Below are 72,089 nucleotides of genomic sequence, written 5' to 3' on the forward strand. Positions count from 1 at the left end.
CCATTCCTATGTGCATGACACCTTATTAGCGATGATCCTCAATCTAACACGGTATGGCTTGGTCCTTCCTCAAGATCCTTACTCATCCGACAAATCCGAAAAGTTCAAAAGAATTTAATGATTTTCTTTATTGCATTACTCATAAATAGACTCTTTCTTGTAAGGGTATTAAATGAAAAAAAATAAATGTGATTAACTTCCTAATTGTATTAGGATAATTTCTCTTAATCTGGGATGGTGGACTCCAATTCATTTTCTGAGCTCGTCTCTTGGTAGGTAGATCGATAAACGATTTTCCCCTAGTCGATCCTATAACAATTTGACTGGTTTTGGTGATTTTTCAGATGGTTCGCAATAACTATGGACTCTATCCTTTCTTCACTTATATTATTTCTTTCGCCATATACTTATAAGGTTGTCCTCCTAAACTCCCATCCTAAAGACCCCTTTGGTTATGACTTCCTCAGCGTACATTCCAAATTTGACTAGTCTTTGGTGGACTCTTTTTTCTTAAGATAGACCCAAAGGACGTGCTGATGTCCCATCAATTAGTTCAACTAAGGAGGACTCACGTCACTCCTACGGACTAAATTTCATTTTGCGCTGCACTTGGGTTGAAAAGATGAAAGTATTTCCTCGTAATTTGTCCTGTTTACGATACATTGCTTTTAAGCTGTAACATGTCTGTCTATAGTAGACCGTTTTGGTCTTTAACGTTCGACAGGCTGTTATCTGAACGACCATTCGAGTTTATGATTTCTCTTTCATGATGATTTCCTACGAAACTAACTCTATGACAGATATACTCGCAATAGATTTGCCTTAAAAAGGAATAGTCTTGACATGCATATCTATCAATTGGATGATCCCTATTAAAACCTTATTGTTATCCTTAAATTCCAACTAACCTTTCTTTACTAATTAGACTATCCAGAGTATATATGTTTGTGTCTCTCTGTATAAACTACGATTTAATCAAAGCATTATACTAGGAGTAAATATCTCGTTATCCTACCAAGGCTTTCTTCTAACATGTCGAATTTATTTGGGCACTTTCTAGTGGTTCTTAATGGTAGAACCTTACTTGCGATCCATGGATAAATCCTGTTTTGTTTGCCTATATACAAGGCATTATTGGTACGACATTCTTATAATTGATTCTAGCTATAGTTTACCACCATATGCACTATCGACTTTCTTTCTTACTGATTTGGCAGGCTTTTCCCATTTCTAATGATTTTGCCTTTTTCAACGGATTCTTCAAACCTATTGGCTAACTATCACTTATCAACACTTGCAATTTTCTAAACTTACTTGGTTTTCCCATAATTACTGTCTTGGTGAATTACCCCATTTTTATTGTCCTAACGAACTCTATTTGCTGCCATAGTCGAGCTATGGTTCTACATACCATACCTATGTTTAATGTCATGGTGGACTCTATTGGTTGTCTTAGCTGAGTTGTTGTCTTATACCTTTAATCCCCGTGTTTACTATATTGGTGGATTATCCAGTGTTTACTATCCTGATGAGCTATATTAGTTGCCATAGCTGAGCTATGGTCTTACACTTTTAAACTTCTTTGAGGTGTCACCTTGAAGGACCTTACCTCTGTCGCAGTGTCACCTAATAAATCCTGTTGACCGCGATCGTGGTGTTGCTTTATAGAACCTATAAATCGTCATCACGATGTCACTCTGGCGAGCCAGTTGATATTGTTCTGTCTTATATTTAACCTTGATGCTTGAACACTGCAGTGTCCCCTTCGCAAGGCTCGGAGCTTCGCACATCACAGCTTGCACCCAGCATTATCGGACTACAAAATCTAACAAAAATTCCATTTCCATATCTATTTTCCAATTCTTTCATTTTTCCATTTCTAACTTTGATGCTTGAATACCTCAGTCTCCCTTCCGTAAGGCTCGAAGCTTCGTACACCATGATTTGCAACCAGCAACACTAGATTGCATAAAATCTAATGAAAATCCCATTTCCACAATCCTAACTTCTTTTAATCCATCAATATTTCTCTCCCTGCACTACACCATTATAACACACAATACTTACATTTCAATAACATATTATCATGAAATATGCTATCTTTTAGACACAAAATCATAACTATTTCATGCATATCTAAATATATTACGAATACTCACATACCTAGGAATTATTATACATGCTTCGCATTCACAATCAACAAATGTCATGCATTATCACAGAACTCAACACAGCTCATGTCAGACATACATTATTCCAGGAATTGAGTATAAAAACTCACCTGCTACTTCTTTGCCTCATCAGTTTAGCTTTTTCGAACGCCAAAGCTTTCATTCTCCTGGTAGCTAAGCATGACAACCAAAGTCATAAATTAAACTTAACATTCCAGTTTAAAACTCAGTTTTCTAGAAACCTGCAGAACCTCTCAAGGTTATGAAAATTCTCAACTTTATTTCTTAAATTTATGAACACCGAATGACTTAAAACCTTACCAGCTCACTAGATTATCTACTTTTCTGACTCAAACCTTACAATCACCACTCCATACAGAGCTTCTCATAATTATCTCTTTTTCAGAGCAGTTAAAAAAATTAAACAGAATTAGGAAGAGTTCACCTTGGGAATTCATTTCTCAGCTATTTATAACCCTCCACGTATGATTATCAGCTCTATGAAAACCATCAATCGGTAATTATTTTGTCTCCCTTTATCAAACCAATTGGTTCTCATCCAACTGTACCATAATTGGAACTCAACTATGTCCAAATCAACTACTAAATTTTTTTGATTTTTCAATAGAAGCCACGAAAGAACTTATAATGTCTTTCAATTTAACTCCCAATCATTCTTAATTTCTAGACATTAAGGAAAATCGAATGTGACAAGATTTTTCGATAAAATTATAATGAGCTTCATGGAAAAATTTGATCCTATGGTGGCTATTATTGAAAAAACTAAGGATTTGTCAACTATGATTGTTTAAGGGTTGATGGTTTACTAAAGTCCAATAAGTAGAGGTTGTTCCGTTGCTTAAAAAAACCCGTTGAAAGCGTATTTCAATCCAAGCTTATCATTGATTCCAAGAATAGTGAGAAATCTCCAATGCAAAATAAACGCGAGCCTTCTAGAGGTGGTAGTTTTAGAAGAGGCCAAGGTAGAGGAAGAAATTTACAAGGACGTACAACAATAGTGGATGAGGCAATGACTATGGATCTAATAAATGGTATGAAATTTGTAAAAAGAATAATCAGGAAGAAAAGGATTTTGGGCAAGCCATAATGCAACAATTGCAAGAAGTTTAGACATGTGCAAAAAGATTGTCATCTTAGCAATCAACAACAATTAGCATTTACTAAAGAAGAAAAGAATAATGGAAATCTATTTTTTGCTTGTCGTACGATGTTTGGGTAGTAAAAGAATGTGTGAGATTTGGATAGCAACTGCAACAACCACATAACGAGGAGATAAAAAAGCTTTTCTCAACAAGGACTCCACATTCCACTTAAAGATGAAATTGGGTAATGATGAATATGTTGAATTTCAAGGCAAAGGCAACATTGGAGTCCAAACGAGGCAAGGTAGTAAGGCTATCTAGCATTAGATGAAAATTTGTTACGCATTGGACAACTTTTAGAACATGATTAGTATCTATCCTTTGAGAATCGAAAGTGTAAAATCATTAATTCAATAGGGAAAATTTGTTGCTACAATTAAAATAACCAATAATAGAAGCTTTCCACTATCTTTTAGTATCGAAAGAATTTTAGCTTGATGGCCAAAGAAGAAAATGACTATTGTTTGTGGCATAAGAGACTTGGGCGTTTGAACTAGAAAGGTCTTAAGTTGCTTGCTTAAAAGAATATGGTGCACGAGTTGCCAACAATTGAAGAAAAATTCGGTGTGTGTGTGTGTGTGAAGGTTGCATGCTTGGCAAGTAGCATCATCAACCATTTCTAAATGAAGGAGCATGGAGGGTTAAAGAAGTGCTACAGTTGGTTCACACCGATGTGTGTGGTCTTATGAAAACTCTATCTTATGCTGAAAATAGGCACTTTGTTTTATTTATTGATGATTTAACTCAGATGACATGGGTGTATTTCATGAAACAAAAATATGAATTATTCTCAATATTTAAAAAGTTTAAAACTCTTGTTGAGAAACAATATGACATGTTCTAATACATGTATGGATAGGGTGAAATTTATTAAAATCAATTCAACAAAGCTGCCAATTTTCAAAATTGAAAGATCAGTCAACTTTCGACGGTTTTTTTGGATGGGATCTAGGCATTTTTGGGCTTAGATGTCTGAATAGCGTTTGAAGAACTATCTCTTAGTTTCAAAGCGCACTTTAAATCACTTGATTTCAAGTCTAGGAGCTCAAGTTATGACCATTCTACCAAATATTGTGTGAGTAAAATTTTTGGATGGGATTATTATGGGAAATTACGAGTTTCGGGCTTTAATTTGAGTTTAAATCATATTGGATTCGAGCTTAAGGCCTAATTTTGATTATATATGAGCTCAATATTGTATCTATTAGGTTTATTATTTTATTATTAATTTATTCTCAATTTTAGGATATTTTTAAATACTTAAAGTTGTTTAGGAGTTTTATGTTTCTTAGTTAATAAAAAGTTTAGTTCTACTAAAACTACTTATTGTCTAGATTAATTAGAGTTTCATTATATTTAGAGTTTTATTTGAATGTAATTAACTATCCTATATAAATGTCTCTTCATTATTCATTAAAGACATTGATTCATTCATTAATAAAATTTTCAACTCTTGGTGTTAATTTCTTTCATATAAGATTGATTTCTTATAATTTTTAGAAGCGATTTTTTTCTTTTTGATTTTCTTCAAGGAGTCGTGGAAATTTATTCTTCATCCTTCAATTTACTAAGGATTATATCTTGGAGGGTTGATTAGAGCTATTAATTAAATTTGTTGGAGTTTATATCTCAAAAGGTCAGTTGGACAACTATCTTCTATCCATATTCATCGGTTTATTTGATCCATCTTCCACCTTTTAATTTTTTTCTTGAATTTATTGTTTTAATTGTTTTCATATTTTTTTCTTTATTTTTCTAAATCCATTTGGTTGCTTCCTTTCAAGTCAAATCTGAATATTTTTTAGTCAAACTACTTGAATACTATCTTGGTCCACTCCCTCCATCACCTATATATATATATATATATATTTTCGAGTAATCTAATTGTTTTTCTTTGACTTTAATGCGCTTTTGGTCCTAGAACTTGACACCTCCCAAATTGATATTCATGGTTTAGAAATTTTTTAAAAATAATATATATTTTTTAATTATAACAAAACATAACAAACTTAAAAAGAAATTCTTCACAATTCATTGTTGTGGCACACGAGTTATGAGCTTAGTTCTTATCATAGTTGTTGAAATCGAACTTACTGGATCATGATCAGTCAATATATCAATTTAGACAAAATATTAAATTAACTTTTAAATGAACCGTTCAAAATCGGTTGAATTAAATTAAAAAAATAGGTTGAACTAATAGTTAAATCGATTGAACTAATTTTTTAAATAAAATTATAATTTTTTTATAAAATTTATTTAATCACAACTCAACAGTTTAAAAAACACTGTTGGTGTAATCGTTGGAGCACCTGTTGGGTTTTAAAAGCTCGATTCTTATTGGCTGCAAGCCAAGAAGAGTAGCGCGGCCTGCTAGTTTTACGGCGGCTAAAGATCCAATTAAGTTTATTTTTTCTTAATTATAATGATTAACATATTTTGTTTGTCAAATGCTAATTATGATTGCTGAATTTGACTGTAAATATAAATTATATAATTATATTTGGTTTAACTCTTTTCTTTTTCCATGCTTTAAGTTGCTAAGGGTGAGTCCGATGGCGCCATATCGGATTTTAATTATAAAACGTCACCCAATCACCAATTGAATCGGATTTGATTATACTATTGAATTTATTTGTATTGGAGAGGGACCAGATTTAGAAATAATAAAGATTCATCTGGGAAGGCAAACCACACAGCTTTCTATTCTCTAAAATGATGATATAATTTGATACGTAAACTAATCTTTATACCATTAACAATAATTAACGATTCAATGATCAAAATATAATTTAAGTCACTAGATTTATAGTTTGAGACGTTAATATCTATATCACGAGTTTTAAAATTCAATGATTAAATGATTAAATATAATTTAAATCATACTTTACGTCACTAAATTTATAGTTTAACTTTAAAAAATTACTATAAATGGTTTCATTGTTTCATGGGTAAATTATATCATTAGTCATTAAACTATGAGTAAGTTTTTGTTTTGGTCACTTAATTAAAAAAAGTTACAATTTGGCCACTAAACTATTTGAAAATTTTCATTTAAGTCACCGAACTATTCAAAAGTTTTTATTTAAGTCACTAGGCTATTAAGTTTTTTTTAAAGTTTCGCCTGTGAGCTCCAAGTGATGACTTAATGATCGGTAGAATGGATTAATACCCATCGATGAATAGAAGTACATACCTTAGATCTAAGTCAAATTGACAACCAATGTCGAAGATCAAAGAAAAACTAAATTTTGGTTTGCAAATTTGTGACGTCCAAAGTTGTTTCATGAAAAAAAAATTGAATTGTAGAAGAGAAGAGGAAAGAGAGCTTTCAATTGGTGCAAGCAGTACGAATAGAGAAAGGCATATAGCACCGATTTTAACAATCCAGTTACTTAAATGAAAACTACAAATAGTTTAGTAGCAAAATTATATCCTTTTTAAGTTAAGTGACTAAACATAATTTATTGACTAATGGTGTAGTTTACCCTTTTACTTTTAAGTTTTAACTATTAATTGAAGGTAATACCAATTAGTCAAAAAAAAAAAAACCTGAAAGTTGGCATTGGTAGGGGAGCATATCTTCTGAAAAGATGACAATGGAGGTGATTAAACTGCTGGAAAAATCAAGTTAAAAAAATTGTTTTCAGTTGCAGCAAAAGTTTAAAAAGTTTGAAAATCGAGTAGGTTTGTAATATTTATAGAAACAAATCTTTTTCCCAAAAAATATTTGTGCTTTAAGTGAGACGAATTTAAATATTTCTCAGCTTTCAATAGAACAAACTTCTCCGCTATCCTCGTACCTCGAATTGCATCGAATGTAGACTCAAGCAACACGAACCAAACACAAAACAAGAAACGATTTAATTACTTTCAGTAGGAAAGTAATTCTCTTTAATAAAAACTCGTAGAAATTGTAATTCCCCAAAAATAGAACTTTTCTTAGAAAATAAATTTCCACTATTTTTTGGCAGAATAATAATATATAAAATTAATGTGTAAATAATTCTACCAATGCCATCTATATTTAGGAAGAGGTAGGAGAATCCTAATTGAATAATAATAACATAAGTAATCTTTATTTAATAAAAAAACCTCCCCTAGTCTAACTAGGAGAGAAATGGGTAACACACCTTAGATAATAACACTAGGGTTGTCTCTCACGTGTAATATGAGGGATTTTGGGTCTCTCCTTTATTGGGTCCAATTATATGTGTTTCTCGATACTTTATAATTTAATCTAACCCAATATTTGTTTTCTATTTTTCCAAAATAAATATTATATTATTTAATTAATTAAATTGATCACATTAACTAAATCTATTTTTAATTAAATATTTTCTCAACCCAATTATAACCGTTAAAGTCATGATAACTTTCTTGTAAAATAATCTATGAGGAAATATATTAATTTCATATTTAACATATTAATAATGACTAATTAATTTAATTTTATTTTTGAACATAAATTATTTAATTATAATTAATTAAATAATAATTCAAAACATTAAATTAATCCTTAAGTCATGTTTATACCTAGTTAGAAAACACATTAATTTTTTAATGCGACTCATTTCTTTAACTTCATCATTTCCATTCATTTCTGTTCATTTGGTTCTATATGTAATTCATTTTTTATTTTAATGACCTAGCGAAGGGACCGATTGGACATATATTGTCACACCCCAAGTTTCAAAATTTGCATATTGACTAGTTGGCGTAGTAGCATAATCTTGTAAGTTAGTACGTCTAATAAGTAAGATTAGATTGAGTCTGGGACAAAACCGTTTGGCGAATTATTTCATTGATATCTGCCATCTAGCAGACTTTTGTGTCTTTAGTTTTGGCAAACTCTTGCATTGGCAAGTTCTCCTGTGTGTGAACATGCTAGTGTCTGGTTCTTTTATAGTTAAGATAATTAGTCAATATTTTAACCAAGATAGGTGGGACACTTATTAGATATGTGTCAAACTCTTAGTAAAGAACGTGTCATTTTGCATGACACCTATAGAACCTCGTTAATGGTGTTTTATTAGTAGAACTGTGTCTGATTAGTGGAACTGTGTGTGATTAGTGGAATCTTATGTGCATGAAGAGTGATTAGGTAACCTGTTATAGTGGGATTACGAGCTATGTCTTATATAAATAGGATAAAGGCTTAATGGAGAAAGACTTTTTTTTCTATTTCTCAGTTCATCCCTGTTCTTTTAAATAGAAACCTAGTGTGTTCTTACTTTGTAAATAAGGTACCAACCTTTAACTTGTTTAGTAACAGACTTTCTTAAGCCAACAACTGGTAAATTCTTGAGTCATTTTGTAACACCCCTAACCTGTATCCGTCGCCAGAATAAGGTTATGAGGCATTATCGATCAACCATCACATAAATCATACATTTGAGTAAACATAATTATAATCCATTCATCTCAATCACATTGTCCCTTATAAAGTCATACGAGACCTTAAAACATGCTTAGAAGTGATTCGGGACTAAACTGATAACATTTACAAACTTTAGGAAACTTAGAAATTTTTTAACATTTAAGGGTTACACGCCCATGTGAATAGGCCGTGTGCCTCACACAGCTACCAGACACGCCCATGTCAAAGGCCGTGTGAAAACAGGGAATACATACTGACTTGCACCACACGACTGAGGACACACCCGTGTGCCAGGCCTTGTGAAATCTAAGGGGGTTATTGACTTGGGTCACACAGCCGACCACAGACCCATGTGCCACATACGGCCAGTAGACACACCCGTGTGTCTAGACTGTGTCAAAACTGTAGGGCATACTGAATTTAATTCGAAGGGTACCCTAGGGGACACACGGCCGTGTAACATAGCCGTGTGTCGCACATGGTTGAGACATACGCCCGTGTCTCTGCCAGTGTGGACAAAAATAGGCCATTTGAAAATCCAATTTGCCACCCTTCACTCATGTACACATAGCAACCAATTTAGAACCATTTTCATACACTTATAGGCATCCAAAACATACCAATTCACACACATTGTAACATCCTGATTTTCGGGTTTTTCGCGATTCTTGATATTTTAAGTAAGTTTCTAAAATTTGGTATGTGATTATGGAATTCATAATTTGGGTATATAAATGGGCTTATGGAAGGCCCATGAGTTGGCCAAAACCCGGTAGAATTTTTTTAAATTTTGGACTTAGGAGTTAGGGGTTCTGGCGAGGTGCCCTTATATAAAGTTGTGGGTAAAGTGTATCACAAAAAGAGCCTTGGTAAAGTGGCAAGGGTGACGCCACTAAGCTCCAAAAAAGGTGACGTGTGGAGCATGGAGGAAGACCTGGGTTCGATTCCCTGGAATGGCAAAGGTAATGTTATTTTTATGCTTGTGCATGCTAGAGTTTAAAGCTGGATGGAACTCTATGGGAGAGAGTTTAAAATAGTCAAGATGCATGGATTAAGGAGGGATAAGGGGAGAGATTTTAGGGATTTGAGAAAGGGATAGAGCTTACCGATTTGAAGGGATTAGAGAGGGGATTTAGGCAGAGGGGTATTAGGTTAGCAATTTCGGCATTAGGGTCTTAGCTATGCCGTTTTCTCTTTTGGTTTAGTTTTTCTCTTCTTTCTTCTTCCCTAGCCGAATCTTCCATCCTTCCTCTCATCTTTTCTCCCTTTTCTTTTTCAAAAACCAGCCCATTACTTTCCTCTACTCATTTATTATTTCTTTCCTTAATCTCTACTTCTGCCGAAATACCGCAAAAGCCGAAATCAGTGAAGATAGGGGGTGCCGATTCTTTGTGACCAGCAACCTTTTCTTAACTTTTCAATTGTGGGCGTTCAATTCCTTTACCTTTTAGGCATCCGGATTCAAGAGGAGTAAGACTGTGGTAAGTACTCGAACTCTAAACAATTCCTAGAGTAACTTTTGGCCAAAAGTCGAAACCCCTCTAGTTTAGGGAGGTGGCCGAATATGGGTATAGGCCTTATGGGGTCTTCTTTTATTATTTTTGTGGTTTATTTAGTGGAGGAGCAGCAAGGTTTAGTGTCGAATTGGAGTAGCTTGGATCTCCGGAGTGGCTAGACCTAGTCATCAATCGCGACAAAGGTAAGATTCCTAAGGCCATTATGGATGGTGGCCGAATGTGTAAGTATTAATATTAGATGATTTTTGGTTTAGTTCAATTATGGGAAGCTGATTATTAACGATGGATTATAGGAGAAATCGTGTAGGAGATCTCGTCGAGGAATATCGCCAAACAGGTGTGTAACGAACCCTTTTTCATAGCTTAAAGCGATAAATGCCGAAAAGCCAAAATGCCAAAATTCTGGCATTTCGAGGACTTGTGAGCAAGCGAACGCTCATTAGTTAGTTAGATTCGGTGAGATGATGATCAGGAACATTGGAAACGGTAAGATCGTGATTTTTGGCATTCACGGTAAGATGGGCCTCGAGGGGCTGCGATAGGGCCCAATAGGCTTTCGGGCCCATTTGGGAAAAATTGGTAGAAAACGAAAATCTATTAAATTGCATGTTACGACTGTTAATACTGTTATGGATATAGGCTAAATGGGCCTAGATGACAAAATCGGCTAAGTAGGGCCCATTAGGGGTTTTAGGCCTAATAACTCGATTTCGCTAAAAATAGGCCAGAATCACTGTTTGCACCTATGAATTGTTAGTAACCGTTAATGAACATGGAAACCCTAATTTTTGGTAAAATTACAAGATTACCCTTATAACATGAAAATGACTGTTTTGCCCCTAGGTAAAAATGACTATTATACCCCTAGGGTTTATGTATGAATTTAATACATGGGATTTTGATAAACATGGTACGTATGATATGCACATGACATGTATGATATGCACCTGATATGTATGATATGCACGTGATGTAATCATAAATGCATCGGGTTGGGTTTTTATATGAATGGAGGAAGTGAAAAAGGGCTTATGCCCCAGTTATTAAAGGGCTTGTGCCCCAGTTATCAAAAGGGCTTATGCCCTAGTTATCAAAAGGGCTTACGCCCCAGTTATAAAAAGGGCTTTTTTCCAAGCAGCTAAGCTGCCAGTGGAGAGTTATGGCGGGGTGGGTCGAGTTAATCCCCACATGGTGTGTTGGTTGGTACGGGTGGAGAGTAGCGGATGGTGGGTTGAGCAGTCTCCCCAAATGGGTTTGCATTCTTTCATTGACATTATATGTGATATTGAAATGGGCCTATGGGCCATACCGTTTACAGTAAAGGCTTCGGCCCAGTGTTATGAAATATGAAATATGAAAAGGGCTATGGCTCAGTACATGTTTGAGATTGGATTTGGGCTTAGACCCAACAGTCATTATTGTTTTGGGCTCGAAAGGGCTTGTTGCACACTGAGTTTCCAAACTTACCCCCTTTCCTTAACCTTGCAAGTGAGCCTTGATGTGGGGACTTGGGTCGGAGGGGATTCAGAGTGGCCACGGTGATTGCTTTTGGACCTTTAAATAAGCATTGGTTTTCATTTAATTTCCTTTAATTATTATTTATTTTTGGGTTGTAATAAGGCTATTTTTAACTTTTTCTTTTATTTCTTCTCGGGATTATTTTAATTTTAATAACTTTAAACCTGGTTGATAATTACTCAAATGGGCTAGACTTAGGACATGTTTTCAAAATGATATTTGCTTTCAAAATAGCTCAACGCCACGATTAATCGAGTTATCAAAGACGTCCACTTAAACAACTTTAAACTCGATATAACAAAGTGTGGCTATGGTTGTGGGCATGTCTAGGATTGGATCCAATCAAAGAGCTTGGTACTTAAGCAGCCTTCATGGCTCACCTCCTCTATCTCGGATACCTACCTGGTGCCCAGCTTCCATACACTTGTTAACTCAACAAAATATATGGTTTTAAAACACTAAAACGGAACGTGGGTTTTCAACTCCAATGTGGCACGTCAGATTCAGCCATAACGTCTGGGCTGGGTTTGGGGTGTTACACACATATCATACCATCAATCATCAACCATTTCAACTACTCAATTCCACATTCAAAACCTACCAAATCATTATGCCAATATCATTACAACTTACATATTTCCTAAATGAATTTTCTCACCTTTCTATCAACCAATTCATACTTCTCAAACATACCAATTCATCACCTATAAATCATACCAAAATATACCATTTCTCAAGTATTAATATATCAACTAATAACTAACCAAATGAGCAACCACTTAGCCATACTAACAACCATGGAAAACATGTCAAAACACATGGTAACTTATAAACATCACATATAACACTTGCCAGCATATAAATCAAGCCAACTCAAATAGCCATACATATCATTATTTACAAGCCAAATCTCATGGCTAATATCATAACTCAAAACATACCAAAATGACACTAGCCTATACATGCCATATACCAAATTTACAAAGCTTTAAAAGTACCAACGAGATGATCGATAGTGTGATGATGTTTCCCAATGATTCCAGAGTCTGAGCTAGCTTCGATAATCTATAAAACAAAGATAAATAACACACAGTAAGCTTCATAGCTTAGTAAGTTCATACCAAATATCTTCATAATATACAAATTCATCAAGCTTCATACACATAATATCAACTACCACATAGGTATTGTACGTACCTGTACTTTCCCGTATTTTTTTATTTCATTCTCACCTCTTTGTTCAATACACTAAATCATGTAAAAATCTTTCAATACTCTAAGAACTCGCACACTTAGTGCATAAATGATTAGCCAAAGATATAACAATATCGCACACTTAGTGCCATTACATTAAACCAAAGCTATCTCGGTATCGCACACTTAGTGCCACATAAAGCCGAAGCTGATAAGGGCGTTGCTCGATGTGATCACATTAGAAGCTATTCCAATTTGCACACTAAGAGCTGTATATAGCCGAAACTATCTCGAAACGCACATTAAGTGCCAAACTTAGTCGATTTGTCATCGTATGTATTCGTAGTCACATATATACAATTTATGCATTATTAAAGCATTAAAAACATAATTGTAACAATTTTTATCACGTGCAAACTTACCTCGGACATAAAAACAATGAAGCTAGTCGATTAATCGAGTACTTTGCTCTTGCCTCGATCTAAGTCCGGGTTCCTCTTTTCTTGATCTATATACAATCAAATTTAACTCTTTTATTCATCAACACATTCAATTAGTCCACAAACACATATTTGGGAATTTTTACACTTTAGTCCCTAGACTTTCACATTTCTTACAATTTAGTCTTTATTTCACAAAATCACAAATTAAAAAAAAATTAACAAAGCCCATGCTTAGCCGAATTCTCTATAGGTCCTTAGCAGCCCATATTTTTCATTTATTTCACAATTTAATCCCTCAATTTACACTTTTCTCAATTTAACCTCTAATTGACATTTTTGTCAAAAATCACTTTACAAAACATGTATATTAAACACCAAGCTTGCATAATTCATCTTCAAACATCATAAAACTCAAGGATTCATCAATGGAATTTTTCAAAATCACTAACAGTTTTAGAAATTAAGGTGCGGGCTAGCTAGTACTCAAAGCAACGATCACAAAAACGTAGAAATTATCAAGAACCAAGCTCAAAACATACCTCAATCAAGCTAAAGAAGCTCCAAAATTTCAAAGCCCTATTTTACTTTCTTTTTTGCTTCATTTGGCCATTAAAAGATGATAATGGAACCATATTTAATTTTTTTTTTACTTTATTATACATTAATTCCATTATTACTATTTTAACCTTTGTTTAAAACATCATAAATCATTTAATGAATGACAATTCATGTCAGTTTCCATTATCCATGGTTTATTCACAACATAAGGACTTCACCGTTAATGAATCATAGCAATTAAGCACCTAAACAATTAGAACATCAACTTGCATTTTACTCGATTTAGTATTTTTCTCAAATTAACCACTTAAACGATAAAATTAACACATGAAACTTTCACACATACATATTCACATGCTGTAAACACATAGAATAATATTAAAATAATTTTCTGACCTCAGATTTGTGGTTCCAAAATCACTATTCTGATTTAGCTAAAATCGGGCTGTTATAACTCCCCTCTTAAGGATTTTTGTCCTCGAAATTCTTACCAGCGAATAGGTTTGGGTATTACTTTCTCATAGTATCCTTGGGTTCCCATGTAGCTTCTTCAACCCCGTGTCGATGCCACAATACTTTCACTAATACAATTTTCTTATTTCTCAACTCTTTGATCTTATGAGCTAGAATTCAGATCGATTATTCGCTATACGACAAATCTGACTGAATCTCAACTTCTGTAGGGGAAATAACATGCGAAGGATCGGATAGGGATCGTCGAAGCATCGATACATGAAATATATTATGAATCTTTTCTAACTCAGACAGTAATGCTAGTAAATATGCAACTGGTTTGATTCACTCGAGGATTTCATACGGCCCTATAAATCTCGGACTTAATTTGCCTTTACAACCAAATCGAAGTATTTTCTTCCACGGAGATACTTTCAAAAAAAACTTTATCCCCAATTTGAAACTCAATATCTTTCTGTTTCAAGTCTGCGTAAGATTTCTGTCGATCTGACACTACTTTCAAACTATTGCGAATCACTTTCACTTTTTCTTTTGTTTCTTTAATCAGATCAACCCCATGAATCTTATTTCACTTGGCTCAGTCCAGTATAACGGTGTTCAACACTTCCGACCGTATAAAGCTTCGTAAGGTGCCATTTTAATACTCCATTGAAAACTATTATTATACGTAAATTCTATCAACGAAAAATACTTTTCCCTCGTACCTACAAACTCAAGAATACAACATCTCAACATATCCTCGATTATCTGAATAACTCGATCGGATTGGCCATCCATCTGTAGGTGAAAAGCGATACTAAAATGTAGTTTTGTACCCAGTGCATCTTGCAGTTTCGTCCAAAATCTTGATGTGAACCTCGGATCTCTATCCGAAACAATAGAAATAAGTACTCCGTGTAATCTCACAACCTCGGAGATATACAACTTAGCTAACTTTTCAAGTGAATAGTCCATTCGTATCGGAATAAAATGAGCCCATTTTGTCAATCTGTCAACTATAACCCAGATCGCATCTTTCTTACTTGGAGATAGGGGAAATCCTAACACAAAACCCATAGTTACTCTATCCCATTTCCACTCAGGAATCATAATTAGTTGTAATAAACTAGACGGTACTTGATGCTCAGCTTTAACTTGCTGACAAATTAAACATTTCGAAACAAATTCTGAAATATCACGTTTCATACCATGCCACCAATAAAGCTGTTTCAAATCATTATACATTTTCATGCTTCCTAGATGAACAGATAAACGACTACTATGTGCTTCATTCAAAATAATTTGAATCAACTCTGAATTTCTTGGAACACATATTCGACCTTTGAATTTCAACAATCATCTGAATCAACTTGAAACTCTGAATCGCATTGAGCTCGTTGTGCTAACATTTCATTATCAACTTTCTGAACTTCACAAATCTATTGTAAAAACAACGGTCTCGCTTTCAACTCAGCTACAATCGATCCGTCATCAGATAGAACCAACTGATTATTCATTACACGTAAAGCAAACAAAGATTTTTGACTTAATGCATCGACAACAACATTTGCTTTTCTCGGATGGTAGTCAATCACTAGCTTGTAGTCTTTTAGCAATTCTAGCCATCTTCGCTATCGCAAATTTAAATCTTTCTGAGTCATCAAATATTTCAAACTTTTGTAATCTGAGTAAACATGGCATTTCTCATCGAACAGATAATGGCGCCAAATCTTTAATGCAAACACGATAGCTGCTAATTCCAAATCGTGCGTCAGATTATTCTTTTCATGCGACTTCAACTGTCTCGAGGCATAAGCTATGACTTTGCCTTCTTGCATCAAAATGCAGCCCAAACCATTCAACGATGCATTACTATAGAATACAAATTCTTTACCCGATTCTGGCTGTACTAATACTGGGGCTTCAGTCAAAAGAACTTTCAGCTGATCAAAATTTTTTTGACATTTCTCGAACCATTCAAACTTTACATCTTTTTGAAACAATCTCGTTAACGGAGTCACAATAATCGAGAATCATTTCACAAATCGTCTATAATATCTGGCAAGTCCCAGAAAGCTACCGACTTCAGATACATTTCTCGGAGGCTTTCAATCCATTATTTCAGAAATCTTACTCAGATCTACTCAGATACCCGATGCTAACACAATATGCCCCAGAAAACCAACCTCACACAATCAAAATTCACATTTACTAAACTTTACATATAACTGCTTATCTCGTAGAGTCTGCAATACAATTCTCAAATGCTCGGAATGCTCAATTTCATCTCTCGAATAAATCAAAATATCATCTATAAACACAACAACAAATCGATCTAGGTACGATTTGAAAATATGATTAATTAAATCCATAAAGATAGCAGGTGCATTCGTTAGTCCAAAAGGCATAACTAGAAATTCGTAATGTCCGTACCTCGTTCTAAAAGTGGTCTTTGGCATATTAGAGTCTCTAACTCGTAACTGACAATAGCCTGATCTCAAATCTATCTTCGAAAACACTGTAGCCCCTTTTAACTGATTAAACAAATCATCTATTCTAGGTAGAGAATATTAGTTCTTAATTGTCACTTTATTAAGCTGTCGGTAGTCTATACACATTCTCATCGTGCCATCTTTCTTTTTCACAAACAACACAGGAGCACCCCAAGGCGAGAAACTCAGTCTTGCAAAACCTCTATCGATTAATTCCTGCAATTGAGCTTTCAATTCTTTTAACTCTGTTGGAGCCATTTTGTACGGAGCTATCGATATCGGTGTTGTACCCAGCATTAACTCAATACCAAACTCAACCTCTCAGATCAGTGGTAAACCCGGTAACTCTTCTAGAAACAAATCTGGATACTCATACACAATTGGCACTGATTCAATCTTCTTTTCATTCACTTTCTTATCAAGCACATAAGTAAAATAAGCTTTGCAACCCTTTCTCACATATTTTTAGGCTAACATCGAGGAAATCACTGATGGCAAGCCATCCAAATCATTTGACTCAATTTGGATAATCTCATTATTTTAACATCTCAAATCTATCATCTTTCGTTTGAAATTCACAATAGCATCATACGGCGTTAATGTAACAGCCCAATTTTAGTGAAATCAGAATAGTGATTTCGAGACCATGAATCCGAGTATGAAAAATGAAATTATTTAAATTTCATAAAATGACAGGTATGACAATATGAATATTGCATGAAAATTTTTATAGAATTTTTTTTATTAAATATGTGTCTAATTGCAAAAAAGGACTAAACTGAATAGAATGTCAAAGTTGAATTCTAGTAGTTATAAGAATTAAATAGCTATAGAATTAAAAGTGAGAAGTCCTTATGTGAAAATTATACCATTGATGAAAAATATGTAGATATTTTTAATGAGTCATCCATGGAAAATTGAAAAAGGTTAAGGATTAAATTGGAAATTGAATTAAATAGTATGTGATAAATGATTAAATAGAACTAAAACTTATTTTATATCATCATCTTCTTCATAAAATACGTGGAAGCCCTAGGAGAGAGAAATGAAACTTTTCAAGCTTGAACTGGTAAGTTCTATATCCCATTTTTAGTAATTTTTATATTTTTGAGATTGGGAAAGCTTAATTTTTTTATTTGGGTGATTAAATTGAAAGAAAACCAAAGTTTAAAAAATTACCCATGGATGAATATGCTGTAAATTGAAAGTTTTTAATATAAAATGAAAGATTATTAATAGATAAACCACTTTTACAAGGTGATTTTTAGTGAAAGCATGTGTAGGGACTAAATTGCAAAGTAGTAAAATTCTTGGAAAAATTATAAAATTTATGAAATACATGTGCTGTAAAAGTTATATTGGAATTTTGAATAAGCTTGGAATAATGAGTAAATTGCATGAATTTCAATTTTCGAGCCTTGGGGCAAAATTAGAATTAATTAGAAGTTTAGGGGCAAAATGATAATTTTGCCTAAAATATGAAATGGGTTTGATTGAATGTAAAAATCATAGAATTGATGATTAAATTTATTTATATAGATCCGAAAGTGTCGAACAAAGAAAAAGATCGAGGGAAAGAAAAAGTTTCGGATTAGTAGATACGATCAATTGTCAAGGTAAGTTCGTATAACTAAATTAAGCATGTAAATGTATTGAATTGATTGTTGAATTATGTGTATCGTGATTTATAATTGGTATGTACATGAAATAAACCAATATTGATTTGTGATTTACATGTAAATGATGAAATATTACATGAATCCATTGGAATATTGATTTCCGATTGGACAGGTGATTACCGTGTATATGAGATCCTGCATATGTTGCAGTAAAGGTTGTTCCGAAAGGATAATATTTTGATCTCATTATGAAAAGGAATGTAACCCCAAAAGGGTAATACTTGAAAAGGATTTGTGTACCCAAATGGTACAACTTGAAAGGGTTATGTACACTTTGTGTGTACACTTGGAAAGGTTAGGTATACTTTGTGTATACCATATGAAAAGGAAAGGTATATTTTGTGTGTACCACTTGGAAAGGAATGTACACCTCAAGTGTACAACTGGAAAAGGAAAGGTCCAACGGAAATTCAATAATTCAACGGTAATGACACACATAGTGATATAAAAAGAAATGGCATGATGAGCTCATCTATGCATTTTAGTATTTTTTGAAAACTAATCAATTTGTTGAATGATTGTGTATAGGCCTTATTTGCTAATTGACTATGTTAACGGACATATTACTTAATGTATGAATTCCTTAATGAACATAAATGGTAAGTGTATTTTGGTTATATGAACTTACTAAGCATTAATGCTTACTAGGTTTTTTTTTTTGTTTTATAGTGCTCAAAGCTCGTGAAGGTTGGAATTGGGTCGGAGCTATCATCACACTATCAATCCCTTCAATTTGGTAAAAATGATAAATCTATTTTTTTATAGTGGCATGTATAAGCTTTTATGGCCAAATAACAACTTAATATTTTGGTTTGTAATCAAGTCATTAAAGTGGCTAGTGGAACATGTTTAAGATTGGTATGTTGTGGATTAATATAAAAACATGTTGTTTTGAATGCTAGAAATTTTTTGAATTGATTGGTATAAACCTATAAATTTTGGTATAGGAAAATGATTAATTTTGGGTGAGAAAAGTGGTCTAAAACGGCCTATTTTCGTCCACATAGTTAGACATACATGCGTGTGTCTAGGCCGGGTGTGACACACGGTAAGCCCACGGGCGTGTGATATGACCGTGTGTCCCCTGCATCCTTAAATGTGAAGTCAGGATAGTGCACGGGCAAAAGACACGGCCGTGTATCTTGGTCGTGTGAAGGACACGGGTTTCAAGCATGGTCATGTGTCAAAATCATGTGAAAATGGCTTAAAAATGGTGAAAAATCAGTTTACCACATGAACTAGCGACATGGGCATGTGCCCAGGATGTGTGCCCTTTTGATACTTAAGAAATTACAAGTCAAAATTCCACACGACCATGGGATCCCCACGGGCTGGCCACACGGCCATGTCCCAGGCCACACGGGAGTGTACCCCTATCTTCAAGGATAAATTTCCAAAGTTACTAGTTTAGTTTCGAACCACTTCCAAAGCATGTATTGGGCCCCGTAAGCCCATATTAGGGACTTTTTGATAAAATTTGAAAAGTTTTGATTTAGAATGAAAATTTATAACTCGGTTTTGTACAAATACTAATGTATAAGTTTGGTAATGCCTCATAACCCTATTCCGATGACGGATACGGGTTAAGGGTGTTACATTTCGTTAACCAATCCATACCTAGAATTATATCGAATTCGTCAAATGGTAAAAACATTAGATCAGTTGGAAAACAAATATCCAAAATCATCAATGGACAGTTCTTGTATACTTTATCAACCAACACGCACTTGTCTAAGGGGTTCGATACTCTAATTACAAATTCAGTAGACTCTATAGGCAAAGTCTTACTGGATCCTAAATTCACACATATATATGAATGAGTTGATCCTGGATCTATCAATTCAATAACTTTAGTATCATAGGGAGTAAAAGTGCTTTAGCATCAGATCTCGCAGCAGTGTCTCGTGTCACACCTCTACCACCACTCACATTTCCAACATTACAGGATAGCCTCCCTTTAATTGTAATGTTACTCGACCTTTTATTTTGAGCATTATCTTTGTTAGCTAAATCTGAGCAATCTTTAATAAAGTGATCTCGTGAATCGCAACTGTAACAAGTTCTATTATTAATTTTCACGCACCAATCTCCAAAATGTCGTCTTCCACACTGTTGATACTAAGGTTTAACATCTTTTACATTACCAACACTCGATACCGATGTGGCTTGAGCTTTAGGGTGGGTGTATGGCTTCCTACGATCTCTATTATGATATCCTGTTAAAACTATCAATCGGTTAAAATAGTCCCTAGATTTCTTTGATGAGGAATGATAAGATTTATTCATCAATCTCTTCCTCGAATCTCTTGCCTCAAAATCAGCTTTTCTCTTTTCTTTGCTGAGATCATCGGCTTTACAAGTCCTTTTAACTAACACAACAAATTCTTTCATTTCCAGAATCCCAACCATAAGTTTTATATCTTCATTCAGTCCGTCAATAAATCTTTTACACATGATTTCTTCAGTGGAGACATATTCTTGAGTATATTTGCTTAAATGTACGAACTCTCTTTCATATTCAGTGACAGTCATTCTGCCTTGTTTCAATTCCAGAAACTTTTTATGTTTCTGATTGAGAAATCTTTGGCTTATGTACTTCTTTCGAAATTTGCATTGAAAGAACTCCCAAGTGACCCGTTCCCTCGGAACTACAGATATCAACATTTTCGACCAATGGTATGCAGTATCCCTCAACAACGATACAACACATTTGATATATTCTTCAGGAGTACAAGACAATTATTCGAATACTCTGATTGAGTTCTCGAGCCAAAACTCAACTCTCTCAGCATCATCATCAACAGTAGCCCAGAACTCTTCAACCTCGCGTTTACGTATGTTATCTACTGGCGACTTAATCAATTGAATCGGATCTATCACTTGTGGCACAGTTGAGATTTATTGAGGAATAGGTGGGGGGAGGTTGTTGAGCAGCCGAATTCGTTTGTACGAATTCTGTGAACCACTCACTCATCATTTGGAAGAAGGCTTGCTTAGCCTCTCCCCCATGGTTACTTGAAATAGGTATAGAATTGGCTGGCGCTGCTCCTTAAACGGGACTGGGTGCATTACTTTCTACAGCATCAGCTATAGCTCGGTCGGGATCTATTTGCTATATAAAAACACATTTTAATTGTTAGGAATCATCACACTATCGCAATTTATATATATGGCATGTATAGCTAGACTCTCACACGCTACGTTAGTCTTAGAATCGAATAAACTGTAGCTCTGATACCAATTAAATGTAACTCTCCTAACCTATATCGACGCTAGAATAGGATTATGAGGCATTACCGATCAACCATCACATAAATCATACATTTGAGTAAACATAATTATAATCCATTTATCTCAATCACATTGTCCCTTATAAGGTCATACGAGACCTTAAAACATGCTTAGAAGTGGTTTGGGACTAAATCGATAACATTTACAAACTTTAGGAAACTTAGAAAATTTTCTAACATTTAAGGGTCACATACACTTGTGAACAGGCCGTGTGCCTCACACGGCTACCAGGCATGCCCATGTTAAAGGCCGTGTGAAAATAGAGCATACATACTAACTTGCATAACACAGCCAAGGACACGCCCGTGTGCCAGGCTGTGTGAAATCCAAAGGGGTTACTAATTTGGGTCACACGGCTGACCACATGCCCATATGCCACACACGGCCAGTAGACACGCTCGTGTGTCTAGGTCGTGTCAAAACTGTAGGGTATACTGACTTTAATTCGAAGGGTACCCCAAGGGACACACGACCGTGTAACATAGCCGTGTGTCGAACACAGCTAAGACACACACCCGTGTATATGCCCGTGTGGACAAAAATAGGCCATTTGAAAATCCAATTTGCCACCCTTCACTCATGCACACATAGCAACCAATTTAGAACCATTTTCATACACTTATAGGCATCCAAAACATACCAATTCACACACATATCATACCATCAATAATCAACCATTTGAACTACTCAATTCCACATTCAAAACCTACCAAACCATTATGCCAATATCATCACAACTTACATATTTCCTAAATGAATTTTCTCACCTTTCTATCAACCAATTCATACTTCTCAAACATACCAATTCATCACCTATAAATCATACCAAAATATACCATTTCTCAAGTATTAATATATCAACTAATAACTAACCAAATAAGCAACCAGTTAGCAATACTAACAACCATGGAAAACATGTCAAAACACATGGTGACTTATAAACATCACATATAACACTTGCCAACATATAAATCAAGCCAACTCAAATAGCCATACACATCATCATTTACAAGCCAAATCTCATGGCTAATATCATAACTCAAAACATACCAAACTGACACTAGCCTATACATGCCATATACCAAATTTACAAAGCTTCAAAAGAACCAATGAGATGATCGATAGTGTGATGATATTTTTTGATGATTCTCGAGTCTGAGCTAGCTTCGATAATCTATAAAACAAAGAAAAATAACACACAGTAAGCTTCATAGCTTAGTAAGTTTGTACCAAATATACTCAATGGTTCATAATATAGAAATTCATCAAGCTTTATACATATAGTATCAAGTATCACATAGGTATCGTACGTACCTGTATTATTTCATTCTCACCTCTTTGTTCAATACATTAAATCGTTTGGAAATCTTTCAATGCTCTAAGAACTCGCACACTTAGTGCATAAATGATTAGCCAAAGCTATAACAATATCGTACACTTAGTGCTATCACATTAAACTGAAGCTATCTCGGTATCGTACACTTAGTGCCACATAAAGCCAAAGCTATTCCAATCCACACATTAAGTGCTGTATATAGCTGAAGCTATCTCGAAATGCACACTAAGTGCCAAACTTAGTCGATTTGTCATCGTATGCATTCGTAGTCACATATATACAATTTATGCATTATTAAAGTATTTAAAATATAATTGTAACAATGTTATCATGTACAAACTTACCTCGGACGTCAAAACAACGAAACTAGTCGATTAATCGAGTATTTTGCTTTTGCCTCGGTCTAAGTTTGGGTTCCTCTTTTCTTAATCTATATACAATCAAATTTAACTCTTTTATTCATCAACACATTCAATTAGTCCACAAATACATATTTAGGAATTTTTGCACTTTAGTCCCTAGACTTTCACATTTTTTACAATTTAGTCCTTATTTCACAAAAACATAAATTACACAAAATTTAACAAAGCCCATGCTTAGCCTAATTCTCTATAAGTCCCTAGTAGCGCATATTTTTCATTTCTTTCACAATTTAACCCCTCAATTTACACTTTTCTCAATTTAACCCCTAATTGACATTTTTGTCAAAAATCACTTTACAAAACATGTATATTAAACACCAAGCTTGCATAATTCATCCTCAAACATCATAAAACTCATGGATTCATCAATGGAATTTTCCAAGATCACTAAAAATTTTAGAAATAAAGGTACGGGCTAGCTAGTACTCAAAGCAACGATCACAAAAACGTAGAAATCATCAAAATACGAGCTTAAAACATACCTCAATCAAGCTAAGGAAGTGCCAAAATTTCAAAGCCCTATTTTACTTTCTCCTTGGCTTCATTCGACCATTAAGAGATGATAATGGAACTGTAATGGCTTGAATTCTCAATAGTGTCGGAACAGTGATTCGGGATCACTAAATCTGAAAAATGAGTGGAAAATATTATTAATTTAGTGAGTATATGTTACATGTGAAGTTAGAATTTTTTTTGAAATAGTGAATAGTGTACTAGAAATAAATATTAAAATAATTAGAATCGAAAACGAGGTATCGAGACCTCAAAAATTTTAAACCGAGTCACAATATTTTTATAAATAGTTGTAAAGTTTCGTCAAGAAATTTTAAAGTTTCGTTAAGAAATTTTAAAGTTTCGTTAGTTAATTGAACAAAAAGGACTAAATTGTAACAAATGCAAAATTATAGGAAATGATTAAATAGCTTAAATGATAAAAGAAAGAGAGTTTAAAAGGAAATAGACCCAAGGTCTATTTGGGTAGATGGAAAGGGCATTAAATCAGTAAGAAAATAAGGAGAATTAAGGGAAAAATTGGAATATTGCAAAATTTACTTAATAAAGCTAGGACTCATATTTTTACTGCAAGTAAGTTCAATTCTTGATTATTTCTTGAAATTTTTGTGTTTTTGTGACTTTTATAACTAGGTCCACTTGTTGAATTCATTAGTTTTTGATTCTATGAAAGAAATTGAAAGTTTCTATGAATATGTGCTGGAATTATATGACGATTTAGCATCTAATTGTTTATATGCTTATTTTATTGAAAGAATTGAATAGAAAGTGAATGTTTGGGACCTAATTGTAAATGAGTTTGAAGTTAGGGTTTTATGTGGAAATTCTAAATTCAATAGTTGTGAAATAACTTATAATGTCTAGGAAAATTATTAATTGTGAGAAATTAGCTTAATTGATGGGTTAATTGATCAAGGACTGAATTGTATGAACTGTGAAATTTGGGACAAAATGGAAATCAACATTTTGCACTAAAACAGTTTTGGATCACCAAAAATTTTAGAAATCTAATTAGAGGATGAATAAAATATGAAATTAAATCTTATTGAGTCTGGTTTCTTATAGAAGAAAAGGTGTAAGTCATGAGATATAATAAATTTTGTGAGACAAGGTCAGAATAATTTCGGTCTCCCCTATTCTGAATTTGAAAAATCATCAAAAATTGGATAAAAATAATTAGGGGCTTAAATTTATATTTTTAAAATCCTGAATGACTCTATTTTCAAGAGAAACAAACAGAAACATCATTCGAATTCTGTTCAAGGAGATAATTAATTTTTAGTGAAGAAGGGTTGGAATTGTCAAACAGCAGAACAAGGGTGACTTTAAAGAATAAAATGTACTTATTGGATAAATCAGAAAATCTGAAAATTTATGTTAAGAATATATGTGAGTCTAGTGTCAGAAAAAATTAGCAGATCCTAATTTGGAGTTTTGTATCTCAAGATAAAAATAATTTAGTGACTATGACACGGATGGACAACATTGAATATACATAAGTAAATAGTGAAATTATAGATAATGTTTCTTATAAGTGGGTTATAAACATTAAGGATGTGAAATAGAGTGAAGGTGAAATCAATACTGATAAGTGAATGATTTTACAATGATAGATCGAGAACCCGAAGCAAGTCGAGGAAAAGAAAAGTAGCTGATTAGTCCTTGAACTTTCACAAATTTTGCAAATCAACCCAAGTAAGTTCATATGGCTGAAATTTAATGATTAAATGTTATATGAATTATATAATGTATGATTAGATATATTTATTGATGAATTGAGAATAAAATAACAATGCAAAAATTGAATAAATGATCAATTTGAGCGGAACGTCAGATTTGAGTACTTCAGATTAGTGACAAGTGATAAGTGGTAGCCTCAGTTACACTTATCTGATCAGTGACAAGTGATAAGTGATAAGTGGTAGCCTCAGTTACACTTATCTTATCAGTGACAAGTGTCAAGTGATAAGTGGTAGCTTTAGCAACACTTATCTGATCAGTGACAAGTGACAAGTGATAAATGTGATCCGTGTAAGACTGTGGCAGGACTATGGCTTCGGAAAGTGATAAGTGATCATATGCATGACCATAGTTATACTATGACAAAGTGGAAGTGAAGTACTTAATTTTTCGCAACCGTTCCCTAATTTGATTAAGAATGGTAAGTGACAAATGGGCCCAAAAGAATTAAAGTAAATGAATAAGTGGTAGTGAAGTTATACAAGGGAACTCACCAATGATTGTGGTTGACAGGTGAACTTAGTAATTGTATATATTGTGTAAGTGTATGAATGTTTGGTAAGATTTATATTTTATACCTATGAACTTACTAAGCTTCTACAAGCTTACTTGAGTGTATTCAATGTCTCTTATAGATTGACGTGAAAATATACGAAGGATCGGATCAACACTAAGGATCACACTATCCAGATTATCTTCGGTAGCTTTTGTAAATTTCCTTCTTAATTTATATGGCATGTATATGTTTTGATGATTATATAAATGCTAAGACTTGTTTAATGAATATGTATTAAAGTAAAGAGTGATGAACATGCTAAATGATATAATTATAATAGAAGTATGATTTAGTATCAAATTGGTTGAAATGGATTGGTTGGTTTGGATGGTCTCGATTTTAAAATTGCAGGGAAGGTTGGATATTTATAAAAGGGTTATATTGAGCTTATAAAAAAAACTTTAGAGTTTTGTGAAAAATTCCCTATGGTTTCGATTTAATCCTGGTTTGGTCTCGAAGTATGTTTTGGGCTTTGGAGGCCCATCTAAAGGACATTATAACATGTTTCGGTAAATGAATAGTATTTTACTCGTAATAACAAAAAATTAATTCGGTTAACTCTGGTAATGCCTCGTACACTATTCCGGCGACGAATATGGGTAAAGGGTGTTACAGGAACCATATTTAATTTTGTTTCTACTTAATTATACATTAATTCCATTATTTCTATTTTAACCTTTGTTTAAAACATAAATCATTTCATGAATGGCTATTCATGTCAATTTCCATTATCCATGGTTTATTCACATCATAAGGACTTCACCATTAATGAATCATAGCAATTAAGCACTTAAACAATTAGAACATCAACTTTGCATTTTACGCGATTTAGTACTTTTCTCAAATTAACCACTTAAACGATAAAATTAACGCACGAAACTTTTACACATACATATTCACATGCTGTAAACACATAAAATAATATTAAAATAATTTTTTGACCTCAGATTTGTGGTTTCAAAACCACTTTTCTAATTTTGCTAAAACTGGGCTGTTACACATTCTTTAGTTTAATACCAGATAATGACAAAGTTGTAGGAACCGTTTATATAGGTTTCTATTGGAAGTTGGAGGGAAGGAAACCTCCTTCGGGTTAATATTTGCTTGTTTTTTATTCTTGTTTTTACATTTAAAATTCAATTGTTTTTATGCTTAATGAATGTTTAATTTTATTTAGCTAAAGAAACGGGAGAAGGCCCTAGTATAAAAAGAAAAGAACCCATAGAATAGGCAAAGCTCATCTTGGTCATCTTTGGTGAGTTCCTTCTACTTGTGATTCTAGTAAATCTCATCTAATTTCCTGATAGTTTTGTTTTCTAGTTAATTATGTTATTAAAAATCAACTGTGCATGTCTGTGATAATGAACTAAAATGATAATAATAATGTATGCATGAAAGCTTGTGAACTAACTCGGTGGTAATATGAAATTGTAACACCCTATATTGGACCCGATCACTAGGTCTGAGTACTGGATGGTACAAAGATCTGATTAACTCAAAGACATTTCAAATTTTATTCTTATTACATTCTTAAATGCTCAATTTACACATTTAACTATATTAATAGATATAACATCTAAAAGTTACTTCCTTACAATCTTAGCAGTATTTACAATTCTAAATTTTAAACTTTAAAATTTTTACATTCGACTTAATCCCCGAGGCATGGTCTCTAAGGGAGCCCCTCTATACACATGAATGACATCCATGCCCATCCCTCAAATTGGCGGTGTCTGGCTTGGTCCCTCCACTCGATTCTCTAGTCAAACCTTTATCCTGCAAATAAGCAGTAAATTCATAAGTTCAAATGAACTTAGTGAGATACTATAAAACAGGGTAACAATAATATTTCAAAGTCTTCGTGAAATAAAACTTTAAGTAGAGATGTCAAATTCCTTATTTATCCTCAGTTTCCCATAGTTTTCACTGGCGTGGTCGATGGCTTGCCCTTTTTCTGTAGCTCACCACTGATGGACTTATTCTCTATCTCAAAAGTAAGCATGTTCTTCACGATAACGGTTCTCTTTAGTACTGGTCTGATTCAACCTCATCCCAGTTTCTTTTATAACTTAACAAGCTTAGCTCTCTCCTATTTATCCATCCACTTGAACTTATAGTTCATTTTCTACCAATGGTGGTCTTCTACTTATGTTATCTTTAAATTTGAATCCTTACCCTAGTTCGTACATCCAATACTAGGTTAAACTTAAGACTTACCACCTCAACACTTTATCCAGTCCAAACTACCAATTCTAGACATGTTGATAAGCTAGTTGAATGGATGCCTTACCGTTGTGGTAGATTTGTACTATACCATCTAGCTTTAGCTATTAATTCACCTTGCTCTAATCTTCCGAATAACTAATTTTTAATAGATAAAATCTAAACGGGCCAGCTGAAAGTGGGTTAGAGTTTCCAGAACTACCTCACAGAAGGCTAGGCCATTTGAGTTCTTCATTAGATGTGGGCTATTTACAAGTGGATAGAGTTTTCCTCGAAAGATTTTTTTTTGCAGTAGTTAAGCGATATAACATAAAGCACATGGTAAACTTCTACGTTGTTAAATCCCGATCAGAGAAATTTGAGGCCAAGTGTGCAATGCATGACAATAGATATCTATGGAAAATCATGGTTTCTATAAGAAAAAAGATAGGATTTTGGACGATCAATAAATATAACACTCCGCATGCTTGTGTTGCTACAAGTACGTGATAAGATCGTCCAAGATGATATTATAGTGACCTCATATATGATATTGAATTTATAATTTTCAAATACTCGTATTGTTGCAGGTATGACACAGGATCATTCAAAGTTGGATGCCGACATGATCTATGGTGAAAGTGAGTGTTAGGACTCTCGTGCCAGTTATAATTGCCAATATCCATAGTCAATTTGATTACACACCATCGTCCCACAATGCATGGATCGTAAAATAGAAGGTCATGGAGAATATGCATAATGGGTGGGAAATATTGTATAATGATTTATGGCAATGATGTTAGGGACTGTATCAGTACGTGCCTAGTTCCGTAACCGGTTTACAAATGGATCAATGCATAGAAGCATTTCAACACTGTAAGCCATTGGTACAAATCAACAACACCTTCCTGTACGAGAGATATGAGCACCGATTGTTGTTGGCTGTTACATAAGATGGTAATCGAAAAATCCTACCAATAGCCTTTGCAATAACGCATGGAGAAAAGGTAGATGATTGAGATTTCTTCCAATTTAACTTGAGAAGGTATGTTGTGTCACAACCTGACATATGCGTCATTTCCAACAGGGGACTTGGAATACTTGCAGCAATTGAACGATAGTAAAGCCTTTGGGATCACACACACTATAAGTATTATCTAAGATATGTAGCTACTAACTTATACGGACAACACTATTCGGATACTCAGCGGACACAAGTCATCAACATGGCTTTATATTTACCATTATTTCCACTATCATGCTTTAACATGTACAGTTTTTGCATTAATGGATAAACTGTTTATTTTCTACGATAAAGTATAAGCTCATCCAACATCATTTTCATAAAATGTTGGAGAACATGTGCGCCATTAATAGGGCTGGTATGGAATACCACTTTAACATACCCTTCGAACAGTGGGCGCAATCGTATGTAGGGGTCTATGATATGAACATATGACAACAAACCTAGTAGAATGCATCAATTCCGTATTGAAGGGGACGCGACAGTTGTCAGTAACATTGGTGGTGAAAGAAACATGTTACTACTTAGCAACATTATTTTCAAAGTGAGCAGAAAAATATGATGGAAAGATAAAGAGCGGTCACATTTAGTGTGAAGATGTGATGAGAGAAATTAGAGACAATGCAAAACGAGTTAACTATATGTTTGTAGTGTTTCACTCGCATTCGAACCTATCGTTTCAAGTTATGGAATTCGATAGACCTGACCAAGGTATTTTTGAGGGAGTCTACCGTGTAAACTTGAGTCGACGGACCTGCAACTATTGGAGATTTATTGCACTGCTTTATCCATTTACGCATGCAATTGCTGCATGTACGCAAGCATGTCTGGATTGCATAAACTTTGTGGACGAAGCGTACAAACTAGAATGCATATATAATGTGTGGAAATTTGTATTTCCACCGGTCGCAAATAAACGTATATGGCCACTTGAATCAAACGCTCTAGTCCACTTGGTATAGAATATTTCGTTGCATTGCAACTCAAAAAGTCGAAAGAATTCTACTCGAATACGCAACAATATGGATATTCCAGAGAGGACAAACCAACCAAGGTTATGTAGTTATTGTAAGAACTCAAGGCATACTAGGCCAAAATGTCCACACTTGGAGGATACATTAAGGACAAGATCTTGTTAACAAATTTATCTATTTTTTCGTTTAATAATTTGTTAATTTTTTTCATTGATATAGACTGTTTGGTAAATTGTAAATATTGATATATTATTCATGTGCAAAATAGAACAATACAAATTAAAATATGTTCCAATTTTTCATGGAAACCTAATTGTCTATATATGTTTTTTTTATATCAAATACCTAATGCATGGAAATAATTGTACCAACACATGTATTGATACTTTGTTGAGTGTCTTGATACTTTCTATTTCTTTATCAATTTTTTTAACTTCGAAGCTGAAATTGGTATCGATACAATACCATGCCAGGGGTTCAATACTTGGGTCCAATACATAATATTTTCTAAATGCTTGAAAGATAAATTTAAAAGTTTATCTCTTACAGCTATTTCAAACAAATTGTCACTTAAAATTTATCAATTTTGTTTCAAAATAATATTTATTTAAAACCATTACATTTCTAATATTGGTCTAAAGTATCAAATTTTACATGTATAATTTACATGATAAGATAGAAAAATAATTATCGGCATCGTTAGGCTGAATGTGTGCCACAACCTGGTAGGTGTCGATTGCGAGGCGAATTTTTTATTTGTACAAGTGAGGGTTTCGACTCATTCTATTCTTCGTCTTCATCTTCACCTCGACCTTCATCTTCATATTTATCTCCTTCTTCCGTGGTTAAGTGTGGTGTCATATTAGGTTTCCATCGTGTGTCCTCCATTCTATGAACATGTGGTTGTTAAGATAAGCCACCTTGGTAGAACAATCATGTTAGGGGTGTTTGCGACATTATCGACATATAGGTGTATGGTGTCACATACAGTAGTTGCACATAATATGATGGAATTGTTGGAGGTTGTAGATACATCAACGACGAATACATTAGTGTTGTCACTGACATTGGTATGAAATATGTTACGGATAGAGGTGGTGCCAAAAACATACTTACAGAAGGTGTTAAAGTAGGATATAGTGGTGCATAGTGTAGTGCTTTTGTAAAAAATACAAGGTTAGTGAAAGCACCAGAAGAAGTTGAGCCATACTGACCAAGAGGTGGTGCAGCCACCAGTGCCTCTTGTTGGGTTGGAGATGATAATGAATTTGTCTCGGCACCAGTTCTAAGTGCGATCGTCGTGACCTTCTTGGGTGAGTTGCTTACTCCTCACCTCCTCTAGCAATAGATTTTAAAAATCTATTATTGTTTCTAACTTGCCACTTGCAAGATTCGCATATTATGCAAGGGTACGTCATCTTCTACTAAAGCTGGATCAACATCAACTACTAGTGCATCTTTTTTCTAAAGCGGGTTCAGCATCAACTGCTAGACCTATAACTGAAGAAGAAATTAGGGTTGTGTTATTACAAAAGGCACATGTAAGAACATCTGATCTTGTTACTAAATTTAAAGCTAGGGTATTATGTCTTCCATATTTCTTCTTCGTTTCCTATTTTGTTGGATTAATATTTATTGTTGAGTTCACTGAATCTATTGTAAACTGATCTCTTTGGTTTATACATTCTGCAAGTATCTAAAATGTGTATATAGATTTTATTGTTATTAGATTTTTGAAGTTTCACGATTGTGGGGCCCATGCTTTTAATCTTTGAAGAATGAAACAATTTAGCATTACAGATATGGTGTTTGCATATTAGTAATGCACAAGGTAGTTCTAGACCAAGAAGGCAATATAAGCCCATTAGATAAGCAAATCAATCTAAAAACACCGCAAGATATACTGAGTTTGTTTATGCATTTAATTCTCTCTTTGTTATTTACTTCTCAATGTACTACTTAAGTGGATAAATCTCTTTGGTACAGGACAATAAGGCTTTTGCAGATATTATTAGGTGAATGTATAAGATACAAAAGACGAACGGGCATAATAACTACGTCGTGTTGAGAGAAAAGTGATATTTCTATCTGTGTTTCAAGGTGTGTTGTAATAAATTCTTATATTTTGGTCTTCAATAGAGAGGGGAAGATGTAACTTGCATTTTCTGGAAATGGATTTTGCAAGTGGCAAGTTAGAAACAAGAGGTGATAAGGAAATCTGGTCTATCATCTCTAATTTTGAAATCCATTCAAATCCTCGGGCAAAGTTGCCTACCCCTCAGGCGACATTGTTAAATTCTAGGATTGGAGTATGACATCCATTCAAATTATAGTACGAAATAATGAAGTTTATTATCTACTTAATATTAATTTTGAAATCCTTACATAAATATTACATAATTATTTTTTTTAAAAAACTAACCTCAACTTTCGATCATTGATCTAACAGTAGTGGGTATCTTTGAGCTCTTCTAGTAGTCCTACATAACTCGAGCCATGGTTCCACCTATTCAAATAATTTTTTTTAAATTGACCCAATTAAGTAAAATTATGATAATTATATTATAGAATTAATTTTACCTTATTATGAGTGGGAAAGTATAAGGGTAGTTGGCTCGGGGACATAAAAATGATAGTCGGAACCATGCCCATGACTATAGAATGTGAACAACCCTTTTTTCAATAGTGTCAAAAATAGTGGTTTTGAAATTACGTTTTCTAATTATCGAGTCGGTAAATATTATTAATTAATATTTACAAATATAATATAGTGTTATATTGGTTTTGATCTGATAATTTTATTGAATGATTAGTAATTAAGGTATAAGACTAAATCGTATAAACTGTAAAAGTTTATCACTATTGAATTTTATTAGCTAAATTGTTTAAATAGAAATTTTTCAAGAGTTTATGTGGCAATTAGGCAATATTTAATTGATTTGGGCAGCTTTTACTTGTTTTTCTAATTAAATATATGTTAAATAAATTTAATAATAAAGTAAAATATGTTAAAACATAAAAAAATAAAGACATCTTTTTCTATTTTTTCTTTCCCCACAATTTGTTCATAAGAAAAGAGAAGAAATAAGTCGTTTTTGGAAGCTCAAGGTTCGACCCTTGCACATCAAGATTTGAATTAACAAGTAGATAATCAAGGAAAAGGGAAAATTATAGATTAGTATCTGGCATTTCAATTATTGCCGATTTTACCTGGTAAGTTCATATGGTATAGTTACATATGTAATTTTAATGTTTGTGTTTGAATTATGAAATTTTATTGCATGAATATAATTTGGACTGTTTACAAAATGGTTCAAAAGGTGAGAAATGGACTGAATTGTAAAGAATCAATCTAATGTGGTGTATGTGCTTGGATGAACATAAGAAAGGATAGGATACAATTGGCATGCCAATTGGGTTATTTGCGCGCTGTACGGGATATGTGAAAGAACTAATACAAAGTATACTAATGTATGGAGAGTTCATTGATTATACCAGAATCCATCATTTGTTGCAGATTACCGAGTTATGTCTCTACGGAGACCTTGGTGTGTTTTGGAGGGATATAATGTCTTATTACATATGATGACTATGGGCTTAGCACTTTTGTGCTCAAGTGTGTATTAGAGATATCACTTGGACGAGCAATCATATGTGTTTCGGTAGTTACCCGCGTATCCATATTTGTTGTTTTTAGTTCACTGGACTTATCGGTATAAAAGAAAGTACAATTGAATGATGGTATGTGTGGTGAATTGAAATGGCTATAAATGACTGGATTAATACAAATTGAACAAACTGAATTGCATTGTATTGTATATATCAAGATATTATGTGACTTGTGTAAAATATAGCCGCCTTATATCTGTGATGTGAGAAAACATGAAAGTTACATAATTAGCTATTTCATTTTGTTAATTTTGAATTAATGTGAGTTATTTATTTTAAAATCTATGAACTTACTAAGGATCCATAATGCTTACTCAATTACATTTCTTATCTTGTAGTTGTCTTCTAAGGAACAAATTGATAGGATCAACTCAGAGTCCACACTATCTAGCTTTTGATTCGGTAGATTTTTAATTGTTTCAGACTTGGTTATGTGGCATGTATATAGGATTCATATTGCATATGTGTCATTTTGATTCTTTATGAACTTGAGCCTATGTGATACTTGATTTTGCATGTTTACAAGTTATATATATAAATGTATATGATGGCTAAATTTTGAATGTGAAATGGTTGAGGTAATGTTATGAGAATGGTGATGGTTGGGTGATAGCTTAATGAGATGTCTTGAATGACATCAAAATGGTATTTGTAGGTATGGTTTGGTATGAAAACATGATGTTATGAGATGTCAAATTATGGTATTTTGGATCATGAATGTGGCTTGGACTTTGAATGACTACATGTTATATAAATATATGTGGAAGCCTTTGTTTAACAAGATTGGCATTGTTCTGCTTGAATACTTGGCGAATGTATTTAGGTCTTATTAGGTATATTTGATTACTTGAATATGTGAACTATCATTGTATTTGACTTATAAGATAATTATGTGCGAACTCTATATAAATAGTTATGAGGTGAACTATGACAATGTACGAGCTCTGTTTATATGCTAGCTGTGTTTATATGCGAGCTGTGTTTATATGTTAGTTGCGTTATATGCGAGTTGTGTTTATATACGAGCTGTGTTTATAAGTGAACTGTGTCAATGCATGAACTATCACTGCAACATAAGTGTGAATTGAATCTATAAGTAATCATGCACAAACTGACTTTATAATATATATGCGAGTTGGCTTTGTTAAGTGTGTGCAAACTAATTCATTAAAGTTGTTATGTGTTAACTAACTTTGTATGATGTGTATGTGTGGGCTCTCTATAAAGTATCTAAGTGCGAGCTGGTCTATAAAGTATTTAAGTTTGAGCTGGTCTGTAAAGTAATAATATGTGTGTTGTGTAAATCTGTAAGTTGTATTGACGTGTGAGCTATGTCAATACGCGAGCTGTGTTAACATGTCTGCTGTAGCAAAAGTGCAACATGTACTGTTGTAGTATCCTATAGCTTAGGACTGACGATTGGACTGGGTAAGGAGTGTTACAAAATGAGTACGCAACCACCAATTTTTATTTGTTGTGGTTGATTGCTCAACACAGCTTTCAGTACAACATCGCCAACACAATGACTCCCAACTAAGTCAACACACTTCTTTCAAGTTAATGAGTTGTAACAGCCACCTTAAATGTACAAAGAGTTTGAGATTTATCTAGCATTAGAACACCTCCAATTAACCTAGGGATGTACGCTCGGGTGTGTTGTTATCTTTCAAGGGGACTAGAACTCCCATAGAGATTTTAGAGATTTTCATGCAACCATTTCATTTCTATTCGGTCACCGAAAAATTTTTCCAGCACATTACCTAAAAGTTGCTCGCAAATGTCGCTCTAATCCCCAACGACCATTGATCCCGTAACAACTGACCCATCCACCCATAAACCGAGCTATAATGGAACTGTAACAACCTGATTTTCAGTGGTATCGAAAATAGTGGTTTTGAGATCATAATTTCGATGCAATAATTCTTAAGTATTATTTAATTAATATATTTACAAGGACTTTATGGTCATATTAAATTTTGGTTGAGAAATTTTATCGTTTAGATAGTTTAATAAGTAAAAAGGACTGAATCGTAAAAATAAAAAAAGTTGAGTAGTTAAATTAAAGGTGCTAAATGGATAATTTAACCCATGAGAATTTAGTTAGTGGAATTAGATGATGATATGTATAATTGGATGGCTTAATTAGGCTTAAACATGGATTAATTAAAGCTGAATTAAGAAAGTTAAAAAAATTACAAAATAACCATAGTATATATATTAAATTAAACTAAAGAAAGATGAGATTTTTCATTCTCACCATCTTCTTCACGGCGCAACAAAGGAAAACCTTGGGTTTTCATGGTTTTTCAATTGAAGCCTTAATTAGTAAGTGTTTTGGTGCCCGTTTTTAGTAATTTTTATCTTTTTGAACTCGACTATTTCGAGGACTAATTTGTGAAACTATTAAATGTTATAAATGTTGGCATTGATGAGTTAAGTTATTTCTTGAAGTTTATGATGGAATATGAAACTTTATTGTTTTGGTAGACTATTTTGTAAAGTGATTTTTAGTGATTTTAACATTTAAGGACTAAATTGATTAGATGATAAATTGCTTGTACTTAAGGTGAAATTATTGCAAATAGGGGATGATATAAAGATATAGAACATTTGGCTAACATTGGTTTTAAGGGAAAATGGGTAATTTGCATAATTAGGGCTTAAGGATTAAATTGAATAAAAGTGAAAAGCTAAGTGAAATTTTGTAAAATTATCAAGAAGGTCTAAATTGCATAGATGTTTGAATTTTTTACTGTTTATTTAGTTAATTAAATGGAACTGTTATTTTAGATCGAGAACGTGTGGACGATCATGAAAAAGGGAAAATTACGAAGTAGACCCTGTTCTTTGGCAATTTTACAAATCAATCCTGTAAGTTCGTATACTTACTTATTACTAATGGTTCTTATATATCATATGTTAATATAATCTTATCAAATGTTATTTTGTATGTTTATATAATCTTGGAACGAAAATGAAATACCAAATATACTGAATGTTGCTCAATCAAGTAAAATCTACTGAATATACTGAACGTTTCTCAATCGAGCAAAATCTACTGAATATACTAAATGTCGCTCAATCGAGCAAAAGAATTCACTGATTATTCTGAGTATTGCTCAAGTGAACATTATCCATTGATTTTACTAAATGAGATCATTTGTATTGATGTTTGGAAATGAATACTGAAATAATACTACGAACAGTATTTAATTAATAGAAGTAGTAATTATTCAGAATTCAGTTTAATGATTATTTAAACGAATTTACTAAGTTTGACTTAAGCTTACCTGTTGTTGGTTTATTTTGTAGATTACATTTTTGGGGGCTCGGAAGGTCAGATCAACACGGAAATCACACTATCCGGGAATCTTGATAGACTTTAATTTTGGTTGGTTTATATGGCATGTAATAGGACTTCTTTTGAATATGATGTATTAGTACTTAGTTGTGTAAGATAAATCCTTAACTTGTGATGTTGTGATGAATAGCTTAAGGAAGTATGCATGTTGTGCTTAAGTTGAATTGGTTGATTTAAATGAATTTCAATGACACTATATTGAAGTGTGGCAGTCAATGATAAGAATGTTTTGTGTATACATATATTGTGAGAAGTATTTGCAAAATTGGAGGTGAAATGTTATGTAATGTATTGAGGTGTCAATAATGGCACATTGGTTAGGCATTTGGGTTGATCTTCTTGACATGTTTGAGTATATTTGAAGGTGGTTTTTGGCTTATAAAATTGTGTATTGAGTGTGTTTAGGTACCTAAGCAAATCTGTGAAATTTGAACTTGCAATTGGTCATTTTTGGGCACACACAGCCTAGGACATGAGCATGTGCCCAGAGCATGTTTAAAGAAAGTATAGGTGCAACTTTCACACGAGCAGACACATGGTCAGCGACATGACCATGTGAGGGTGTTTCGAATGTTACACGGGCTGGCACACGGCCGTGTGATCCAAGTCAGAGAGTTACACGATCCATGCACACAAGCGTATAAGGTCACACATGGGCGTGTAAGATATTGAAACTGCCATGTCTAAAACCACACGAGTTATGCTCTGTCACAGGGCCTGGGTATAGGGCCGTGTGACCCCTGATTTGAAAATTTTCAAATTCTTCTTGAATGTTCTAATTTGTTCCGAATTGGTCCCTAAATGCCCGTAAATTTTGTTTTTTTAGGTTTTGAAACTAAATTTAGGGCCATATTTGAAAGTCCTATGTCATTTTTGAATATTTCACATAACTATGAAATTTAATTGATAATTGAATGTAAATCGTTATAAACTGTTCCAACTTTACTAGTAATATTTTGTATCCTATTTCGACAATGAAAATGAAATATGGGTGTTATAAGAATGTCCTCAAGTGTGGTTGTACACTTACAGCATGGAAGACAGAATGTGTGTGTCTTGGGTCTCTATCTTTCCACCAACGCGTTTGTAAGTGTGGGATCCAATTTACACTCCTGAGCATATGGGACACGTGAAAGAATCCCGCAACTTCCAAATAGGGTTCAATCACACGCGATGGCCTCATAGATAGATTGTGTATACATGTCTCCAAAGTTTGATTTTCAGCCTGATTATAAAAAAAGCAATAAAACAATAATTTTTAATATTTTTAACAACTTAATAACGAACTTAAATAAAATTAGAAATATTAGAAATATTTTCTTACTATTTGCAGTTGAATCCCGAAAATGTGGTTGTCATCAAAACGAATAAGATTATTTGTCATTCCAAACTTGAATTAAAACAAATAAAAATCGAAAAACAGAATTAAATCAAGACGAACTTGAGTGAATTTTAATTAAAATTTTAGAACTAAATTATTGAGAGAATTGATAGAAATGGATTTGAATGAAAAATTGAGGAAAATATTTGGGTTCATATAGAAATAAAAACTAGATATTTTTTTTTAATGATAGTTGGCAATTCAATCATTGGGGCATTCGGTTGTTGGAGGAGGTTATCGTTGAATGAAAACGAGTCTAGTTGGATGTGTTTTCTCCTTTCTCTCTAAAACCGACCTATTCCAATAAAAATGCTATAAATCGACCTAATCACTCAATTAACTTTTAAAAATGACATTTATTCCTAATTTAACCACAAGTTTTAGTGGTTTAGTATTTATGTTTATCAGATTTAAAGTGGGGATATTTTTCAAATATTTATAAATGTATTTTTTTTCCCCTTAAAGAAAGGAATAGAAGTAAGAAATGAAATGTGGAGGGCAGTAAGAGAAGAGATGGTGACATTAGATATGGGATTTTGGAAGTATACTGAGAGACGCAAAGGGGAATTTTTAACTTTTATCGCCGCTGGACTTTAATTACAAACATTGAGATTATATGATGAATTGATGGGAATGGGATGGACACTTTATGGGCTGAACTGGCTTCTTCACATGCTCATGTATCGTCACCTTCAGACTCATCCCCCCGGATGAGTTTGATTTGGAGAAAATCCAAAGCATAAAACGAGACTACTTCACGTACTCTTTGAAAATTTAAAATCTACTTCTTTTATTTTTATGTTTTAAAATTGAGGTTGAACTCTAATTTTATTTATTTATTTGTTAAATTCTAGTATTCTTTTAATTACATAGTTATTAATTTTTATTTTAAAATATCTTATCAACAAATTTAATAAAAAAATTCATAAAATTAAAAATTAGACTTGAATTTTAAAATCTTAAAGAAACTAAATTTCTAAAAATAAAAATATTAAAACTAAATTTTAAATATATAAAAAATATAAAGGCTCATACATATCTTAACCAAAGAAAAAAATTAAAAAGTGACAAAATTAACTTACACAACAAAAAATCAAAACTTCAGCTCAAACATAAAAACACAAACAAGTTTTAACTCAAAATTTATAAAAATTCAAATTCAAATAAGCCCAGAACTCAAAAAAAAAATTTAACTTTGATTTTGATACTAAAATATAATAATCAAATTCGAATTAAATGTTTTCTTATAAAATCTTTAATTCATAGTTTTATTCTAATATTTTAATAAACTAATTATATATTTTATTTAAATAATAATTCTTTTGATACATCAGCACAAAACCTATATGGTATTAACATCTAATTTTGACTGAGAAATTATTTAGTTCAATTAATTTAACTATTCTTTCATTAGAAGGTTAAAATATATTAAACATTTATAATAAATGGAAATTAATTTAATAAAAATATAATAAAATATTACTAGTAAATTTTATTAAACTCGTAAATTTGATTTTATCATTTTATTGATTTAATGACAAATTTAACTCCTTAATATTTATTTCTTTTTGTCATTTTAAATTTAATTTTTTAAAATCATTTTAATCTCCACCCTTTAAATTTTAATTAATTTTTAAGGAAAAGAATTAGCTAATTTGTTAAAATTTTGCAACCTACTAACAGTATACATGTATTTCATAAAAATAAGAAAAACATAAATTTATTTTTATTTTTAAAATTGGTTAACAATGATGTACATGTAAACTATGATGTAAGCAACCACGTAAGTATTGGTAAAATTTTAACAATTCAATAAATTTTTTGTAAACAAAAACTTTAAAAAGAGAAGAAAAATACTAAAGTGACAAAAAATTGTCGGAGCTAAATTTATTATTATTTCTATTTTATTTTATCATGAATAATTAGAACTATCCTATTAAAACCTAATAGTAAATTAATAATTTATATGAAGATGTAAATATTTAAATTATGTGTATATACTTACATTTACTGCAAAGCAAACCCAAACTTTTTCCTAACCCAAAATAAATCCGACCTGAACCCTTACCCACCGATTGTCACCTGTAATTATAGACGACACAGTTACATTATATAAGCAGATAATATATATATATATATGTATATATATAAAGAGTACATGGAATGGAAGCATCACCAAACATGACATGAATAGTTGAATACACAAATATCTTAAAATCTATATAATACCTAGTATTATCATATCAAAATTAAATAAAAATTAAATTAAAACACAATTATACTATTATTAAATATATGAACATGATACCTGTATATGAATTGTCAGGTACAAGCAGCATACAACTGATTAGCATTAACTCAGACAGGCAAAATATAGCATCTTCAGCAGAACTATACAGTGGCGCAGACGAGTTTATTTCAGATACAGTATCATAACATGAGCCACTGCAAGTTATACTGATTTGCTTGAAAGAGCTTAACTCTAGGGAAAAAATATAACAAAGATTTTTCTTACCAACCCTACAACAATCTCTCGATGCAAGTTGTCAATGTCGACTTTGGAACGGCACCGATCACTGCATCTTTCTTCTCCCCTCTCTTGAAGATCATAACAGTCGGAATGCTTCGAATTCCATATCGAGTTGCGATGTTGGGACTCTCGTCGGTGTTAACTTTGTAACATTTGAGCTTCCCAGCATATTGCTTCGACAGCTCGTCGATTATGGGGTGGATCATACGGCAAGGTCCGCACCACGGAGCCCAAAATTCAACCAGAACAGGCAATTCACATTCAAGAACTAGTGACTGCCATGTTTCATCCTTAATTGCTGGCACTGCAAATTTCAAGAACTAGCTTAATCATATATATATATAAAACCAGAATCCAAGGAAAGAAGCATGGCCATAAATTTCCTCAAATTTGAAGGTTTATGGAAAGTAACAAAATGATTACGCTGTTGTACCATTATCCTGTTTCATTTGAGAACAAGCAAGAAGAAGAAATTTACATCTAAATTTGATATTTACATCCAAGTCCGAATACTTTAACCTATAATTACTTATTTAAAGCTTAAAGAACAAACTTTCTACAAATACAAACAATTAATTCTAATGAAACTTATTTAGTAAAGTTTAAACATACGTGAACTCACTGTTAAGCTAGTTTATAGCTAGATAAAACAATCAAATCTTCAACTACGAAGGTTTGATTTTTACTTAAACCTAATTTCTTTTTCATTTACGCTCAATAATCCTTTCTATTTCCTCCCGCTTTCTTTCACTTTCCAAGCAACCAATCAAACTAAAAAAAGAAAAGCATAAGAAAAACAATTAAAACAGAGAAACAAATTAATTTATACCGAAAACAAACGAAACTCACCATCAACAGCTGTGTTCTGAGCCTCACAAACAACACGTCCGACTCGACGCCGATCCTGAATCGCCGATCTGGTCGACTGAGTCAGCGACGCCAACCTGGGTTTAATCTTGAGACCACGAAATTCCGAAAATCTAACGGATGTTCTCCGATTAGAAAGAAAAGAACAAGGGGCAGAGACAGCAACACCGATCGGAACCGTGGAGGAAGCCATGGGAAGAAGAAAATTTTAGGAGGAAAAAGGTGGAGATTTCAAAGAGAGTGAGGGACTGGAATATAGTTAATCAAGGAGACATTTTTGGATGATGCGGAAGGAGAAGACAGGAAAACGTGGACGGCGACGATTGGTTTCTAAGATGCCTATGGGATCTTCTGGGGCGTTGATGCTTTTGCATTTAGCAGCACAACAGTGCGCCACGATTGCAAATTTTTTTTTTTTTTACTATGGCACACTTCAAAAGTAGAAATGTCCAACCGTTTTTAAAAAAAAGAAAAATTGTCCAATTGGATTAAATTTTTCTTCTATTCAGTCCAGTAAAAAAAACTATAAACAATTTATTTTAATTTTTAAGTGCACTTTAGTTGTTGGGTAAATGATCCGATTAGTCACTTTAAATATCATTTTTATTTTGGTCATTTAATTTTTTTTATTAATTTAATTATTAATGTTAAATAAATTGATCAAAATAGTCATTCCACAATTAAATTTAACAAAATGCTCTAATTTTTTCTTCAATTTTTCGTTTTTTTCATTATCTTTTTTTTTTTTGTCTTCTCTCTTCTAACTCAACAGACCTAGCCATCGCCTCTCTTAAAGATGTTGTCACTTCCTCCATTGAACCACCATCGATGAGCATTGTCCTGTTAATGACTGATATTGAAGACGCTTCTTCTTTCTCCCTATTTTTTCCCTATTTTCCTTATCCTTTATTCTCCTTACTCATAGCTGTCGCTTCTCACCATCATTGTTTTGATTGTTTGACGTCATCTCTGGTATTAGACTGTCAATCCAAAACCACCAAAGTGAATCCTAAAGCCTCCTCTTCAAATCTATAGGATTCAATTTCTCAAAAGTCACTCCCAAAGCTTTAGAAATTTTGTGCTCCAATCTCTCAATCCTGCCATCAATATGGCCTGATTTTAAGATGGCTTTCTATTTTTGAGCTTGCTAGAGATGGTTCGATGGAAGCAACGACAACACTTTAAGGGAGGCAGCAACTAAGGTTCTCAAGCTAGAAGGAAGAAGATAAAGAAAAGGAGAGAAGAAAAAAAATAATGACAAAAAAATTGAGTGACCAAAATAGGAATGACCTAATTTTAGAGTTACTAATGATTTAGTTTACCATTAACTATTTTATTATTATTACATAATGGCACACTCGAGATATGGGTTAAAAAATATTTATTTAACAAATTTATACAAATTGATATAAAAATCAAATGTGACTTTGGTTGGGCGATGAGATTAGCAGTAGTAGTGAATTAATTACTGTAGCGATAAGATTAGATGTTGTAGTGGAGAGATTGAGTACTATAGCAATGAGATTAAAATTAGTGATAAAATGTGTATTTAAATTCAAACGCAGTTATAACAGTGAGTTGAGAATGAAAAAGGACTATTAAAGACTATGGTTATATTTTTCGTGTAAAATAAATAATAAAATATATATTAGACTTTCATTTTGTTACATAATAATTGTATTAGTAAATAATAAGATTTTATAAAAACATTAATCATATTTATATCTACTTTTAAATTCATGAATATATATAAAAGATAGGAGAGGTGTGTATTTTGAACTCACATTTAATGATTTATTTTATGTGTTTTTGAGATGAGGAAACCTCACTAAATTCTCTTACATAATTTAATAGTTATTCTTATATTTTGGTAAACTTGCAAGAAATACTCATAAAAAATAACGTGTTGGAAAACTATTTCCTTTATTAGAATTTAGTCTAGTGGTGATTGAATTATGCTATCTAATAAATTAAGTGATATCTCATCTTGAGAAATATATATATATTATACGTTATTTTTTCATTTTTAATTAATATTATATATAATATTAAATATAAAAAGAATACATAGTGTGTTCTAATAGTGCCACATGCTCTGTTAACGTTTGATTAATGCCAGTCAATGATTAGTCAACACTGGTCAATGGTTGGTCAAAGTAAAAAATATTTTCTAATATTTAAATATTTGATATTATAATTTTTTACTTTTTACTTTTTAATTTAAATTTAATATTTTTATTTTTAGATAAACTTAATTTTCACGTGCCATTTTTTCATTAACTAAAACATGCCGCGTGACACTTTTTCATTTACTAAAGTTGCCTAATGGATTTATTTAACGACCGTTACAAAATGGACAAAAAAATGAAGGAAATTGATACTTTAGGTACTAAATTAGGACAAAAAATTTAGGTACCCAAAAATATAAAAATATTTAGATACTAAAATGAAAAAGAAGTATTGTTTAGGGTCCAAGTAGTGAATTAAGCCAAATTTTAATTAGAGTAGCTTTTATAGGATTCGTTGTAATCTTAAATTACATTCTGATATTAAAAATGACTTTCTTCATCCAACTAATTGTAGAAACAATTAATTATAATAAGTAAGGATATGAAATTTGTTTTAACTTCATCATAACTAATCAAAACGTAGCGTCAATATTTAAAAGGAAAATTTATGTGTGAAATTTAAATAAATCAAACGATTAAATAATTTTTGCAATAATTCAAACAATTTCCTTCATCTAATTTGATAAATTATAAAATCAAATTCAAAATTTTAAATTTTAAATTTTAGTTGAGGAGATATAATTTGTTTATAAACTTAGATTTTACATTATTAGTTGGATCAGGGGAGAAGCTAGGGGTGGCATGGGCCGGCCCCCTAAAATATAAAATTATTTTTAAGCCTTTAAATTTTAAAAAATTTTAAATTAAAAAAGTAAACTTACATTTTGGCCCTTCTAAAATTATAAAAATTGATTTAATCCTTTACAAATTATATAGATATAAACTATAAAAAACTTAAAATTTCATCCGCCCCTAAAAAATTTTTCTACCTTCGCCACTGAGTTGGATAACCTGTATACTGGAGAACGATGAATGGAAATTTAAACCTAATTTAAATTTATATTAATATTAACTTTTTTAATAATGATAATTCAGGTCAATATGATTGTTTTATTTATTATTCATTTAATTATGTTTTAATAATTGATTTTATTATTATGTATTCAATTTCTTTAATTGTATTTAGTTTTCTTTTGGATTTAAAATTGTCAAATCATCTTATAAGTTACATTATTTATTTTAATTTATTTTCATTAGTTAGTAAAATTTTAATTTTCATTTAATTTCTTACCGTTACAATTTCGTATTTAATTTTGTTAGATGTTACTTTTTTTATATAATATATATTCATCTATTGTTGTAATACTTTTCCTATAAAATATTAAAATTATAAAAATCAGAAAAACATTATAAAAAATACAAAAATATATTTAAAAATATGAAAATTGATATAAACTTATAAAAATTAGAAAAAAAAAACATAAAAACTTGAACTAGACCAGATCAGTTGGTTGGACCGATTCGACCGAAATCAACAGGCGTATCAGCTTGGAGAAAGCCATTAGGCTGGTTGACTTGGGAACTGAAAAATTGATTAGATTTTTCTAAATGTTTTATTTAATTGAACTGAACAGATCAATTAAGATGGCAAACCAATGGCCTAATTAGTTTGACCACAGATCCAGTTCTAAAAACCGTTGTTAAAATATTTCATTCTGACACATGCTAATAGTTGGATAATAAAATTTTAGTTTGATAAAAATATTAAAAAATAAAAAAAAAATGGGTTCTACCACCCAGTTCCCAAGTTAACCATGTTAGAATTTTGAATAATATCTAATATAAAATTAGAACTGTAAACTAGAATCTATCATATCAAATCATCAAGAATAAATCAAGAACAAAACTAGATGCGAAAGCGTACCTGGATCCACAAATTCTTTGAAATCTACGGATCTTGGGGATTTGATCTTCCAAATTAGCACACAAGAAATTCATAGAATATTTGCTCTCTTTTTCCTAAGAATGGGATATTAAAAAAGATATATTGTATGTAATTTGGAGACCATAACCGTAATATTTATAATCTTGTTATATTAGTTCTAATTCCTAATTAGCCCGTCATTAATTAGAATTTGATTAGAACTCAATTATTAAATTATCTACACATATTTGACCTATACTTTATTTAATAATTAAAGCCCAATAAAACTTTAACCAAAATAGATCACTTTTAATTTGGGCTAATCTATCGGGATAGTAAAAATAACATGTAATTATTCTTATTATATATGTGATGTCCACATTTTCCAACAAACCAATCTAATGGTTTTCCCTAGGTCGGTACCTTTGTTGATTTTAAGCTAACCAGTCCAGTTTATGATTTTTTGAAATATTATTTTTATAAGTTTATACCAATTTTAGTATTTTCATAATTTGAAGAATTCTAATAATTTTTAATTTTAAATATTTTAATTAAGTTTTATTAATTTTATAATTTATTAGATTTTTATACTTTTAATAAGTTTTTGTTAATTTTAATATTTTACTATTTTTTTCTATTTTTATGATTTTAATTATTTTATGGAAAATATTAAATTTAATCTAAAGCTACCACGGTCACTATCGATTGGCATGTCAATTTATTTTAATGGTCAACATGGTCAATAATGAAAACAATTAATGAAATAACTTAATTAATTATTTTAATTAACATATTAAGGTGAGAATTTTTAGGAACTTAATTAATTTTTATTTTTACATTTTCTTAAAAACTTTTTAGACATCTTAAAATTATTACACACAACCAATGCAAGAAAATACAGACTAGTTAAATAAATATACGTGATTATGAGCCTGAAACATAGTCTAGTTATACCTATAGATTATGAAGTCCTTATTAAAAAGAGACATCAAATATGTAAGTTTTTTTTTTGTGATAAAAATATGTATGAGTTTTAATCTCAATATCTATAACCATTCTGTATTAACATTTGGCCATTTGGAACACCATGATCAACGTGGTACATGCATTATGCATACATATATAAGTCGTTGGTAATTTCAGGTCACTTTTCTTGGATTTATGAAACATAGGTTTTGAATGATCAATTCACAACTCTGGTATCAAGTTTTAAGTTCGACCATCAGAAAGGATGACAAGGTTTATATATGGAATACATGCTTCCATTACATTAAAATATAAACACAAATACATCAAAGAGACAACCTCTTCTACACATCATTCTTAATGGCAGAACTATACCCACTTTGATTGTCATAGTACTTTGACCACAGCATCACCCCGCCATACTTTTCCGAACCTTTGATGGCCAGAAGTACTTGTGAAGTAAGATTTGACACTGGTATAAAGCCGCTACCAGCTGCTTCAGGTGATGCAGGAAGTCCTAAGAAAATTTGGGTTGCATTAGCATCTGTAATCCATTGCTTCCATGCATCTTCCAGGTTCTTAATATCACCTTCCGTGTATTGGCATTGAGGGTTGTTGTAAAATTGTACCCAAACATAGTCAAAAAGGTCAGTTTTAAGGGCATCCCCAATCCAAGCATCAGGGAATGGACACTGAGGGGCTGCTGTCAAGTATGCTTTCTTACCATTTTTGGTATACCTTGAAAGGTACCTTGCAAGATCACCCCAATGTTGGTTCGTTCCACCTTCGATATCAAAATCGATTCCGTCCAAGGCCGCATCACCAAAAGGACGGGACGCAGATTGTCCCCCCAAGAAATTGTTCCACAAATATGTCGCGACCTATCGAGCATCCTTTGATGAGGTGAGGTAATAGCTTCCTGCTCTTCCTCCAAGTGAAAGCATTACATTAATCCCTTTTGCTTGGCATGATTTGATGTCGGAGCTTAAACCAGTGCATCCATTGGTATAAGGATCACAATGACCAGCAAGGTTGATCATTGGAGTCTGGCCATTGCCGAATGTCAGAAGGAATGCTATATTCACAAAGTCGTAGTTGCCTGTTGCGCAAGTCTCAGCCAATGTGCCCTTGTTTCCATTCTGACCCCAGTAGATTGCGATGCCACCAGCATCAACACCCGAAAGTAGCATCATCAAAAGCACTGAGCCAATCAGTGTAAGTGAGATAGCAGATTTAATAGACAAATTTTTTTTCTTTGAATGATCTCCAAGTGTTTGATGAATTGTTTTCGGCGCATAAAGTGTTCATAGAACCATCTTTTTTATAGCTGATATTGATATAAACAGATGCCTACTTCCAACAATGTATGGATAAATTTGATGGATGTAGATTAACGCAGATGATAATTCATCAGAAATTAAATGAAGGTTCAAAATCTTTGAACGACTGCTGAAATACGCATAACATGATTTGGTTTTTAGGTATTATTTTGCTATTTTGGTAGTTTATGATTGTTTGTTTCCATGAAATGGTAGTTTGTGATTAGTGATGGATCCATCTGAATTAATCTCCTGTGTATGACTGCTGTTTTGGTGAGTTTATAGAATGAAAGTTTCATATATTAAAAAGATTTTAAATAATTATTTCTGTTGAAAACTTTTTTATTTTGAAAAGTAGAGGTCGACTTTAAAACGAAAATGGAGTCGCCACAAATCCTTTTTGTTTAGGTGTGATCAGGTCACCTTCTGATCGATCATTTTAATAAAACATTTCGATTTATTAAAACAACGTTTTTGGTCTACGAAAAACTAGAAAATGGATTCGGGAGTCAGTTACGCACGAGAAAGGATTAGTACCCTCGCAACGCCCAAAATTGGCACCGTATTGATCAATTAACATCCTAATGTTGAAAATTCGAAAAAGATTTTAAAATACAATTCTTTTAAAACGTTTGGATAACTTGAATTGGATATTGAGATTCTCTCGTTTAGAAGGAATAAAATATTACGTCCAGCACGATTGGATACAATATTTTGAACCCTCGACACAAGATCATCTTAGGATTTCCAAAATTTAAAAAGGATATTGCTATTCGGCCCAAACAGTAAATCAAAATCTAGCACGATTGGGCAAGATTTATTGAATTTCCAAATACGAAACATTGCCTCATTTTAATTTGAGAAAACATGGATGAAATTTCAAAAAGATATTCTGTATTTTAGTCGAATGGAAAATCGAAGCCCAGCACGATTGGGCACAATCTCCCAAACCCCCTAAACACAAAATATTGCCTCGTTTTAGCTTTTAAAAAAAAATGAATTTAGGTAAAGGGATACAATCTATGTAACATTTAAAATAAAAAATTGGTTAAAAAGCGGAAATGGTCGTACTTGGCGATTAATAATAATGCAAATAAAATAATAATGAATAACATAGACTTGCAAGTACGAAGACATATATAAATAAATAAGCAAATAAATACACTAAAAGATAACAATGAGAACAAAACACAATCAAATTGACATAGGTAAAATAATAAATGAATCGTAAATGAGATAGCAAAAAAAAATCTAGTTAAAAGTTTAATTTAAAAGCGGGACGAGCACATGACATAGAAAAGGAAACTTTGAATACAATTTTTTCAAAAAAAGAAAAATGACAATAGAAAAATAATAATGATGATAATAATACTATAATGAAATAATAATAATAATAACAATAATAATAATAATAATAATTTTAAAAAAATGGAAGTAAAGTAATAAAGTAACAAATAATAAAATAGAAATGATAAGCGAAAAATAAAAATGAAACATGCCTACTAAATTAATCAAAATATGCATTTGATATAAAATGAAAATAAATAAACAAATTAATATAATCTTGAACAAAGTATAAAATTTTAGAAATAGCATAAAAATAAAATAAAATAAAGAAAGGGTTAAATTGAAAAGCTGAATGAAATTGAAGGGGAAAAATCAAAATAAAGCAAGGCCACGGGCCTAAATTGTAACATGCGGGAAAAGAAGAGGGGCTTGATTGGAAATTATTCCCCTTCTCTGAACTCGCCGTATCAGGCACTGGCAAAAAAATGGTTTTAAGGGTTAAATTAAAACGAAATGAAAGTTTGTGGCAAAAATCAAAGGTAAGGAAAATGAAAATAGGACCCATAAGAATCAGCCTCAAAAGCGGAAGGACTGAGGGCGCAAATACACCCTCAGTCCAAAAACACGCGGATCCTAAGCTACCATGGGTCGGGTTTTCGGTTCAAAGGCCAAAACGACGTTGTTTTGGCCTCCAAAGCTAATCACAAAAACGGCGCCATATAGGGGTCTTATAAAAGCCAAATTTTTGCCAAAAAAAAACTCATTTTCCTTCTCAAAAACCAAAAAAAACTAAACCTTTCCCAAAAACTCTTTCAAGCCTTCCCTTTAGGCCGAACTCCAGCCATGGCTTTGGCCGTTGGGCCACCGCACGCGCCGCTATCCGCCTTCGCCGGCGTCACCGCACACGGTGGCAATAAAGGTAAAAAGTTTCCCCTTTTTAATTTTATAAAATATATGGTAAATAAAAATAAAACAATAATAGTAAAAAAGTAGGAAAATAAAAAAATAGTCAAAAGTATATATAAAAAAACCTTGTATTCTGATTTCTATTGATCTATTGCTTTTGTGTATTCTTTTGTGTCCAATATATTCGTCCAAAAAAAAGGGTCCCTTTTTACATTGTTTTCGAAGGCTTTTATAGCCCTTTTTTACAACTTGTTTTTTCGTATTTGCAGGCACGATCGAGCACGTCTCTGATGTGGCCTAGTAGAGGAGCGCACGATGCGGAGCGGTGCTTGAGGACTACCATGGTTGCGACGGCTGAGGGTGTTAGCTGCTAGGGTTTTTTTTATTGTTTCTTAATTTTGCTGGGCTTTGGACTGTTGGGGTTTGTTTGGGGTTTGGGTAGGTTAGGTCTGAGTGATTTGGGTTTCTATTTTTTGTATTTTAGGCTTAAAAATTGGACTATTTTGGTCTTTGTTCTGTTTATTATTTGTGGGTCTTGGGCCGAGCAATTTTGGCCCGCTACAGCTGCCCCTCTTTGCTCGTTGTCATGTAACGAGAACGGAGCAAAGATTTCAAAAGGGCCTAAATTGCCTGGACCTGTCGAGTTTTGACTTCTTTTGGCTATTCTTCTTCAAATAGCCTGATTCTCGTCTCTTGCAACTTTAGGGGAGATAAGACTTGCGGATTGAATCTGTTCTCTTGCTATCTCAGGAAGGTAAGAGTTGTCATCTTCGACCTGCTCTCTTGCTACCTCAGAGAAATAAGGTCGGTGGCTAAAATCTGCTCCATAGCCGATACATGGAGATAAGACTCACCATCTTTGATCTGCTCTATAACCGATACATGGAGATAAGATCTGTAATTTTTGATCTACTCCATAACCGATATATGGAGATAAGATCTGAAATTTTCCAGCTTGTTACCCTACTGCTTAGGGGGTTAAGACTCGTATCTTTAACCTGCTCTCTTGCTACCTCAGAGAGATAAGGTCGGTGGCTAAAATCTGCTCCATAGCCGATACATAGAGATAAGACTTGCCATCTTTGATCTGCTCCATAGCCGATACATGGAGATAAGATCTGTAATTTTCAGCCTGTTACCTTACTACTTAGGGGGTTAAGACTCGTATCTTCAACCTGCTCTATTGCTACCTCAGAGAGATAAGGTCGTTGGCTAAAATCTGCTCCATAGCCGATACATAGAGATAAGACTTGCCATCTTTGATCTGCTCCATAGCTGATACATGGAGATAAGATCTATAATTTCCAGTCTACTTTCTTGTTAGCTCAGGAAGATAAGACTTGTATCTTCAACCTGCTATCTTGCTACCTTAGAGAGATAAGACTGGTGGCTAAAATCTGCTCTATAGGCGATACATGAAGATAAGTTCTGTAATTTTCAGCCTGTTACCCTACTACTTAGGGGGTTAAGACTTGTATCTTCAACCTGCTCTCTTGCCACCTTAGAGAGATAAGGTTGTTGGCTAAAATCTGCTCCATAGCCAATACATGGAGATAAGACTCGTCATCTTTGATCTACTCCATAGCTCGTACATAGAGATAAGATCTGTAATTTTTAGCCTGTTACCCTACTACTTAGGGGGTTAAGGCTAGTCGAAATTGGTAGCTTCGATCCATCTTGATATATCGTCCTCTTGGAAAGAATACCTGTAGAATCGATTTCATGGGCCTATGCTTATGCCTAATTATTAGGATGCTGATCAAAATGAATCAAATGCTCCTAGCTAGAAGTGATGCTTATGTCAAATAATTAAGATGCTATGATCAAAATAAATCAACTACTCCAACTAGATGTATTATGAATGACATTTGTATGAATGCAGAATGTCATGAGAATGCTCTTTTTAACAATGAAGCTGCTATTGCTCGTTGTTTGTCATTTGACGTATTTTTCCTTGTTCAACTGATACCCTTAACACACATCTACAGTAATAGTCTTCACTTAAACTTTTTACTTCTCAAGTAACTCTAACCCTTAAGCTTGGTGGGTTCTAAATAATTGACCTGTTTCAGGTTCTTGCATTATTTAAAAGCTTCTAGAGTAATATGCAGAACTCCTTTTATGAAAGTATTATTAATCTATTAACCAAATATTTTAATAGGAAATGCTTGAAGAAGATTATCAAAATGGACAAGGTGAAACTTTATTGAGAGCGAAGCTCGAGGTAGAAAGTTTATCACGATAAAAAATTTTGCTAAGGTACAAAAAAAATGTATAAGATGGAAAATAGGTGCCCCAGATATCGCAGCGTGAGCTTCACTATTCGGACGGCTCGAAAATCATTGGGAGCCAGATGTGCGTCTAGGAGGTCTGAAGTATTTTGTCGATGCCCCAAGATGCAATGTTCCCCCTTTTTGTTAATTCCAATAGAAACAAGGCCGCAACATGCCCCATCTTTGATCACAATTTGAGTTGCCCTTTTCTGGGTTTTCAACTCAAAACCCTTTTGGTCTCAAAGCGCCCTTTGTGGGTTTTCGCCTTGGCCTTTTTATTTTTCTTTTTTTTTTCAAACCACCCTTTTCGGGTTTTCGCCTTGTCCTTTCCTTTTTTAGGTGAAGTACTTCTTGACCGAATCTGAAATTACCGGGTTGGGAAGGCTTTTACCATCCATTTCTGCTAATATCAGTGCCCCTTTAGAAGAAGCCTTCTCCACTACATAGGGTCCTTCCCAGTTTGGCATCCATTTCCTTCTGAAATCCTTTTGCATAGGGAAAATCTTTTTCAGTACCAAGTCCTCTTCCTGGAATACTCTTGGGTGAACTTTCTTGTTGTAAGCTTGCATCATTCGCTTCTGGTACATTTGACCATGACAAATAGCTCTCAGCCTCTTTTCTTCAATCAAGTTCAGCTGATCGTACCGGGATTAGACCCATTCTACTTTATCTAGCTTCAATTCAGATAAAACCTAGAGAGAAGGAATCTCGATTTCAATAGGCAAAACTGTCTTCATCCTATAGACCAACGAGAAAGGTGTTGCCCCGGTAGAAGTTCTGACCGACGTTCGATAAGCATAGAGAGCAAATAGAAGCTTTTCATGCTAATCCTTGTAGGTCTCAGCCATTTTCCCCACGATCTTCTTTATATTTTTATTGGCCGCCTCAACTGCCCCATTCATCTTCGGGCGATATGGTGATGAGTTGTGGTGCTTGATTTTGAAGTGACTACAGACCTCTACTATCACGCTATTATTCAAATTTAACGTGTTGTCAGATATGATCCTCTCCGGCATGCCATATCGACATATGATTTTCTTTTTCAAGAACTTGCTGACTGCCGACTTCGTGATTTTGGTGTATGAAGCAGCCTCCACCCACTTGATGAAATAATCGATGACCACAAAGATGAAACGATGATCGTTAGAAGCCTTCGACGAGATCGGCCCAATGAGGTCTATGCCCCACATTGAGAAAAGCCATAGGGCAGTCATAACATGAAGAGGTGAAGGAGGCACATGAATCTTGTCACCATAAATTTGGCACTTATGGCATTTTTTGGCATAGTTGATGCAATCTCCTTCTATTGTAGACTAGTAATACCCAAATTTCATGATTTGTCTGGCCATCATGAACCTATTGGCATGCGTCCCGCAGACACCTTTATGGACTTCTTTTAAGATTTTCTTTGCTTCAACAGTGTCAACACATCTTAGCAGCACTTGGTCTTTCTTTCTTTTATACAGGATTTCACCATCTAAGACATAGTCACCGGCTAGCCTCCTCAACGTTCTTTTATCATTTTCTGTTGCCTGATCAGGATATACATGATTTTCCACATATCGTAGATTATCCTAATACCAAGGATGATCATTCTTCTCTTCCTCTCTGTCGATATTGCAGCAATGAGCTGGAGCATCACAAATACTCATTTGGATTTGCTTCATATCTTCTTGCTTATTTTCTCTGATCATAGAAGCTAACATAGCCAGGGCATCAGCCATCTAATTTTCATCACGCGGGAGATAATGAAAGATGATATCATCAAACGCCTTGATTAAGTCCCGAACCAGCTCTCAGTAATTAATCAACTTTGAGTCTCTTGTTTCCCATTCACCTTTGAGCTGATAGATCACCAATGTAGAATCCCCATATACCTCTAACACCTTGATTTTGTGCTCTACGGCCTCACGGATACCCATGATACATGCTTTGTATTCTGCTATATTATTTGTGCAATCAAAATCCAATTTGCAAGTGAATGGATAGTGATCTCCATTTGGGGATATCAAGACTGCCCCAATCCATTACCAATGGTGTTTGACGCTCCGTCAAAATTCAGTTTCCAAGGATGATCTTCTAGAGTGTCTTCTTGGGTGACTGCCATATATATTAGATCTTCATTAGGAAAATTGAAGTTCAAAGACTCGTAATCCTCTAAAGCTTTACTGGCTAGAAAATCTGTATTGTACTCCCTTTTATAGCCTTCTGGTTCACATAAACTATGTCGAATTCAGAGAGCAGGATTTGCCATCGGGCCATCCTTCCATTCAGAGCAGCTGACTCTATCATGTACTTAAGAGGATCTAATTTTGAGTTTAACCAAGTCGTATGGTACAACATGTAATGCCTCAATCTCCGGGTTGTCTAGGCCAAAGCGCAACATAGCTTCTCAATTGGCGAATATCTCATCTCACACTCAATGAACTTCTTACTGAGGTAGTATATCGCCTTTTCTTTCTTTTCTGTCTCATCGTGTTGACCAAGCACACATCCTATTGAATGGTCAAATACTGTCAAATACAGTATCAATAGTCTACTCGGGTTGGGTGGTGTTAACACTGGAGGATTAGACATATATTGTTTATGTAGCACCCCAAACCCGACCCAGAAGTTATGGCCGGATCCGGCATGCCACATCAAAACGTAAAAAAAAAAAATTTCCATTCTAAGTCCAGAAAATCGTACTTGATGTTCAAAAGATTAATTTCATTATAGGTTAAAGTGAATGGAAGCTGTGCACCAGGTAGGAAACCGGAAAAGAGGTGGTGAGTCCATCGGACTGCTTAAGTACCAAGCTCCCTTCGGATCCAATCCTAGACATGCAGACCGCCATTGCCACACCTTAACGTCATGGATATTTCTAGGAAACCGATTTTTAGGAAAAGTGATTAATTTTGGAAAATACTTTCATTGCGGAAGCTTTGCTTGTTGTCGTGTTATTTTAAAATCAAGCTGTTGTTTTTGAAAACGCGCCTAAAGCTATCCAATTTCAACGATTAAATATAAGTATTACCTATCTTAGTAATACATATTAAAACCATAAAAATAATTAAGCGGCCTTATTACATTTAAAAGCCCAAAACTTCAAACGTAAATAAAAGGATGTCCAGTTCACGGAAGAAAATCAAACTTTCAGAATGGGTGGCCACTCCAATTCCCTCACAACCCAAGCCCACTATGGTTGGGGATTTCTGCGTGGATGAAAATAAAAGGGTGAGTTTGGGGAAACTCGGTGTGTAAGGAAAACCCTTCAAAGCCCAAGTCACTCAAGCCCATTGGGCCTAAGCCCATTCAGTAACATGGTCTTGGGCGAGCCCTTTTCAGATTACAATAATCGGGCCTTAGCCCTTATTCAGATAATAGTATGGCCCATAGGCCCATTTCAAAATACATGCAACATCAAGTAAACATATGCAAGCCCATTTGGGAGACTACTCAACCCACCAACCACTACACTCCACCGTACCACCATACACTCCATGTGGGATAGCTCAACCCACCCATTTAACACTCCACAGATTAAAGCATTCTTTGCTCGGTTAACGATAAATTGAGGCAAAGCCTCCGATGCGTGGACAAGCCACTTTCAGTACTTCCTCCGTCAATATCCCGGTCCCATGCATCGATAATAACATGGCATGCGATAAATAACAACGATCAAACATGCATTTAGGTCAATTTAACCCTAGGGGTATTTGGTAATTCATCTACTAGGGGTAAAGCGTAAATTTTCACTTGTAAAGGTATTTCAGTAATTTATCTATTTTAGGGTTTTTCATGCATATTCCTACCTTTCACGTACTACGAATCACGTCATCGAGGGTTCTTACCGAATTGGGCAGTTGGCCCATCATTCTAATTTTGGCCCATTAAGCCCAAAAATATCGAGGCACGTAAATCATGCACTTTCCCAACCAAACATTGCAGCTTACTAAAACATTAATCGATTTACCTCACGGCGTTCGCACAATCGCAAATCTACAAAATACCGGTTTTGGCATTTCGACTTTTCGACTTTTGCCGATCTAGACTAAGAAAGAGGGTGTTAGTTACACACTGTTTGCGACGATATCTTTGAGATCCACACACGAAGCGCCTACAATTGGATTACTAACACGTTAATCTAACTATTCAAATACAAACTACGTATTAACCCCTTACAATATTCGGTCAACCACACCTACAGATCATAGTAAGCTTATAAGAAATCAATAAGCAACTCATTAACAAATTTTTGTCAATGTTTACCACATAATCATAATTTCACTGCAAGCTGTCTTCCTGAGCAATAGTCACTAAATTATTTATAACTGGAGCTACGAAACTCCAAATCAAGTTCCGTTAATTTTCCCTGAAAATAGACTCATATATATTCTATCCATAAAATTTTCAAAATTTTTGGCTTATCCAATCAATACCAGATTTTTCTCAAAATTTCCCATGTTTCACTGTTTGACTAATCTGACCACTCTTCATTACGAATCAAATTTCTCATTGTACAGAATTCAAAATATGTTCTTGTTTATTTCATTAGAAACTAGACTCAATAATCTTTAATTACATAATTTATTCAGCTTCTAATTCATCTCCCACAATTTATGGTGATTTTCCAAAATCACATTACTGCTGCTATCCCAAGCAGATTTATTACCAAATCACTCTTTCACACCTAACTTGCATGCATGTTATTTAAACATGTATATCACCAATCAATCATCACATATCTATGATTTTACTTAAGTATAATCTCTATTTCATCATTTTAAAGCACAACATGTTAGCCGATTTTTCCCTTTAGCATCTAAGGCACATGCATGTTCATTTGTTTGGCTCAACTTCACCTATCTTCCATTTTTCATCAAAAGAACATGAAACAACAACCATTTCCTTCATTTTAATTCATGACTAAAAGCTCACAACACAACTAAAAATCAAAATATACTTCAAGAGTTAAGGTAGAATCAAGAAGAACTCATGAACCTCAAAATAGAAGCAAGGTACCAAGAACTTACCTTCAATTTTCCTCCTTCTAATGATCGAATACTCAAGAGCTTTCTCCTCTCCTTTCTCTTCTCTAACTTTCAGCTATGATGAACAAAGATGGACAAAACTTTGTTCTTTTCACCCCTTTTTCTTTTAATAAAACTTCATATTTCATCCATTTAATTCTTTAATACAAAAGACATGATATTCTTATCATGAAACATTTACCTAACCCCTTATCATGGAATATTTACCTAATCCATTATAATGTTTATCATGGAACATTTACCTAACTCATTATCATTGAATATTTACCTAATCCATTATCATGGAACATTTACCTAACCTATTATCATGAAACATTTACCTAACCCATTATCATGGAACATTTACCTAACCTATTATCAATTTGTATCAATTTGTACCATAAATTATGGATATCAAGTGTACATTTTGTCTACAACAACATGATGGTTGGCCACTTCATGTAAAATGGGAGGTTTGTCATGCAAATCCTCCTATTTTGCACTCCTATTTATTTGGCCACTTCAATTTAGCCTATAGCATTTTCAAACATTTTCACATAGGTCCTATTTCATAATTTCACTCCCTTTTTCTTATGGAACAAAAATTAACTAAAATTACCGGGTTCTATCTTAAGCTTGGGCATTCTAGAGGCCCACTAAAATAATTAAACATATGCCAACATTCACAGGATTCCCGAAAATTGGGGCGTTACAAATCTACCCTCCTTAAAGAAATTTCGTCCTCAAAATTTACCTAATCCAAACAGATGAAGGTATTGCTGTTGCATCGTCTCTTCTGGCTCCCAAACTCAGAAGTTTCCCCTTCCTTAACTTGTTGAAAATGAGCGACCAAAGACTCATCGTTCAACTATTTTTCCTTAATCTGATCCACCCAGGTTGGCCTCACTTGTAACTCAGCCAACAGACTTCTATCATCATACAGACTCAGACGAGCAAACATTGCTCTCAGATCAAATATAGCTCTACGACTTAGAACATCGGCTACCACATTAGCCTTGCTTGGGTGATACTCGATCGAACAATCATAATCCTTAACCAACTCAATCCATCTCCTTTGCCTAAGGTTCAGTTCCTTCTGAGCCAACAAATACTTAAGACTCTTATGGTCAGTGTATATAATACACCTTTCTCCGTACAAGTAACGTCTCCAAATCTTAAGTGCAAATATCACTGCTGCCAACTCTAAATCATGAGTCAAATAGTTTCCCTCATGAGGCTTAAGCTATCGTGATGCATATGCAACCACCTTACCCTCTTGCATTAACACGCGGCCTAAACCCACGTGTGATGCGTCCTTGTACTGATAAAATCCTTCCAGACTCATTTGAATTAACACAGTGCTTGATCGAACTTTATTCAACTTCTCAAAAGCTTCCTGCTACTTCTTAGTCTATACAAACGGTACTCCTTTTCTTATGAGTTTTATCAGAAGTGCTGCCACCACAGAAAAACCTTCCACAAACATTCTGTAGTATCATGCCAGTCCTAGAAAACTTCGTATTTCTGACACTGACCTAGGTGGCTTCCACTCCAAAATCGCTTCAATTTTTCGAGGGTCCACTTTAATCCCCTCAGCAGAGACCACATATCCTAAGAAAGTTACCTCCCTCAACCAAAATTCACACTTGCTGAACTTCACAAAGAGTTCCTTCTCCTTAATACTTACAGCACTATACGGAGATGCTCATCATGTTTTGTTTTAGTTTCAGAATATACCAGGATATCGTCAATAAAGACGACTACGAATTGATCTAAAAATGGTTAGAACACATGATTCATCAGATCCATAAACGCTGCAAGAGCGTTCGTCAGTCCAAATGGCATAACCAGAAACTCGTAATGACCATACCGAGTCCTGAATGTCATCTTTTGGATATCCGCCTCCTTGACCCTTAACTAATGATATCCAGATCGAAGGTCGATCTTAAAAAATACAGAAGCTCCTCTATGCTAGTCGAATAGCTCATCAATCCTTGGCAGTGGATACTTATTCTTAATTATCAGTTTGTTCAACTGGCGATAATCAATGCACATCCGCATTACCATCCTTCTTTTTCACGAATAGCATCGGTGCTCCCCATGGAGACACGCTTGGCCTAATGAAGCCCCTATCTAACAACTCTTGAATTTGAGAATTTAACTCTATTAATTCCTTCAGTGCCATCCTATACGGTGCGATAGACACAGGCACCATTCCAGGTAACAAATCTATTCCAAACTCAACTTCTCGGTTCGGAGGCAATCCTGGAAGCTCCTCCAAAAAACATCTTGGAACTCCTTTACGGTCCTAACCTTATCCACTATCAGTCCCTCCTCTTCCGACTGACTTACAAATGCCAAATAGACCTCACAACTTTTCCGAATCCATTTTTCGGCCCTTAATGCCGACACCACATTGGACAAATAATCCTTTCGCTCACCTATCACCATAACCTCATCATCCTTTGTGGTCCTTAACACCATTCGTTTAGCAGTACAATCCAGAGTCGCTTTATGCTTAACAAGCTAGTCCATTCCCAAAATGAGATCAAACTCTCCGAATGGTAACTCCATCAGATCTCTAGGGAAAATCTTACCTTGAATTTCTAAAGGTACATTCCTATACAGTTTGTCTACCCTAACCGAGTGGCCCAAATGACTTAGTACAGATACCCCACTCACAATCTCCTCAGAGCAGTCCAAGTCGTCCATAATCCGTTCTGTGGCCTCCAACCAATATTCCGCCACATTTGGGGCTATACCAGACACGCCCCTAAAGATCTCCGCTCCGTTAGCCCGAAGTTGTTCAGAAATAGATCCTCGAATTCCGTTGCCCGAACTTATCTCGGCAACCCTTTCCAGAACATGAAGCATTGCCTGTGACAAGGCATCATCCTCGGTGGCCCTATCATACGGCCCATTCTCATCCGTCGGTGGTGGTCGTGCTACTCCAGTGGGTATGTATTCAGAAGACGAAGTTCCAGCTTGAGTACTACCTCGGCCTCGACCACGGCCTCTTCCCCGAGTAGCTCCCGTACTCATATCGATTTATCTTGATTACGAACTTTTATGCATCAATTAATATTCCAGTGCTTATTACAGATATTTTATGAATCAGACAGTAGTTCAGTGTTTGTTTTCGCAGAATCGAAGTCTAGCTACAGTTTCAGTCTCTTATCAGATTTTCCTATGGTTTCAGTATCATCCTATCTAGAGTATCCTAGCAGGATTTCAGTACAGACAGATAAGTCAGAAAAATATTCAGAAGAGTTCAGAGTAATACTTACAGACTTGGGCCAGAGATTCGGAATGCCACCTTCTAAAGATCTAAATTTTGAAAACCGCGTTTTTCGCAATCTTTATAAAATTTTTATTTTCGAAGATCTAAATTTTGTAAACCCATTCCACAGCCGAGTTGTTGTAACCTAGGCTCTGATACCACTAAATGTAGCACCCCAAACCCGACCCAGAAGTTATGGCCGGATCCGGCATGCCACATCAAAACGTAAAAAAAAAAATTCCATTCTAAGTCTAGAAAATCGTACTTGATGTTCAAAAGATTAATTTCATTATAGGTTAAAGTGAATGGAAGCTGTGCACCAGGTAGGAAACCGGAAAAGAGGTGGTGAGTCCATCGGACTGCTTAAGTACCAAGCTCCCTTCGGATCCAATCCTAGACATGCATACCGTCATTGCCACACCTTAACGTCATGGATATTTCTAGGAAACCGATTTTTAGGAAAAGTGATTAATTTTGGAAAATACTTTCATTGCGGAAGCTTTGCTTGTTGTCGTGTTATTTTGAAATCAACTGTTGTTTTTGAAAACGCGCCCTAAAGCTATCCAATTTCAACAGTTAAATATAAGTATTACCTATCTTAGTAATACATATTAAAACCATAAAAATAATTAAGCGGCCTTATTACATTTAAAAGCCCAAAAACTTCAAACGTAAATAAAAGGATGTCCAGTTCACCAGAAGAAAATCAAACTTTCGAGCGGGTGGCCACTCCAATTCCTCACAACTCCAAGCCCACTATGGTTGGGGATTTCTGCGTGGATGAAAATAAAAGGGTGAGTTTGGGGAAACTCGGTGTGTAAGGAAAACCCTTCAAAGCCCAAGTCACTCAAGCCTATTGGGCCTAAGCCCATTCAGTGCAGTGGTCTTGGGCGAGCCCTTTCAGATTACAATAACTGGGCCTTAGCCCCTTATTCAGATAATAGTATGGCCCATAGGCCTATTTCAAAATACATGCAACATCAGTAAACATATGCAAGCCCATTTGGGGAGACTACTCAACCCACCAACCACTACACTCCACCCGTACCAGCCATACACTCCATGTGGGGATAGCTCAACCCACCCATTTAACACTCCACGGTTGCGGCAGATTTCGCTCGATTAACGAAGAATTGAGGCAAAGCCTCCAAGACGTGGACAAGCCACTTTCAGTACTTCCTCCGTCAATATCCCGGTCCATGCATCGATAATAATATGGCATGCGATAAATAACAACAGTCAAACATGCATTTAGGTCAATTTAACCCTAGGGGTATTTCGGTAATTCATCTACTAGGGGTAAAACTGTAAATTTTTCACTTGTAAAGGTATTTCAGTAATTTATCTATTTTAGGGTTTTTCATGCATATTCTTACCTTTCATGTACTACAGAATCACGTACCGAGGGTTCTTACCGAATTAGGCCCGTTGGCCCATCATTCTAATTTTGGCCCATTAAGCCCAAAAATATCGAGGGCACAGAAATCATGCACTTTCCAGTCCAAACATTGCAGCTTACCAAAAACATTAATCGATTTACCTCACGAGCGTTCGCACACTCGCAAATCTACAAAATACCGGTTTTGGCATTTCGACTTTTCGACTTTTGCCGATCTAGACTAAGAAAGAGGTGTTAGTTACACACCTATTTGCGACGATATGCTGACGAGATCCACACACGAACCGCCTACAATTGGATTACTAACACATTAATCTAACTATTCAAATACAAACTACGTATTAACCCCTTACAATATTCGGTCAACCACACCTACAGATCATAGTAAGCTTATAAGAAATCAATAAGCAACTCATTAACAAATTTTTGTCAATGTTTACCACATAATCATAATTTCACTGCAAGCTATCTTCCTGAGCAATAGTAACTAAATTATTTATAACTGGAGCTACGAAACTCCAAATCAAGTTCCGTTAATTTTCCCTGAAAATAGACTCATATATCTTCTATCCATAAAATTTTCAAAATTTTTGGTTTAGCCAATCAATACCAGATTTTTCTCAAAATTTCCCATGTTTCACTGTTTGACTAATCTGACCACTCTTCATTACGAATCAAATTTCTCATTGTACAGAATTCAAATATTTTCTTGTTTATTTCATTAGAAACTAGACTCAATAAGCTTTAATTACATAATTTATTCAGCTTCTAATTCATCTCCCACAATTTATGGTGATTTTCCAAAGTCACATTACTGCTGCTATCCCAAGCAGATTTATTACCAAATCACTCTTTCACACCTAACTTGCATGCATGTTATTTAAACATGTATATCACCAATCAATCATCACATATCTATGATTTTACTTAAGTATAATCTCTATTTCATCATTTTAAAGCACAACATGTTAGCCGATTTTTCCCTTTAGCATCTAAGGCACATGCATGTTCATTTGTTTAGCTCAACTTCACCTATCTTCCATTTTTCATCAAAAGAACATGAAACAACAACCATTTACTTCATTTTAATTCATGACTAAATGCTTACAACACAACTAAAAATCAAAATATACTTCAAGAGTTAAGGTAGAATCAAGAAGAACTCATGAACCTCAAAATAGAAGCAAGGTACCAAGAACTTACCTTCAATTTTCCTCCTCCTAATGATCGAATACTCAAGAGCTTTCTCCTCTCCTTTCTCTTCTCTAACTTTCAGCTATGATGAACAAAGATGGACAAAACTTTGTTCTTTTCACCCTTTTTTCTTTTAATAAAACTTCATATTTCATCCATTTAATTCTTTAATACAAAAGACATGATATTCTTATCATGAAACATTTACCTAACCCATTATCATGGAATATTTACCTAATCCATTATCATGATTATCATGGAACATTTACCTAACTCATTATCATTGAATATTTACCTAATCCATTATCATGGAACATTTACCTAACCTATTATCATGAAACATTTACCTAACCCATTATCATGGAACATTTACCTAACCTATTATTAATTTGTATCAATTTGTACCATAAATTATGGATATCAAGTGTACATTTTGTCTACAACAACATGATGGTTGGCCACTTCATGTAAAATGGGAGGTTTGTCATGCAAATCCTCCTATTTTGCACTCCTATTTATTTGGCCACTTCAATTTAGCCTATAGCATTTTCAAACATTTTCACATAGGTCCTATTTCATAATTTCACTCGCTTTTTCTTATGGAACAAAAATTAACTAAAATTACCGGGTTCTATCTTAAGCTTGGGCATTCTAGAGGCCCACTAACATAATTAAACCTATGCCAACATTCACAGGATTCCCGAAAATTGGGGCGTTACAGTTTAACCCTGTCAAAGGTCTTTTAGCACTCTTCATCTCATACACCTAAGGTTGTGTTTCTTGAGAAGACAAAATATGGGGTTGCATTTCTCGGTTAGTTGCGAAATAAATCGGGTGATGTAGTTTAGTCTTCCCAGAAAACCTCAAACTTCTTTCTGAGTACGTGGCGGAGGTAATTGCTGTATAGCCTTGACTTTGTCGAGGTCGACCTCAATTCGTTTTTCACTGATGACAAAACTGAACAGCTTTCCTGATCTAGCTCCGAAAGTACATTTTGTTGGATTGAGTTTTAGCTGGAACTTTCTCAGCCTCAAGAACAATTTCCTCAAAACCTATATGTGCTCTTTTTCTGTTTGGGATTTTGCAATCATATCGTCGACGTAAACCTCAATATCCTTGTGCATCACGTCGTGAAACAAGGTTACCATAGCTCTTTAATACGTTGCTCCCACATTTTTTAACCCAAATAGTATCACATTATAGCAAAATGTTCCCCACAAGGTTGTGAACGTGGTTTTTTCCATGTCTGCAGAATGCATTTTTATTTGATTGTATCCCGAGAAACCATCCATGAAAGAGAACAATGAGTAACCCGCCGTATTATCCACCAGAGTGTCAATATGGGGCAGCGAAAAGTTGTCCTTTGGGCTAGCCTTGTCTAGGTCTCTGTAATCTACACACATCCGCACTTTTCCATCTTTCTTAGGGACGGAGACGACATTGGCTACCCATTCTAAATAATTCACCACTTGTAAGAACCCAGCATCAAATTGTTTCCTGACCTCTTCTCTTATTTTTACTGCAACATCGGGCCTCATCCTTCGAAGCTTCTACTGAACAGACTTACACTCTTCTTTTATGGGGACTCGACGTACCGTAATATCCGCGCTTAAACCAAGCATGACTTGATATGACCATGCGAAGACATCTTTGAACTCCTGCAGTAGTTTAACGAGGTCTCGCCTTGTTTCCTCAGTTATATAAGTTCTGATTTTCACTTATTTCCCTTCTTTCAAAGTCACATTCTCAGTTGTCTCGTTATGGGTTTGAATATGTTTCTCTTCCCGTTCTACCATCCTTAACAAATTCGAAGATATCCTACAATCTTCGTCATCTTCAAAATCCTGAGATCCCTCTAAACATATATCTCGCTCAAAATGAGATCCTGGGTCCGTAACAATATCGCTTGTGATATTGATATCTGGAGACCTATTATAACACAAAAGAAATATCCAAAGAATGAATCAAAGGGTGGCTTATTTGTATGGCATGATTATGAATGTAATGAGAATATGAAAGAATATTTGACCAGAATGAGACACAAAAATGCATTTCTTATTAAATAAAGATGTTTGAACATGAGCCTATTTCACAAAAGATTCTTATTGTTTCTAGGCTTAAAACAATAAGTGTGTTGTGAAGATTATTCTATATTAGCTCTAAGAACTACAGGAATTTCTTCCACAATCCAATTGTTTAGAACACTGCCAGGCTCATAAGGGTGAATGCTTGATAAGTCTCTTTCCATTACTCCCTCCTCAAATAGGGCGTTGATGTTCAAATTGCCCATCAAATCTTAAGCTGTCTCTTCTCTTATCATCTCTGATTCCAGATAAATAATTCCTCCTGACACTAATATATTGGATATATGGGGAAAGGTCATTGACTCCCACTTGACCTCCGTCCCACTCAATCGTGCCCTTTGTCTATCCCGTTTCCTCTCTAACTCTTCCTTTCTTTGTTTGGCGTCCGGCCTATATCCCAAATCGAAATGATCTTATTTACCAGCTAAACCCGGCACTTCAACCCGTCTGTCGAGGTATTTTCCAAGTCCTCTACCAGGCAACGCCCCTTTTTCAACTATAAGTTGCAAGCCCATCCTCGTGGCCTCGGATATTTTTGCCCCAGGGATCCTCCCCCATTCAATGATGAAAGTCGCATTGACAAATTCCAATGACCGAAAGGAACACTCAATTGCTTCATCATCATTTTCTTTATACGGTACACTACTGGTAACGGATGCAATAATGTCCTCCTTCACATTTATCGTTACTAACTGGCCCTCTGTCACCAATTTTAGCTTTTGGTACAATGATGACGGTACTGCCCTCGCCGAATGAATCCAAGACCCCCCTAATAAGCAATTATAAGAAGACGTAATTTCTATCACAAGGAAATCTACCTCGTATGTGTTTGGTCCGATCAGTAGAGGTACCTCAATCCTTCCCATCACTTTCCTCTCGTTGCCATCAAATGCACTCACTATATTCTGGCATGTCTTCATATGAGAGCTGTCTATTAGCAACCTATTCAATGTGGATAAGGGTAAAATGTTCAACGCTGATCCGTTATCAATTAATACCCCCGATAATGTATACTCTTTGCAGCGAGTGGTGATGTGTAAAGCCTTGGTGGAGCCCATGCCCCTTGGTGGTATTTCATTATCACTAAAAGAGATAAAGTTATCGGCGCTTATGTTGCTGACAAGATAGTCTAGCTTGTTCACCGAGATGTCTTCAGCGACATAGGTTTCGTTCAACACCTTCATCAACGCATTACGGTGTACCTCTAAATTTTGGAGCAAAACTAGTACCGATGTGCGTGCTGGCTGCTTGTGCAACTATTCCACAACACTATACTCACTGTGTCTTAGGAACTTCAAAAATTCTTTAGCTTCATAGTTCGTTACCGGTTCATTAACTAGTGGTTTTGTCTTCTCTTCCCCCTATTCAAACATCAAGGATTTCCCTTTTACAGGCTCAGCTGGCACGCTGACCAGACTCCCATCTCCTAATGATGTCATATTACAGTTATAATTCTAAGGCACCCTTTTGTTATCCTTGCAAGGAAAAGCCGCAGGTTTCTGAATCACAACTCTTGGCACTATTCTTACTCCAGCTTCATTGATTCTCGGTCGTGAAATGATCACCACTGGGTGATTGACCTCACAGACCCTCTTTATCAGCTCCTCTTCCGAGGTGCATACACCCTCCTCCTCAGCAAACTCAAAGAACTTCAATTCTTTTTTGTCTATTAGACCCTGTACCAGAGCTCTGAATTCATCGCATGTTTCAATCTCATGGTCCTCTTTTCTATGGAACTCACAATAGTTCCCTACTTCTCGGGATTTTCTCTCAAAGTCTCGCATGATTAAACCTTTCTCTACCATCTTCTTCAAAACCTCTCTCATTGGGATTTTCACTTCTGCCATATCCAACTTAATTCTCCTCCCCATATTCTCGACTATCGTGTTTACCCCATTATCAGTATGATTGGGTAACAGAGTTCCTACACCAGGTGCATCATCGAATTTTACAGCATCCATATTGATGAGCCTTTCGACTACCCTTTTGAAGGAGGTGCAGTTCTCTATTGAGTGTCCCGCGATTCCTAAATGATATTCACATTGGGTACTTGCATCATACCTCTTGGGGTATGGGGGTTGCAATGGTTTTAAGTAAAACGGGGATACAACGTGTGAATCGAATAAACTTTTGTACAGCTCCCGATACGTTATGGGAATGGAAGTAAATTAACGCTTCTTCGTGTTCTGCTTTGTATTGGGTTCTTACCTTGTCGACGCTTGCTAGCTCGTGGCTACTGCTTTTGGTTGATTTACCGTGATTGGTTTCGTATAACCCGTGCTCATATTACTGACTTCATTTTCTCTCTTTTTCAAGGCTGACCTCCTGGTGCTTTCCCCAGCCTCTACCTTTTCACACCTTATCGCATTCTCTATCATTTCACCGGACATAACTATGTCTGCAAAACTCTTAGTTGCGCTTCCCAGCATGTGATTAATAAAAGGTGCTTTCAGGGTATTAATGAAAAGTATAGTTGTTTCTTTCTCCAATAATGGCAGTTGGACTTGTGTAGCAACTTCTCCCATCTCTGAGCGTATTGCCTAAAATTTTCATTCGACTTTTTCTCCATGTTCTGTAATGTGATTCTATCAGGCGCTATGTCGGTCACATGGTCATATTGCTTTATGAAAGCCTGTGCTAAGTCTTTCCACAATTTAATTTGGGTGCGACTCAGCTGATTGTACCATTTGAACGCAGCCCTACTCAAACTATCCTGGAAACAGTGAACTAACAACTGATCATTATTGACATGACTAGTCATTCTCCGACAAAACATCGTGATGTGGGCCTCAGGGCAGCTGGTTCCGTTGTATTTCTCAAACTCCAGCATTTTGAACTTCGGAGAGAGCACTAGATCTGGAACCAAACTCAACTCTTTAGCATCCATACCACATTGATAATCTGTGCTTTCCAGCACCTTGAATTTCTCTTCCAGCCATTTGTATAGGGCTTTCAGCTGCTCTAGGAGTTCTCTTTTTGCCTTCCCTGCCTCTGTCATCTCATCAAAGTCGGGGACCGAAGGATTTACATGATCGTCCTCGGGTTTAGAACACGAGCCTATCGGGAAATTCATTAGTACCAAAATACCAGCCTGATACTGGGGTTTGTTATTGACAAACACCCTTTGAGGTGGTACTGGGGTATTCACTGGGGTCAAACCTAGAAGATAAGTAAGGATCTCGCTATCGCCCTCTGGGTTGACCATAGTGCTCTTCCCTTTTCATGGCCCTTCGAGCAGCAACTGAGTTAGCTAATTCATCATGTCCTTCTACGATTCTTGCATCTGATCTTTCATATCCTGCTGAATCTTGGTCAGTTGCTTTTGTATCTACGCTTGCAGCCGTTTCTGCACTTCTCTCTGCATTTGTTCCAATTTTTCCAGCCTTTGATCCATAGCTTTGGTTTTTTTGCGTGTGTAGTATTGATGTACCAGGGTAACTATAATACAATTTTAGATTAATTAAGACTTTTTTTTTTGAAATTTAATGCACGTGATGTGATAAAATACAAATGCATGAGATGAATACAGAATTAAAAGGATGTCGATTCTGATCCAATTCCATTTAGAAACTTTATTAGACAACAAAATCCTTTACATAAAACAGATTATATATACGAATTTGCCCTAATTCTCAAAGTTTTAACTTTCTTAAAAAGGCAAGCCATCTTACGACCCCGGTCTGACTCTAACTCATACTTCACACTTAGCACATCATCTTGAATTGCTAAAGTTTGTAAATGATCGGCCACAGATCAAATCTGTGCCACGGCTTCGCCATGATATGATCTCTATCCCTGACTTGGTCTTGCGATTGACGGAGCTATTCTTTCCATTGCTCGTTATTCGACTTAAGCAATTCAATTCGAAGTTTACAATTCTATAATGCAGCCTCAAGTTCTTCTACCTTCCCCTTCAAAGCCTCGATCCTGCTCAAGCTTGGCCTTAGTTCAATACCAAAGTTACGTCCACGACTCTGATGTAGCGCCCTTTCTAACTGAGCTACCCGAGCTACTAATATCTGCTTCTCATCTTGGCCTTCAATCAAACTCTTCCTTAAGGAGTTTTCACGTGCTCAAGCATCTTGGAACCTCTTCTCCCACTAATCAGCTCTAGCTTTTTCCTCTTTAAGTCGCTACTGCTCTGAAGTCTTCCCCAATCCAATCGCTCTCATACTTCTTGTGATAAGTTTTTAAACTGTCCAATTCTTCTTCGGCTTTCCTCTTTCCCTTTCTTAGCTTCTAGGCCTCGAGTTTCTAGACATCAGCATCTAACCTCAAATGCATCTTTTCTTCCTCCAGTTGCTCTATCTTCTTCCCTAACTCCGAATTTCTTTTCTCGAAGTCTCGTTTGATGATTTCTAGCTCAGAGGGGATCACTTGCAGGTATTCATCCTTCGATTGAACGCCTCCTAAACTCGGCCTAGGGACATTATTATTAATCCTTTTGTGCAACCACTCCTCGTATTCTGGAGTCGTCATCGAACCTACAGCCAATCTCTTCATCTGGCGTGTCGTCTCCAGGCATCAGCAATCTCTCGGATCCTTTTCTTATAATGGTTCCCCCTATACGAGAACTCACTCTAAGCTAACCCATGCATTATCGGTACAAATTGTCTCAATCTATATTGCCTCAATACGAGCAAAGGGGCATATCCAACTGCTCCCTAAATTTCGGGCAGAGGTACCTAATCAAAACTCCCACACCGATAGAAGATCTCGTCAGGAACTAACCAAGGAGCTTTCCACTCAACGTCTTCTTCCTGGAGATTTTGAAGGAGTGCGATCCAATTCTCCTCTGATATATCGTCTCTCCTGGGCATGGCTGTTATCTTCTTTAGCTGGGAATAATTCTTGGAGAAAACCCGATAAGAAACTTTATCCACTTTCCAAAAATGGTTATAGAACCACGTTGACAATAACTACGCGCACCCTATAAATCTGCCTTCTCCTGCCTTCCGACATGCACTCAAGGATCTGAACGTCTCGGCTAGAATTACTGGCACCGGTGTGACTCCTTTGTTAAGTCAATCAAATAAATCGGCAACTGCTTCGTCTATATGCCTTAGAGCTTTGGGGAAAATTACCAAACCATAGATACTCAAGGCAAAGATGTCAACCTTCTTTTTCATATCTGAATGTGCTACGATCAAATCCCTTAAACTCACCCAAGGAGTATATTTAAAATTACATTTTTACTGTATTCGGGTTGTAACCCATTGTTCACTCATCCCGGTGATACTCATTAATTTTTTTACAAAATGTTGGGCATTAGCGGCCTTAAAATAAGCTCTATCGACTTGAACCTTTGGACAATGCAGCAGAGCTGTATACTTCTCCACAGTAGGCACCAGGTCCACCTTTCCGATAGTGAAACAACTATACGCGGGATTCCAAAAATGGGTTATGGCCCGGAACAAGTTCTTGTCTACCTTAATGTCGAGCAAGTAGGGTAGGTCACCAAAATTTTGATAAAACAGTTGCTTAATCTCATCGCCCCAACTGGCCCATATATCCCTCAATTCTTGGAACTCATTCTGTGTCACAATGATCCGGGTGAAGTCTCACAACTCTGATGTGTACCCCTCAGCTAGGCTATCCCCTTTCTCAAGTTGCCTCTTCTCTGACCATATGCGGACAGCCGTATTATCCTCTACTCTATCAAGGAATTCGTTCTCCATAACAAGCTCTCTAACTTAGTAACTAGATAAGAATCGACACCTACCTAAATATGGAATGATATGCAATTATGGCCACATCAAAACACAACGAGTTAGTACCAAATAATAAAATCCAAAGCAAATAAAAAATAGTCAAACACTTACTTGGGTAACCGCTAAGGTTCAACATAGCTATATCTAGGGTAGACTCTTAGGGTTCACTGTATGTAGCTCAGTTCTAGAGAAAGGGTACCTGAACTAGCGGATTCCTCGATCCTCACCCAT

General features: G+C 34.6%; 1 protein-coding gene, 1 long non-coding RNA gene and 1 pseudogene across 3 annotated transcripts; all 3 read right to left on the reverse strand.

Annotated features, from left to right (window-relative positions):
* Positions 1-40,971: 40,971 nt before the first annotated feature.
* Positions 40,972-42,777, reverse strand: LOC108461774 (uncharacterized). 2 transcript variants are annotated; one of them, XM_017761709.2, is made up of 3 exons: positions 42,417-42,777; positions 41,553-41,871; positions 40,972-41,119 (listed from the first exon to the last, which is right to left on the reverse strand). In XM_017761709.2, exons 1-2 carry the CDS (start codon positions 42,625-42,627, stop codon positions 41,558-41,560), a joined length of 525 nt encoding a protein of 174 aa, XP_017617198.1. In that variant the 5' UTR covers positions 42,628-42,777; the 3' UTR covers positions 40,972-41,119; positions 41,553-41,557. The 2 variants fall into 2 exon arrangements, with proteins under 2 accessions (XP_017617198.1, XP_017617197.1); XM_017761708.2 differs by lacking the exon at positions 40,972-41,119 and having other exon boundaries at positions 41,298-41,871; positions 42,417-42,770.
* Positions 42,778-47,564: 4,787 nt separating this feature from the next.
* On the reverse strand, positions 47,565-48,684 carry LOC108462657 (hevamine-A-like; annotated as a pseudogene).
* Positions 48,685-61,955: 13,271 nt separating this feature from the next.
* LOC128286976 (uncharacterized) lies at positions 61,956-64,417 on the reverse strand. Its single transcript, XR_008277675.1, has 2 exons — positions 64,073-64,417; positions 61,956-63,157 (listed from the first exon to the last, which is right to left on the reverse strand). It is a non-coding gene; the product is annotated as an uncharacterized LOC128286976 (long non-coding RNA).
* Positions 64,418-72,089: the final 7,672 nt, after the last annotated feature.

Source organism: Gossypium arboreum, chromosome 13 (assembly GCF_025698485.1).
Source record: "Gossypium arboreum isolate Shixiya-1 chromosome 13, ASM2569848v2, whole genome shotgun sequence".
NCBI classification, from domain to species: domain Eukaryota; kingdom Viridiplantae; phylum Streptophyta; class Magnoliopsida; order Malvales; family Malvaceae; genus Gossypium; species Gossypium arboreum.

Bases quoted from the DNA above. Each gene is read 5' to 3' on its own strand.
- LOC108461774 (XM_017761709.2), bottom strand. From the start codon at position 42,627: ATGGCTTCCTCCACGGTTCCGATCGGTGTTGCTGTCTCTGCCCCTTGT. The intron at 41,872-42,416 runs GTGAGTTTCGTT...TGAAATTTGCAG, and splicing joins TCAGAACACAGCTGTTGATG to TGCCAGCAATTAAGGATGAA.